Source organism: Phragmites australis, chromosome 6 (assembly GCF_958298935.1).
Source record: "Phragmites australis chromosome 6, lpPhrAust1.1, whole genome shotgun sequence".
NCBI lineage: Eukaryota > Viridiplantae > Streptophyta > Magnoliopsida > Poales > Poaceae > Phragmites > Phragmites australis.
This window is the reverse complement of record NC_084926.1, coordinates 3,042,705-3,103,652: the sequence shown is the minus strand read 5'-3', so window position 1 is coordinate 3,103,652 and position 60,948 is coordinate 3,042,705. Positions and strand designations below refer to the sequence as shown.

The 60,948-nt window shown below is 41.7% G+C and overlaps 7 protein-coding genes and 1 non-coding gene across 10 annotated transcripts; 3 read left to right on the top strand and 5 right to left on the bottom strand.

The window, feature by feature from the left end:
• Positions 1-1,306: 1,306 nt before the first annotated feature.
• LOC133921106 (thioredoxin-like 3-1, chloroplastic) lies at positions 1,307-2,684 on the top strand. Of its 2 annotated transcripts, XM_062365848.1 has the most exons (6): positions 1,307-1,731; positions 1,827-1,871; positions 1,933-2,004; positions 2,147-2,213; positions 2,342-2,359; positions 2,450-2,684. In XM_062365848.1, the coding sequence occupies exons 1-6, from the start codon at positions 1,427-1,429 to the stop codon at positions 2,546-2,548; spliced, it is 606 nt and encodes a 201-aa protein (XP_062221832.1). In that variant the 5' UTR covers positions 1,307-1,426; the 3' UTR covers positions 2,549-2,684. The 2 variants fall into 2 exon arrangements, with proteins under 2 accessions (XP_062221832.1, XP_062221833.1); XM_062365849.1 differs by lacking the exon at positions 1,827-1,871 and having other exon boundaries at positions 1,312-1,731.
• Positions 2,685-3,571: 887 nt separating this feature from the next.
• On the bottom strand, positions 3,572-4,299 carry LOC133921107 (uncharacterized). The gene has a single exon (XM_062365850.1). It carries the CDS (start codon positions 4,106-4,108, stop codon positions 3,821-3,823), a length of 288 nt encoding a protein of 95 aa, XP_062221834.1. The 5' UTR covers positions 4,109-4,299; the 3' UTR covers positions 3,572-3,820.
• Positions 4,300-7,040: 2,741 nt separating this feature from the next.
• TRNAS-GCU (transfer RNA serine (anticodon GCU)) lies at positions 7,041-7,122 on the top strand. The gene has a single exon. It is a non-coding gene; the product is annotated as a tRNA-Ser (tRNA).
• Positions 7,123-8,377: 1,255 nt separating this feature from the next.
• On the bottom strand, positions 8,378-10,954 carry LOC133920348 (DNA-3-methyladenine glycosylase). The gene is made up of 6 exons (XM_062364963.1): positions 10,576-10,954; positions 10,328-10,399; positions 10,107-10,230; positions 9,036-9,106; positions 8,896-8,953; positions 8,378-8,804 (listed from the first exon to the last, which is right to left on the bottom strand). The coding sequence occupies exons 1-6, from the start codon at positions 10,852-10,854 to the stop codon at positions 8,641-8,643; spliced, it is 768 nt and encodes a 255-aa protein (XP_062220947.1). The 5' UTR covers positions 10,855-10,954; the 3' UTR covers positions 8,378-8,640.
• Positions 10,955-13,720: 2,766 nt separating this feature from the next.
• LOC133921104 (metal tolerance protein 3-like) lies at positions 13,721-16,102 on the top strand. The gene is made up of 7 exons (XM_062365845.1): positions 13,721-14,027; positions 14,125-14,306; positions 14,405-14,603; positions 14,735-14,913; positions 15,058-15,208; positions 15,471-15,604; positions 15,728-16,102. Exons 1-7 carry the CDS (start codon positions 13,832-13,834, stop codon positions 15,905-15,907), a joined length of 1,221 nt encoding a protein of 406 aa, XP_062221829.1. The 5' UTR covers positions 13,721-13,831; the 3' UTR covers positions 15,908-16,102.
• A 1,772-nt stretch (positions 16,103-17,874) lies between these two features.
• LOC133921105 (replication factor C subunit 3-like) lies at positions 17,875-22,588 on the bottom strand. The gene is made up of 9 exons (XM_062365847.1): positions 22,317-22,588; positions 20,570-20,786; positions 20,392-20,471; positions 20,137-20,296; positions 19,885-19,966; positions 19,364-19,493; positions 19,215-19,278; positions 19,044-19,112; positions 17,875-18,406 (listed from the first exon to the last, which is right to left on the bottom strand). Exons 1-9 carry the CDS (start codon positions 22,474-22,476, stop codon positions 18,307-18,309), a joined length of 1,062 nt encoding a protein of 353 aa, XP_062221831.1. The 5' UTR covers positions 22,477-22,588; the 3' UTR covers positions 17,875-18,306.
• Positions 22,589-24,994: 2,406 nt separating this feature from the next.
• On the bottom strand, positions 24,995-25,846 carry LOC133921103 (uncharacterized). Its single transcript, XM_062365844.1, has one exon. The coding sequence runs from the start codon at positions 25,779-25,781 to the stop codon at positions 25,320-25,322; it is 462 nt and encodes a 153-aa protein (XP_062221828.1). The 5' UTR covers positions 25,782-25,846; the 3' UTR covers positions 24,995-25,319.
• Positions 25,847-27,679: 1,833 nt separating this feature from the next.
• LOC133921101 (kinesin-like protein KIN-7D, chloroplastic) lies at positions 27,680-39,447 on the bottom strand. Of its 2 annotated transcripts, none has more exons than XM_062365842.1 (23): positions 39,030-39,447; positions 38,834-38,931; positions 37,699-37,788; positions 37,517-37,569; positions 37,034-37,099; positions 36,869-36,922; positions 36,635-36,694; positions 36,127-36,205; positions 34,353-34,420; positions 33,552-33,614; positions 33,301-33,405; positions 32,675-32,779; positions 32,485-32,592; positions 32,182-32,328; positions 31,749-31,931; positions 31,435-31,590; positions 31,021-31,242; positions 30,397-30,537; positions 30,186-30,311; positions 30,046-30,096; positions 29,588-29,635; positions 29,298-29,498; positions 27,680-28,708 (listed from the first exon to the last, which is right to left on the bottom strand). In XM_062365842.1, exons 1-23 carry the CDS (start codon positions 39,278-39,280, stop codon positions 28,175-28,177), a joined length of 3,009 nt encoding a protein of 1,002 aa, XP_062221826.1. In that variant the 5' UTR covers positions 39,281-39,447; the 3' UTR covers positions 27,680-28,174. The 2 variants fall into 2 exon arrangements, with proteins under 2 accessions (XP_062221826.1, XP_062221827.1); XM_062365843.1 differs by having other exon boundaries at positions 29,331-29,498.
• Between the last annotated feature and the right edge of the window lie 21,501 nt (positions 39,448-60,948).

Genomic DNA, 60,948 nt, shown 5'->3' with positions numbered 1-60,948 from the left:
TGGACCGTACCACGGTGCCAGTTCCACCTGCCGCCGAAGGGTCCGGTCTGTTCCTTCTGTGCAGCGCGGGCTTTCCGCGAGTTATTGCTTTCGGTAGGCTGATCACCTCGATTGGGCTGAAACTAGGAATTCGGACTGGCCCATAGGCCTACCACCGGCGATCGAAGAAGGTTGCAGCCCACACCATTTACTCGAGGGCTCTCTAGCGCCTAGGCCCATGTATAACTATTCCCGATCTTTTTTTTTTTAACACCTCTTGACTGGGTACAAATGTAGCATCTGTTCGAACAAATATACACACAACAACACACACCACCCAACACACCCAACACAAACACACAGACCTACATCTATACGAAGCACACACAGACATACATCTATACGAAGCAAAAAGCGTCCTTCTAGGAATCGACGAAACCAGCTGGTTCCGTAGGTGACGGGCACGTCACGATCCCCTTATAGCTTCACGCACGAGAGGCAGATCTGAAAATAAACGAAAAAACACGGTGCAAACTCGCGTTGAGCAACGCTCGAACGCGCGCTGGCTCGGGCGCACGCGCCGTCCTTGCCAACCGAGCCGACGCTCGGATGCAACTATTCCCGATCTATATGTGTGATTGCGATTTTTTTATTTTTATATATTTTAAATCAAAAATGCAAATATAAATGTTCATTTTGAAAAATTATAAATCTAGACTCCTAGCGCCAGGCCAGCTATCGCTCTTCTAATAGGCGATAGGTTTACTCTCAAATTTAAGACACTATCGAAATAGTTATAAAAAATTTATAATGTATAAGATGCTATCTCTTAAAAAAATCATACAAAAATATGATGATTTTTATGATGAGAAATAAAAAAGACAAATTTCATAAGTAATTGTTTCTTATTGCACAAGTAATTATTAAGATAATTTTTTTTAGCTAGATGATAGTATACTAAAATTTATCTTTTTTCTCATTGCACAAGCAATTATTTGAGTTTTAAAAAAAATAGAGCTAAATGATAACCTCCTCTACACTATATATTTTTTATAATTTTTAGAATATTTTAATAGTATTTTAAATTTTAAAGTATCAGAACGAAATATTTTTTATTTTTTATTTTTTCACTCGCTTGGAAGGGGAACAGGGTTTAGTATAATTTTTTATTCAAAAAATATAAAAATAAAAAAGTTCCCGATTTGCGAACCCGACCGGAGCGCTCGACCAAGCCCGTACGCCAAAAATCTGCAGATATTTCTGGATCCGGTGGGCTAGCGGGCCCACCAACTGACCCAACCCGCCCACCGTCTTTGCTTGCGGCGACCACGGATAAGCTCCCGCTCCCACTTCCGCGGTCGCCACCTCGCATTCCCCGATTCGACGCCCGGACGCCACAGCCCCATCTCTGAATCCTGATCACCGTCGCACGCGGCATCCGAAACCAATGGCGCTGCTTGCGCCGAGCCCGCGCGCGCTCTGCGTGCTGGAGGCCGCGGCGGCGGCCTCGCCGCACCCGCACTCCTCAGCCTCTTGCTCGACCGTCGCCAGCGGGGCGGCCGGGCGGGGCCTGTGGCTGTGGAAGGGCCGCGGGAGCGGGAGGAGGAGGGGCCGCGGGGACGGAGTCAGGGCGGAGGCCTACTTCTGGGACGTGTCGAAGCCGGTGGAGATGGAGGAGATCGACAGCATGGAGAAGCTCGACGACGCGCTCCGGTGGTCCATCGAGAACAAGCAGCCCATCGTCATCGACTGGTACTAGTCTGGTACCATGCTACCACATTGTCTAACCTACCAATACAAGTATGCAACTTCTTACTACTTACACAGTTACACTGAACTCCATGTAGGCCAATAGTTCAGATCTCGATTGCCATGATAGTAAAACTGAGATGGTAATCTTAAACTAGCTATATTACGTTTCATCAAAATTGAGATTCAGTTTATTCTTGCCAGGATGGCTAGTTGGTGTCGGAAATGCATTTACCTGAAGCCCAGACTGGAGAAGATAGCAGGAGAATATCCAGGGTTGGTGTAAATTCACTTCAGTGGAATGACAATTTCGAGTTGTCTTATTCATCTGTTATCCAGTCAACTGATCCCAGGTCTTAAAGACATACTTTTCAGATTGTTCTGTTGGATTAAATCATGCATCAAATTTCTGTTGCAGAGTCAGGTTTTACTTTGTTGATGTCAATAAAGTTCCACAAAGCGTGGTAAAAAGAGGGAATATAACTGTAAGTGAGCAAATTCCAGGTTTTTTTTCTTACAATAAACCAAGGAACTTAGAATGGCTCTGAAATTATCTGATTCCTTCATCTTTCTTTCTACCATCTTATCCACTTGGCTGTGCTTCCACGTTCAGAAAATGCCCACTATTCAGGTAACACCACATTTTGTTCCATTGTTCATTTTTATTTTGTATGATTTGAATTAGATAAAGCTTGATCCCAATGTACACATTAATATCCAGTTATGGAAGGATGGGGAATGGAAAGAAGAAGTGATAGGAGGCCATAAAGCATGGCTTGTGATGGATGAGGTTAGAGAAATGATCCAGAAGAACAAGTGATCGAATACGCAAGCCGTACAATTGATGTTGTACTATAAAAATGTAAATAGAGATGCAGACGATCTCTTCAGATATTAAGCTGTAATCAAATCAATAAAGCTATATTTCAGCTCTCTATCACAGCAGAGCTGGTTAATACTCTTTGCCACTGTTTGGTTCTCAGATTTGGGCTCCGATTTCAGGAATTGAATTGGGCTCAATTCATTTCCGCTGTTTGGATCGGTAATTGGGCTGGAATTGAATTAGAGGCCAGTTTTTGTGGAATTGGAGAACAACTAAGTTCGGCCCTCACCGATTCAGAGGTCAGGACCTCCGATTTGGACGATTTGGCCCCGACGACCCAAAAAAAACTCGTGTCATCATCCTGGACCCCCGCCCGTCCTCGTTGGCCCGGCAGCCGCCGACCACCGCCGGCGAACTCATCCCCAAATTCGATCGGTTGCCACCACCACCTTCTTCCCAAGTCCGTCGACTGCACGATGCAAAGCGAGTACGCGAGCAGCAGGATTACCGTTGGTGGCCCCGGTAACAACAGTGAAGATTGGGGATTAGAGACAGCGCGATTGGGGCAGTCCAGGTAGTGGTTGCGGCGAAATCGCCCCGGGCTCCATGGCCGCCGAGCAGCGCGAGACCGCTGCCACTATGCTGCATCCTTCCTCCTCTCCGGTTCTCAGATCCACACATTGCTGCCTCCGGAGAGCTCCATGGCCGCCGGCCATGGCGACGACGGCACAGTTCTACCGGGACGAGTTCTGGACTTGAGACATGGCTGAGATTACTATCTGTCTAGCTCCCGTACCTCAACTCATGTCATTCCCGACGACCACATCCAAAGTGTGCAACCAAACACCAACTGGAATTGATTTGATCCAGTTTCCATTTCAGTGATTCCCTTGCTAACCAACCAAAGTAATTGAATTGAAACTCCATTTTCATTTCCACATGGAATTGCATTGGAGGCACAATTCAATCCATCCAACTTTGAGCTTCAATTGAATACCTCAAACCGGCACGCTGTCTCGATTAAAACGCAAAAGCCAACAACTAGTATATTCACAAGAAGAAAGTGCAAACATGTTGTGAAGAACCAAATAATTCAGTCTTCCAATTCAATTCAATTCAAGTCACTCAATATATCTACAAGATTCCAACTACTCTACTTACTTCAGAACTCAAATACCATTTCCATCAACCATAACAAACCCATGGCAATTTAGAATTTCCAAACTACCTAGCTAGCTGGCCGGAAGCAACCGCTTCCGGCACTTGACTTCAATCCTCACGGGTAGCCCTGCGCCGCGACGCCGCCGAGGACAGCGACGGGGAAGTCGCGGGCTCGTCGGTGCCGACGGGGACGTCGGAGAGCGGCGCCAGCACGCGCCTCACGCTCATGGATCGCATCGACCGGAAGCTCAGAGACCTCAGCCTGCTGTCCCTGGAGAAGACGTTGGACGAGTCGCGGAGGATCAGGTAGACCAGCCCCTGGACGAGCACGAACACGGCGACCTTGACGAGCGTGTCGCGCAGCTCCGGCGAGAGCGAGAGGAAGCCCGCCTCCATGGCCACCGGCGGCGAGCGGAGAGGTTGTTGGCAAGGGAGAGACCTGTGTCTGCGCGTATGACCTGTGCGATGACGGGATATCACGTTTGTGTGTTGGCGGGAGTCTCCTCTTGCTCGCTTGCTTTCTTTATATAGAGCCGTTTGGATTGAGTGTGAAACATGTGCTTCTTGCAAGTTGTTTTTTCTTGACCGTACACGCAAGCGGTGAAGTGTGGTGGGTGTTAAATTAGGAGTTGAATTGAATTAGTTGATGTTTTCCGATTATCCTCCTCATAGATGTTTATCCTTATAATAATCATAGGATCGTAACATTGCTTTGCAAGGAAGAACAAGTCTCTGCTCGTAACTGTTCACGTTTTCCATTTGCTCGATTGGACCGTGTTTAACATCTTTGGTTACTGGAGGGGTTTGACTTGGGGTCTGGGACATCTGTCAAGTATGCAGGCTGCTAAGAGTGCTTGGACGGTTTGGTTAAGGTGGCATTGAAGAAAGTGAAAGGTGGCATGGCGAGACAATGACTTATCGGACACCTGCCCTATCCAAGCAATCTCTATCTTGGACCAATCGATACAGACGTAACCATTATGCCTTTGGGTTCAAGCCTGCAAGGCTAGGTTTATTAACCTTGGAAGAATGGATAAGGGCCTCTTTTCTGGAACGAGTTGTAATTAAAACTTAGATGACATGGTCACAAACTCCAATTTTCGCCGTAGAAGATCCTATTAATGTTGGATAAAAGTTCAAACCATTTGATTCGACCAAACAACTTCAAAATCGCCATAATGTTTTTTTTTTTCTAGAACTCTGACTGCATCGATTGGTCGATGCGTTCCAAGGAAGCCTCATCTTCGCCGAATCCCAGAAATCAAAACCTCCTAGCTAGTCCTGAGAACCTTCTTGGACTTGACATTCCATGTGCCACTTTGATCTGCTCGGATTTTTCAACGGGAGGCAGCAGCAAGAACGTGGCGTCGCCTTCTCTGCCTGCCCAAGTAATCACCACCGGCACCGGCACCGGCACCGGCACCGGCACCGGCAAGCCTAGACACGCCAGCTCAACTCTGACGTGTTTGGCTTCACGCGGTTTGCAAGCCGACCAAACGTGCCGATCCGGCGATGCCCAAACTGTCTCGTAAGAGATGCCAGAAACGCTAAACTCGAGCGCGCCTCGGTTCCGTGCGGCGCGGCCGGTCACCGACTAGTGACCTAGTGGGCATCCACTACGAAAAGCAAAGGGATATCATCAGGTTAGGTGAGAAAGGTCGGTATGTTTGACACAAAAGCAAATTTTATTGGATTTTATCTAGAAAGATTCTTGTAAAATCTCATTTATGTTATCCATCTTATGATCTAATAGCTGAGCTGAAGAAGAGAGAGAGGGAGTTGACACGTATTATCACAAGAGAGAAGATCTTTTATAGTACTAAATCCTATATAATTTACTTTCGTTTGGCACTGCTATGAGGTCCTTAGGACAAGAAGAGTAAGAATGACATGTGGCAACTTAGCGTATCAAAGAGGCGACTGCGAGTTGCGGTGGTGAATGTTGACCTCTGAGTAAAGCCACTTCAATGTTTTCCCCTCGTTTAACAGGAGCATTTCTTCTGCTACAATGCTATCTTTTGTATTATGGTGGGACCTTGCTCTATAAGAAATGTTACAATGTGCTCATAGGAATAGGAGGAATCGATCTCTAAAATACATATGGAATGACTCTATCTTGATAAAATGATCGAGCTTTATTCTCGTTGAAAATTTTCTTTGTGCCTCTCTTAATTAAATATATCCATATTTTCTTGCGAAGCATCTAGATGGCTCAACTCCACGTCCTAGAATTCCTATGAATTCGTCTAGACATGCCCACATGAATTATTCTATTTCCCCTATTCTTGTATGCTTCATGTTCTAACGTGTTACCACGATAGTATAGCTGCCGGCAGGTGTGTACTTCATCTTCTAGCACCAGAAACTTGGAACCTCTATGTGTACAACTAGGTGGATCCAACCAAAAAAACGAGTGGACGCATCAATTTAAAATAAGGTCAAATCTACTGAAGTCCAGTGAAAAACAAGAATTTGAGCCGGGTCTGTGACCTCACTGGCTACATACTGGGTCCTCCTATGTGTACAACCCTTTGAGTTGAACCTCCATCCAACACACAAGCTGTTGATTCTCTTCTTTCTAACACCTCTTGCAATGTGTATTTGAGTAACTGTCTGGTTTTAAAAAAAACATAAAAAATGAGTTGTTTTGCTATAGAGAAACAAAATATTTTGAGAAACAGTACTCACAATTATTTGGATGTGAAATAGGGGGTGTATCCATTTTGATATCTAGAAATCCCTATGCATCATCAAAGGTAATTAACAAAAAATGCAAGATCATAGAGGAAAGATTTGAAAGTAAGTTGAGTAGTTGTAGTCCTATCAATTCAATTCAATTCTGTTTATAGCAGTCTTTTTTGTGTTCATGCTATCATTTATTTTAGGTCAATAAAGGAGTACTAAAAAAATAGATTACTATATATTCGGATTTTTCTGGCACGATGATTAGCATAAGAAAAAATATATAAACTTGCTAAATGGAACATCTTATGTAGACCTAAGAATCAAGGTGATTTGGGTATTCAGAACCTAGACATCCAAAACAAGTGTCTATTGAGTAAATAGCTATTCGAACTTATAAATGAGGATGGGTGTGGCAGCGTTTGTTTAGATAAGCATCTTTCTTTGTTTGTTAAAGGAGGACTTAGTCCTTTGTTAATGGTCTATCTAGCCAATGATTTGAATTTTGTAATAAATACAGTTGGGTGCATCTTAGATGCAGAGGCTGGTATTGTATATGTCATCTTGTTGAAATTTAAAAAAAAAACAAACCTTTTCTAAACCATCAAAATGATCATGGAAACAAAGAAGAAACGCGTACACAAACGACGCTTTGGCCGAGTGGTTAAGGCGTGTGCCTGCTAAGTACATGGGGTTTCCCCGCGAGAGTTCGAATCTCTCAGGCGTCGTTCTATTTTCTCCTTTTTTATTTTTCGCGCATTTGGCTCTGTTTCACCTGGTGATGCAATCACCGCTTCGCACGACACGGCACGTTTTCTGTTCTTTTTTTCCAGCTGGACACGGTACTTTACTGGTGGTGGTCGGTTCGTAGTACAGTGAGGAGAAAACAACGGACGTGTGCTCGTGAACCATGCAAGACAGTAACTTTGCTTGGTTAAAAGGGGGAAAAAAGTCAGAGCAACTTGCTGCAAGTTGCCGTCAGAACCATGGAGGGGCTTATTTTACAAGTGTGTTAGCCAAATCCGATAACTCCGTAGCCATGAACAGTCAGGCCAGGCAAACTTCGCACGCTGGGGAAACAATTGCTCCTTGAAATCAACATGCACTGCATAACTTGGTACGGAACAACATGCTTCAGAGACTCGCATACAAGGCACTTCTTTTACAACCAGAGCATGTGTAATGAGGATAACCACAAAGTGTGGTCACTGTTTCCTGGAAATACATCGCCCAGCTTAATAATACACATCTAATATCAGTCAATATACTTGGAAACAACATTTGACATGCTAGCACTGGAAGGTATGAAAATTGCACTGCCAATCCAATTGCCGATTGCATTCTAGTAGGATTGCCTAAAAAAAAACGACTTGCCCTAAGCGAACTTCTGATCTGGGGAAGTCTGCTGAACTCCACAAAGAAGTCTGTCTCTTCCCTGTATTTTTACTGCCTGACCCTGAACGCCACGCAGAAGACAGAATAAGAAACAGCTCTAAGAGAAGAAAAGGGCTAGGACAGCTATCAGAAGATAGGAGCACAGTTTTCATGCTAATGGCGCACTGCATATTCAATGCAAAGAAAAATCAATGTTACCTTTCGAAGAGCTTGGCTCTGTATCTACATCCATCCCATCATTGTCACTATCGACACTACCAGATTCAATCGACTCATCACCGTGGACTAACTGTGGACCATTCAAGAGTTTAGCTGGGCCGATCCCGCACGAACGGGCCCCTAAGTTGGGCTCGATCTGCTTTAGTTAACGACCCAATTAGCCCATGAAATGCTAACATTGGATCCATTTGCTCCTTGTATGTCTCACTGAATGATGTATCTATCGACAGTAAAATATGTATGATAATTTTGTCAATCTCTAAACTTCGTATCTCCGATCTTCAGTAGACAATATGTAAATCTTTAAGCTCCATATCTCTGATCTTGAGTAAACGATGTGTAAATGCATAAGTATAGTGGTGTGTGTGGTAATATAAGTATGTATGTACGCATAGAGCGTTGTACTGATGTTTCTAAATAAAAAGATAACGATGCATTGACACGAGCGATTCCCCTAAAAATTATACACGAGCGATTTGGGCAGGCGCCCTTTGTCCCGAACAAAAAACAAATACAAACAAATGAGCAGTTCGGGTTGAAACTTGAAACAGGGATTGGACTCCCGCTCTTTGCGGTCAAACATTGGAAAGCTCACCCGTATGCTTTCGCGTGCTACCAACTGGTCTTGGTCTTCAGCGTGGCCTGAGAGTATTCTTTGGGGCGCTGATCCATGACGTGCCGGCAACAGCGAACCTCCACGGCGCCGCGACATGCTCGGGAGATGCGTATTCGATGCCGACACGGGGACCGACCAATATGCTCTCCGGCTCTGGCCCGTCCAGTACTTCCAACCCGCCTGAGAGGGTGCATAGGGGTCAGGAATATGTGAAAATAATTTCAATTGGTGCCAGCGATTTCAGGCAGAATTGGAGATCAGTGCAATGTACCAGGTGTGTAAAGAGGATGGTGCGACCAATCCGTGGAAAGGCCCAGAGCTTGCCCAACCTGGATATGGAGGACAGAAATCTAAGAACATAGTTGCATACGAACAATGAGAAAGCAAGAACCTGATACCGAAGACATATACCTTTCCTGGCCCTGAAAGTAGGACTGGTTTCTCTGTTTGTTGACCTCGACGCTGCTGAATTGTCTCAAGTCCTAAAATAGTTCAAATTTTCGAGAAATTGATTGACCTCCATCTCAAAGTAGATGTTATGTTATACGTGAACATTGACAGCGCAAGAGATGCTGAGACCACAAAAATACCTTTTGACAGCTAATAATATAAGAGAGTATCAGTTTCTGTAAAAAAAAACAATTTACAGTGCAAGGACAGGCAATCAAATGTAACTAGCAGAACAAAGTAGGAATCAAAGACAGCTCCAACATGGACCTCCCATGTCCCGTTCAACAAACCAACAAATTAACGTAAGGTTACATTGTGATATATCTTATGATCTAAACAATAAAAACCTCACAAGCTTTCTAGTCATCATGGTTTAAAAGTTAAAACTACATCAAAGATTACCAAACTTTGTGCCAATTGTTGGTTGTGATCTCGGCTAACAGACCGAGATGATTATGGGGGCTTGGACCCACCACAACTCACATTCTGCTAACGAACGCGCCTTGATAGGAGGTGAAAACCATCGATTGGTTTCGGTCCCGAGTCGTCAACGCCACAAATAAAAGGGGAAGCCGGCCACCCCGCGATTGACTTGATCGCTCGTGAGGTTAGCCTCACCCCGACACTCCCAAAACCCTAAATAACTGATCACTGAGGGCGCTGTTATGACCCGAGGGCCATCACCACTGCCGGGATGATCCGGGAGTTCGCCCTCGACACTGCATCACCGACACGAGGCTACATCAACACAGTATTGATCTCTGTCGCTGCTCTTCCCCAAGCGACCGAGATCATCACAATGGTTTCTCCAAGCAACGGTTAGATGAACCTAATTCCACATTATTTCTAAGTGTTCATGTTCTAGGCTAGTTGATCCTGACGGTTTAGTTTAGTCTAATGCTATCACCAACTCATCTAAAAAAGGAAAATAAACTTTGTGGCACCTGACTTAGTCATCCAAATCCTTAGATATTTCACTTGTTAGTACAAGTGTAAACATTAGCTGATCAGGTGTCCGGGAGCAATGTGTACCGCTAACTGGAGCACAGGACCGGATCAAAACAGCAGCACCAACACCCTCCTTGTCTGCAACAACATTGAGCATCATGTGGAGTCCGTAGCATAGATACACATATGCATGCCCTCCCGGTCCAAACTACACGCGGAGGAGCCAAATTTTAGCCCAGCTCAAAGTTCATACCCCCCAAAATGCCATGCTCAGAAGGAATAGGGCAAGGAAGGGCCGGTCTCACCACTGGAGCGGTCCTGGCCGTGATGCCAAACCGGCCGTGGCATGCGGAATCATTTGACCTGTAGGCTTCCACCTGAATCAAATACACACAAAAAATTCAGATTAGCACCACTAGTTGCTTTGCTAAGTTGAACAATTAAAAAATGATACACTCGAATCCAAATAGAGGGGTTAATTTGGCCAGCCGCTATCGCGGCAGAAAAAAATTGTGATCACAAGAAACACGCGAGAGCTTCGAAGAATAACAACCTCGGTGATGCGGAGGACGACTTCGTCGCGGCGCAGGAGCTTGCCGAGGAGGCGGGGCGCGAGGTCGAGCGCGTCCACCTGGAAGAATTCACGCGGCACTACGCGCCCAATATGCGGCACCGCGTTTGTCACCGGCGAAGCTGGGACTGGTTGTCTCGCCAACGCCGACGCCGACGCCCCCGCAGCATCGGCGGCGAGACGGCGGCTGCGGAGCTGCTGCTTCTTCCTGAGGGATGAGCGCTTGAAGCGTGGAGGCGTGGGAGCGCCGGAGGTGGTCATCAGCGGCGGTCGTCGACGGCGAGAGGTGGGGTTTGAGCCCGAATCTTCGGGGGAGAGGGGAAACGTGGGGTGGACGGTGGAGATGAACGGGCGAGCCTCATCGATGTCAACTGGGAAGGGCAATCGCACTTAGGAAAATTTATTATATGTCTGAAGTTAATCCTACTTAGATTATTTATTCGATCGAAAAATAATTAATTTCAGATATATTGTCTGATCAACTTTAAGATATATAATCAGATTTTTTATGACGCGAGGCTACCCGTCGTTGTTCACGGTTCCACGTAGGCATGAATTGTCAATCTAGATCAAAAGAAAAAAAAAAGGAAAGAATGTATTGCTTGCGCCGTTTCGGATTCTTAAAAGCATTTCGTGTTCAGCTAAACAAATGAATGTCAACGATTTCAGGAAGTGTTATTAAGTATTATAATTGATGACGTTACCAACTTGGTCGGTGGACTGTAAGCAACATCTTTGGGAGATTCCACTTTCAAATTTAGCGTATTTGAGGTCACTTGATACTACACATGAATTGGTTAGAGCACGAGGCTAACAAGAGGTTTGAAGGATCTATTATCTATGTTTTGTCCAATGTACAATATGTTGCATCGTGACACAATGTTGCTACCTACCAGGTCAAGAAGGCATAAGAAAAAAGAAGAGTTTTTCATTCCACTTGAGCAGCCCATTCTCTTTCTGGAACTGTGCTTTTACCGGATCCGGCTCCTCTGAAGTACTAAGTGTAAGTCTCCGATAAACAGTACGGTGAACAATATTTTTATATCTAGGTGAATAGTAATTTGCAGTAAATAGTTGTGTGTAGAACAATGTATAATTTGCAGTAAATAGTTATGTGTAGAACAACGTAGCAGAAATACTACACACGTGTTTACTGTTACATGTAATGTAGCGGTACCGTAGCTACTTTCACATATTGTATTGTCATGGTCACTGTTCATCCACGCCTTTCCTTCATCACGTCAAAAGAGTCGGATCTGCTTTTACTACATAGACAATTGTGCAAAAGTATGTCTCAGGACTAATCTAACATCGTAAGGATGACATACAACGTTGAAACAAATGTTGAGTGGACCTCTCAAGCTACCATTAAGCCTAAAGAGTTCATTTTAAGGGGAATGCACCCGTCTCTTAATTCTGATGTCAACGCTCATCACTAAAATAAAAAAAGAACATGTCGCGCTATCCTGACCAATGACCCTTTTACAACCACTTCTAGAGTTGTGATACAGAAGCTACAAAACATTGTTAAGGTTCCACCATCGAAGGGTGAAGCAACCAACCACAACACCAAAAAAAGTTCAAGAGGGAGGGGGATGCATCATCTTACTTAACACAGTAAGTCACAGATGAACTATAGCATTAGATCTCGCTTACCGATTTTTAACTTAAAGGCTCACAACTGAGTAAAGTCATGGCTACTGTTCACATGGGACTTTACTCTGTCAAGTCAGGGGATCTACGGGACCAATTTAGGTGGCAGCAAATGTTACAATTTATGACCTATTTATTTTAGTTTTAGTCACTGTTTGTTTTTGCCATGAAGTATTATAATCTTGATTTTATGGAGAAGATTTTGAATTATAAGATGTTATAGTACAACTTAACTTGTGTATTGTGAGAATCAACTTTTAGATTGAGACGTATTATTTTTATTTTTGTTTTTAGGCTAGAATCTATAATCAGAATAAAAACAAGCAAACCCTTATATTGTTGACTAAAGGATTTCGTAGTGTAATGTGTATTGTGAAAATCAACTTTTTAGATTGTGGCTGTTTGTTTTTCTTTTGCTTTTATACTAAAATCAATAATTAGAATAAAAAACAAACAATATCTTAAAGAGGTCAAGTAGAATTTATGGTAGAGAAGTACACTGCTGCAAAGAAGAGATAGATCATACATGTCTGTCTAGTTTAATTATGGATTCCACCATAGAGCATGTTCAAGGGACTTGCCACCCCCGCTAGCTATTGGTAAATTTGCCGAGCGGGACAGAAAAAGCAGCTCCAACAAATTCTTTAACTACTTAACTATATTTGTGCGCTCGCTAGCAGCTTCGTTTTGCTCGCCACGTCCAGCGAGCGGGAGAGACTCGTCATCTCCGTTCGCTACGAGACTGTGACATGTGGATCAATGTAAACAGTACTCGATATACCGATTTTTCTTTCCATCTTCTCTGTTTAAAACATTGATTTTTCTGTTGCTCCAAAAATATTAATTTTTTTGTACGTATTATATAATTATGTGCAATCTATTTTAATTGATTCATCCAAAATGCTTTGTAGAATTTAAAATAAAATTCTCTTTAAAAAAGACTAATTTATAATTTTTAACAATTATCAGGGCTTAAATAAGTTCCCAAAAATCTAGAAAAATTCATTAATATTCTTTTTATGTGATGGATTAATATTTAAAATTATTTTTAACTCTTAGTTATATGGTAAAAAATAAGTTCCTTTGTAATACTTAATTTATAACCGTTGCAATTATTTTTTATTTATAAAATACTAATAATATATGTGAGTGGAATTTAAAGAGCCAGACTTAATAAGTCGATTGAAGCAGAAAAATAGAAAGAATCTTTTAGAGAGACTCTTTATATGAAGACATAAGGAACGAGATTTAGTAAGTCGGTTAGAGATACACTTAGCGTGGCTTGACATTATACATAGCAATTATGCTTCATATGTCAACTTAAGATAAAACTTTTTTCCTTCACAAATACCTGATTGCACAACTAAAGAATGGCATGCTTCCAGAACTTTCTAGACTCGTAGGAAAAAAGTGCAAACTAGACCCCAACCCCAATTCCCCAAATCTTACAGCCACAGCTAGATTCTTATATCCACAACATATAAATCCCCAAAGCAGGTGTTTGAGGGAGTAGTGCAACCGCTGTACACAACCGAGGACCTCCAACCAGCTGGACCCGTCGGAGGTCGGACTCAAGTCGACACCGATGGAGGGCGACGACCGGAGGGCCCCTCTGCTGGGCACCGGGGCCGGCGGACGCTCCCCGTCTCTGCGGCGCCGTGACTCGGCGCGGTCGCTGCGCAGCAGCTTCCTGTCGCGGCTGCCTGACAAGGTGCGCGCGGGGCTTGACCCCGAGCGCCCCGCCGGCGTCGACCTCGCCCGCGCCAGAGGTCTCACCCAAGGTAACCAGCACCAACCCGGCAACTTCACCTGTAGGGAACCACCGTGTCCATGTTGGGCTCAGAAAGATGCGAGCTTTGATTCTTCCCTTGCGAGTAGGCGAGAGAGAGTACTACGATAAGCAGTTCGCGACCCTGAGAACCTTCGAGGAGGTGGAGGCGCTCTGCATGCCCGACGAATTCGAATCGGATCTTGAGGCCTTCGAGGACAAGGAGCAGAAGCAGAGCGAGTTCGCCATGAAGATATCAAACTATGCCAATATCGTTCTACTCGTTTTCAAGGTGATTTCTTGCGTCAGGCTGCAATTGTAGATTGGAATATGGGTACAGGGCAAAGCTCAAGAGTGTGTGCTGATCAATTCAGGCTGCGAAAATGGCAGGTGTATGCTACGGTCAGGACGGGGTCCATGGCGATTGCAGCGTCAACGCTTGACTCGTTGCTGGATTTCATGGCCGGCGGCATCCTTTGGTTCACCCATCTTTCGATGAAGAGCGTGAACATTTACATGTACCCAATTGGGAAGTTGCGTGTTCAGCCGGTTGGGATCATCATCTTCGCCGCTATCATGGCAACTCTAGGTGTTGGCATCTTTGCTTTGGCAGAGCTCCATCTATAACCCTCTATCAAGAAATGTGTAACTTTTGCTATCTGTCAAAGAAATGTGATGTGGGAAGTGTAAGTAAAACTGATTTCTTGTGCCAATTATTAGGTTTTCAGGTCTTGGTCCAAGCTGTTGAGCAACTGGTGGGGAATAAACCTGGCGAGAAGATGACAATGGAGCAGCTGATTTGGTTATACTCCATCATGCTTTCAGCAACTGCTGTGAAACTTGCTCTCTGGCTGTACTGCAGGAGTTCAGGAAATAGCATTGTCCGGGCTTTTGCAAAGGTACGCATATCTGATATCTGCCTCGACGATACAAAATGAACATATACTAACATTTGAATCTGTGACCGCGCAATTGTTTTTGTTGATTGCATAAATAAACTGTTGTCGAATTGTGCTATTTAAAATTGTGTTTGTGGCATTCAGGACCACTATTTTGATGTGGTAACCAATATTGTCGGTCTGGTGGCTGCTGTTCTTGGGGACAAATTCTTATGGTGGATTGACCCCGCAGGGGCTGTACTGCTTGCGGTATATACCATTGTGAATTGGTCCAAAACTGTGTTAGAAAATGCAGGTACTTCCAAAACTCTTTATGTTGTAGCATCTTGAAATTTTACCACTGCTTTATTTCCTGTCTTTAGAAACTTTGAGATAGGGATAATAGATAAAATATGGAAACAACTTCATAAAAAGCCTGCTTAAAGGCTGTTGGAAGATTGTTTAGCCTCCCAGTGCTGCCAATTATAAAGAGTACTGCCAGTTTGACACTAAAAATCAGGTATGCATCTGTCATTCTGAAGGCCTGATCAGCTTGTGACTGTAAATCTTTGCCATAGCTACCCTTGTGGGCCAATGTGCCCCTCCAGAGATGCTGCAAATGCTGACGTACCTCGCCATGAAGCACGACGCACGAGTGAAGCGGGTTGACACTGTTAGAGCTTACAGCTTTGGGGCTCTCTACTTTGTCGAGGTCAGTTAACAACTTGACAATAGAACCCTAGCAGGCTGTGCCCCTCCAATTTCATCGCATATCCTGCTACTAGTGTGACGTGATCTTGATCATATGGTATAATCTACTCTTGTGACAACTCAGGTTGACATCGAACTCTCAGAGGACATGTGGTTAAGAGAGGCGCACACCATCGGTGAATCGCTGCAGGAGAAGATTGAGAAGCTGCCAGAAGTCGAGCGGGCGTTTGTTCATGTGGATTTTGAGAGCACTCATAAGCCGGAGCACAAAGTCAGGAGCAGGCTGCCGACAACTGATCCTTGATAGTTGATAGATTTTGCGTACTCATGTAGTGTTATGGACTTATGGTACGAAGTTAATAAAAGCACAGTGCTTTTTTGTGGGAAATTTCAATATTTGATATCTCATCCACGTGCCTTCCTAGATTTGACATCCTGACTCACATGTCAATGAGTGTCAAACTAAGAGGCGCAAATTATGAAATCTCTCTTTTTATTAGGCGCGGAGGAGCAGCAATGGAATCAATGGTAACATGATAACTGCCTTTGCACTTGTAAACACAAGAGCAGTACGGATGTCTCAACCTTTCCGGTTTACTGATCCAGATCACAAGAGCAGTACGGAGGAGCAGCAATAGAACAACACTATTGTAGTCTCGGCCATACCCATACAACCGGCAACTGTTTCCCTTTCGCAACGACGTGAAAGGGAAAGTGACAAGGACCAGCGAGCTGAACTATCCGACAGAGAGACGAAAGGAACAAAAAGCAGCGTGAATACCGCGCAAGGAAGAAAGCTGAATCAAGCAAACTTAACGGAAAGAGTGCTGGAGCATCAAAACCGCGTTGTCGGCAAGACGATTTGAAAGAGATAGTTATGAAAATAAATATATTTCTATAGATTTATTTATTCATACTTAAAGTTTAGTTATAATTTTATTTGGAATTCAAGTTGTAAGTTTTATCTGAAAGCGGTTTTGTTTGTCATATGGCAATCCTCTATGCATATCGCCTTTGTTTGTTTTATTTGCATTTCAAAATGTCAGGTGACGATGACGAACCAATGACGAGGGTGTGCGGATGGACTAGCGGGATAGCGACACGTGAGGGCGTCCCTCTGGAGCGCCGCGCGCCAAGCTATGGTCAAGGGGACGACAGTCCAGCACTGGTCGAGTTCGGCAATGTGATCGGGCGTGTGGTCAACGAGGTCGAGCAAGCGTGGTTGACGGACGACGTGCAGAGCTGGAACCAGGTGAGCGACACTGCGGGAAGTGTGGGGTTGATCCAGATGTGTCGACGTGGTCGGGCGGTGATAGATCCAGATGTGTCGACATGGTCAGGTGGTGCTGGATCCAGACGGAGACGTGTTGATGTGGTCAGGCGGGGCTAGATCTAGACAGGTCGACACGTGGAGCAGGGACCATCGTGTGGAGACGTGGTTGTGACGGGACGGACGATGTCGGACGTGATCGGACCATGTGGTCAGGGTTAGCGACGTCCAACATGTGGTCGAGACATATGGAGGATGAGCACGTCGTTGCAGTGTGTTCGGCTAACGGATGGAGGATGAGCGCGTCGCTACAGCCGGTCGAGCAGGTGGCTAAACCGGGACGCATGGAGACGGCGGGAGTCGATGACATGTGTTGTGGAATTTGTTGGATTTCAGTAGTAGAATGTTATTCTGGCTACAAGATGAATGCGTGTGTACATGTATCTTCCAAACTAATTACATCAACTCACAACTCTAAATGGTAGGATGAAACTTTAGGAACAAAATTACCATTGATTTGCGCTGTGAGTACTCTTATTTATTCAGTATTTGGTCCATACCATTGTATAATTAATGTTTTCTGACAATGATCTGTAATAATGCATATACAAGATGAGAATATGCTGATGACTAAGTTCTTGATAGACATATTAAAGTACAATAAGAATGAATTTAAAGACAACATTTCTAAAGTTACACAGGAATTTCTTAACCGCATCAGGATTTAGATAGTTTCGAAAGATACAAAAGTTATGATGTTATTTTACACATGTGACTATATATTCAACAATATAATAAGTTAGTAACTCTGTGTATCGTTACAAAACATATATTGTCTTTTGATTGTTTTATTTGCATTAACAGACGATTGTTTTATTTGCATTACCAAATGTCACCGTAACGTTAGCACATGAATTATACTAGTGTCAATGAGTGTCAAACTAAGAGGCGCAAATTATGAAATCTCTATTTTTATTAGGCGTGGAGGAGCAATGGAAACAATGGTAACATGGTAACTGCCTTTGCACTTGTAAACACAAGAGCAGTACGGATGTCTCAATGGAATAATACAGGATCAACCTTTCCGGTTCACTGATCCAGATCACGATTCCCTTGTGGATGACCATGATTCACCATATCGACTGTCTTCGCAATTGCATGTAAATTCATAAAAGAAAGAGTTCGGTTACGATTGCTTCACTACTGGATAGAATCTTACATGCATCATACCTCACCTACGCCTGGCAGAAGTACTCCTAAGTTCCAGGCAGCTACAACGTCGAGCAGACATCTAGATCTAAGACAGTCCTCACTATGCTTTTAAACTTGCTAAATACAGACACGACATTGATCCATACAGGTAGCTGCCACTAAATTTCCAGAGTCCAGTGGGGGCAGCAAAGGGCAACAAAAAGATCATCACATTACTGAATTTAGCTGGCAGCAGCAACCATAGACGTGCGAGCATCAGTGAAAGTTGAGATCAGCACGCCCAGCTGCATTTTGTCATTGCTCGCAAAGCTTAGCCTGTACCTGCATATCAAACAACGAGATGCGATGAATAATGTTGCTAGACAATAAAAAGTAAATGCCAGAAAGAGTTATCCTAGTTCTCCCAACTGATCATATCTCAAATACAAGGGAATAATTTAGCTATCTCAAGTATCACAATCGGGTAGTCAACATTTAAGTAATTGCCTCATGAAAACAGTCATAGTTTTCACTTTTCCTGAAAGCAGACGTTCCACATGTGGAGAACTACCACATGAGAAGTTGGCTGAGTAGAGAATGTTTTGCAGTGTGACACCACAAGGGCTACATTGTAAAAGGAATACATCAAACTATGTCAGTGTGCTAACTTAATGATTCATAGTTTTTTAGTTCATCAAGCCCTTAGTTAGCTAAGATCTCAAGCATGTAAATAGTCAGCTTGGCCGTATATTACTGGCCATGAATCCATCACGGTACTCACGGAATATGGGTGATTACCTACCTTCTACACCTTTGAAAGAACTAATATTACTATCGTAAACATATTTATGTAAATCTGAGTAGAATTAGCAACACAACATAATTAATTGATGGCACAGAAAAATCTAGTGCGATAATGGAAACCTAGTTGGCGTGCAGAACTCCACAATTCAACTTTAAAACTTTATATAGAACATACTCGATATTGGCCAAATCATTAATCAGCTTTATACGAACATCAGATGGCATTTGTATTTTGAACACAAACCTGCAAAAACATTTAGATAAATTAAAACAATGCTTCAGGGGTATTGATGAATAAGGAAGTTTACGAAGAATGAAGAGCTAGTAGTCAGCAAGGAGTGGTTACATAGTAACCTCCCGTATAACATCAACCAAGGCCAGCCCTTTTCTTATCTTCATGTCAGATATATCTAAAAAGATAAGGAAACACACATTTAAACCAATGAATTGTAAATTACTACAACGATGGTACTGGTAACTGATAACTAAGGATACATTTGAAGCTGGTTGAAAATGGTTCATTTAATAACCAAAATGCTATCTGCTCGACATCTTTTGGCATGGGGTTTCCTGTGCAAAGATAGACAGCTTCTTCTGTGATTTGTTGGGATGACATGTGTGTTGACTGCACATAAAAAAAAAGTAAGCCAAGTCATTGTCAAAGCTATTGTCATTGGCACACCAGCCTATAAAATAAAACAATGGGTATCATAAAAAAAAACAATGTTTTATGGTTCAGCTCAACATTGCACTTAAGAATCACATGCATCTCAATGAAACATAACATTGTAAGAATGACATTAGCGAAGTACTCACACACTGTATGTTCTTGTCATGCAAATAAAAAAGAAGTACGATTTATCCAAACCTTAACTGAAAACACTGTCTCACCTTTTTTTAACCCAGCTCAACATGTGGAAACCTCAATATTTTTAATGGACTAAATATCAGAAACTCGTGTTAAAATGCAGTAAGTTTTGAATGCACAACAATACTTGAGATCATTCAGGGATAACCTGCAATATGTTCAAAGCTTTCCTCATATCACCATTGCTTAATCGCACTAGGGCTGTCAAGCCACCTTCATCGACATTGAGCCTTCAAGAACACACAAAAAACTTAACATCGCAGGTAGGACTAGAAGCCCAGACCACCACGTGAAGCTTGCGTACCATGATATCAAATGAAATAAAACCGAGTTCCCAAGTAACATAAAAATGATTTATTGAGATTTTTTCCATAATCTTAGAAGGAAAACAAGTGCTTACCCCTCAGATTTTATTATATGTTGAAGACGCTCTCTAACATGACTGCCATCAAGTGGAGCAAATCTAAACCTAGTGCACCTTGATTGTAGTGCAGGGATAATTTTGTTGACATGGTTGCATATGAGCGCAAACCTTGTGCTCTTTGTATACTTTTCAATGACTGGCAAGGAGGGGCAGATTAAGTAGATGTAAGGGGGGAAATGTGCAAAGCATATTACGGTAGTGAACAAAGTAAAGTCTTAACAGCAGATACACCTCTTCGCAATGCAAATTGTGCATCCTTGGTCATTGCATCTGCTTCATCCAAGAGGACCAACTTAACAGAAGGCTTTGCTCTGTACAAAGTTAAATAGAAGATATATTACTTAGTGGTATTTATGACAAACAAAATTACTTGATTGTATATCATGCCCGAAAGACTTGTAATCTATACCCGAAAGAGAGGCTGCGTGCACCAGCAAAATCCTGGATCTGCTGCCTTACAACATCAATACCACGATCATCTGATGCATTGAGCTCCAGAATCATGTTGCTATACTGAGACCCATATAGTTTCCTTGCAACAGCCAGTATCGTTGATGTTTTCCCAGTGCCAGGTGGCCCGTATAGCAACAAATGTGGAAGTCTATTCTCATTTGTGAGCCTGTCAACTACAACGAAAGAAATGGCAAAATCATCAGTCTACCTCAAGTTTTTGATACTAGAAACTACAGAACCATATGTTACAGGTACAACCAGAAAAGTTGCAAAGAAGTTATTTGTAGTTAATAACATGTTACAAACCCCAGAATTTGTAGTAGCATAAACATAACTAAATTAGGGGCCAAAGTCCACCCACATATAGGCATAGGAGGATCCAGTGGGTAGTCCAGGTGGGCCTGGGACTACCCTGGGATCCGGCCCATTTTTGTCCAAGTATGTGTAGGGGCCAGGGAGCGTGAGGCTGTGAGCACAGAGCACAGTCACTCAGCCAGTATAGATGTTTGAGGTTCAATATTACATTGTTGTGAGCTTCAATAGATCTTGTAATCTTGTATATTCAATGTTGGTTGCAATTTGCAATGCCGTGAGCTTCAATTTATCCGGTACAAACAGTTGATGATCATTATAGAAAGTAATGTATCTTGGTATCATTGATAAAATTTAGCAAGAGCTTAACAAGTAAGTTACTAATTGATTTATCCTTGCCTAGAAAATTAAGAACTAGCTTTGATCCTTGTCTAGAAAAAGGGAAAAGGGAGAGGAAGGCGAAGTGATTGCAGTACTGGCTAGCAGCTAGAGCAAATGCATTGCACGATAGAGTACTACTTGTTGTGGTTTGTATTGATCGATCTTGTTAGTTGTTTCAATATTTGCTTTGACAGATATCGAGGTTATTGTTTTTCTTTATTATTCAGAATACTCACATGATACTTAATTAGCAGAATTTTAGAAATTAGATTGTGTGGTTTGTGCCAAACTTGAGCCATTATATGGCTTAATCACATTTATTGAGCTGGATATTTTCTCCAAAGTAAGTAAGAATGATATAATTGAGACTTTCATGGCCATGAGAAAGCACAAGGTGAAGAATCTAGAGTAGTATTGTAATCTCCTATTTATGTAAGACCTTATTTTATATTTGAACAATTTATATTGCAATTTTTCCAAAATTGAACTTATTTGTTGAATTTATGATATTATGTTATATTTTTTAATACATTTGTATTGTGCTTTTAAGAATTTTTACTTATATATTGATTCTGCGGTCTTATGAAAAGTTGGAGTACCTACCCAATACAAAAATCCTAGCTCCGCCACTGCATATAGGTTATATCAAACAGGTACTATCACAACACAACGATCACGGTAACAGATCGACTACAGCCTGCAAATTAGTGTCACTAAAACACAAACTTTATAAAATCCCTCAAAGAACCAAATTAGTCGCAAATGCCAAATTGCTAAATCAGACAGCTATAAAATCCGAACACATAGAACCACCAAATATCATCATATCACTAGCAAAGCACTATGGCCACATACCGCAACGAACCCACACTAAATCGCACCAGCTCACCCACAAAACCCTACTTGGGAGACCACCAAAACCAAAACCCGCTCGAACCGCTCTTAAAACCCTAAACCGCCACACAAGTCGTTCAGGCATCGAAGGAGCGCAAGGGGCCGTGGCCACTCACTGGTGTCGACGATGTCGCGGTGGGCGGCGACCTCGGCGAGGGACTGGGGCCGGTACTTCTCGACCCAGGGCGCGGCCCTGCCGGATGCGGAGAGCGGCACCTTACCCTTTGCCGCCGCCCCGGCCGGCTGGGGCGGCGGCGCGGCGGCGTCGATGTCCATCGGGGTGGCGGCGAGCGGAAACCCCAGGGCTGGAGGGCGGAATTTGGGCGAGCGGGGGATGGTGGCGCTGGCGCCAATTCCAAATCCTCTCTCTCCCTCTCTAATGACGGAAGCATCGCGGCCGCGCCGAGTGAGAATGGTCGAATTTTTTTATTTTTATATTTCGAAAATAAAAATTACAAAAATATGTGACTGTTTGAAAAATTTGCAAAAGGAAAAAAATAAATTACTTCCATAAATTATTCATAAGTATCTGGATAACCGAATTTTAAAACTGTTTATTTAATCTCGAACTTTAAATACCAATTCACATAACCGTCTGGAGTGGTTTTCTCGGTGATTTTGCTGATGTGGTGGTGATTTCACTGATCTGGCGGCTCACAATATCATTTTTTCTGATATGACAATACATACATGACAAGTAAGTCTACATATCATATTTTTCTCGCTCATCCCTCTCTTGTCAGCCTCTCTCTCCCTCCGATCAGTCGCTCTTTGCCTCTCCTCCCTCCGATGGGCCTCATAGCGACGAGCTTTGTCAGTGACTAAGCTAACTCGGTTCTAAAACACGCGAGAGAGATGACGTGCTAGCCACGTGACAAAAAATAGGTGATATGGCAACCACGTTATTAAAACTGCTGTTGCAAACTACTTCAGAGGTTATATGATCTGACCTTTAAAGTTCAGAGTTAAATAAATAGTTTTCAAGTTTGGAGGTTATACGGACACTGAGATTAGTTCGGAAGAGTAATTTAGATTTTTTTTCTTTTATAAAAATAGCGGTGATACATTTTAAAAAATAAACCAGTCTCGGTGTCACTCTTCCATGTAAAAAAATAAAGTATTTATTACTCTTAAAATTCAAAACACTATATAAACAATTATATAAAATTATATAAACAATATATGATATAGAGGATGTTATCATATAACTCTAAAATTAATTTTCAGCTCAAAAAATTACTTGTAGCAAAAAAAGAATAAATTTCAATTGAATACGAACGATAGGTTTATATTTTTAAACCCCGTTGGAAGGGCATAGGCACCTCCAAGGGCGAGTCTATTCGTGCCGTTTTTCCAAACGGACACTTAAAATAGCTAAAAATTAAAATTTAAAAACAAATTAAAAAATCGAGAATGGTCCGAGTGGTCTGGTGGGTGCTGCGGCCTGCGGGCGTAGCTCGAAGAAGGTTAAGCTTTGGGCTCAAGTTCGATCTGAAAGGCCTGGGCCCAGCCCAGCACATGTGTAGCCTTGACGAGCCGTTGTTACTGGGCCGGAGCATTTTCGTTGTGCTCCTTGCAAATTTGAACCCAAAGGTCTTTTTTTTTGTCGCGATATATTTGAATCCAAACTTGTCTTTTCAGAAGAACAGTGTAGTAGCTTGTTTCTTCAGCCCATGTGTCAAGTGACCAGCAGATCATTGGGTTATTATTACCTTGGCTTGGATGATTAAGTAGATGCGGGTGTATTCTTACCCATTAGGATTAAATTCTAGATTTATTTTTAAGTGTCTTATAAAGATAGAATTTTCTTTCAGTGTAGATGACGTATCCATCGAAAGTGATACGTCTATATGACTTTGTCGATATTCAAACTCCACATCTTCGATCATAAATATTATGTAAGTATGTCTACAAGTTGTACTGATATTTATAAAAAAAAAATTATCAAGATAAGAGCAGGGGAAACCGCCATTCTATGCAAGTGGGAGATAACAAGAATCTGGAATGATCGGTGCATTTCGCTTTTGGGTGCAGTCCAGGGTAGCGCGAGCGCCACACGGGCATTAGCTCGGAAAGCTGCTTTAGTCATCTATCAACGGCCGAAAGAGAAGAAAGAAAGTGCCAAGGTTCTCCTCTCATTTCCGAAAAGTCGGGGCTACGATTCCACAGTTTACGTCTTCAAGTTTGACATTGTTTAGATTCGTTAATTGGTTACAAATGTTACTTCCTCCGGTAAAAAATGTATATATAGATTTTGGCAAACAATAGATTTCAAAATGTTTTGTTTAAAAACTTTAAAATTGTATGTATAGATTTATCTTAAAAAATCTTTCGTAATAACACAAATTTAATGAATTTTATAAATATATTTTAATAAAAAATAGTGATCAAAGTTATATATCGAAACTATATCTTATTTAAAATGATGTGTATTTATTACCGGAAGGAGTACCATAATCAGTGCTAACAACTCTAGACGTACTATATCGTTTGGTTTTGCATCTTTTCTCTCCTTTTGGACGACCTATATAATTTGTCCAGACTTCCTGTTAATTTGCGCAAGACGTGGCTTACTGCAGCGAAGTGAAGTATGGCACGTACAGCTAGCTAAGGAAAGACACGGTCTGCATTGTTGAGCAGATGGAGGGCACGTCTAAGGCGCAAATTGAAATTCACATACCCTGATTCGCACAGGTCAGAGAACAAATAAAAAAATAAGTTAGCTAACTCAAGAACATAGAACTAATGACTACTGAGGTCCAAGGAGTTAGTAAGGTTTGATAGATCCAAGAGCTTTGTATTCGAGAAAAACAGATAGATGCAAGAGCTTTATTTACTATTCAACTTGCTACATTACAACAATTACAACTAATACTATTTATCACATCATGATCAGTATCTGAGCTAACTGACGCTCCGGCCTCCAGAATTTATCCAGATAGAAAAATCTTGCTCTTCCATGCTCCAAATCTCCAGCCAGTGATGCAAATTTGCTCTGCCTAGCTACACCTTGTCGGTCTGTCGATATCTCTTCTGGAAAAGCGCTAGTTGATGATAACTCTTCTTGATCGTCTCAGGCTAGCTGCAAGAAGTGCAGTCTGGCACGCTCTGACCTCAGCTCACCGGCGGCTGATCAACGGGAACCACATGTCCTGGAAGCACGACTGGTAGGAGACGAGCAGCAGCACCAGCGCGAGCACCAGCGCCACGCCCCACGGCGATGACGCCCCGCCGGCGTCCCGCTGCTGGCCCCGGCCGTCGTACCAGGACTGATCCCCCACCAACGGCGCCACGAGCAGCGAGGAGAGGCCGCCGCCCCGCGCCCGCCGCGCCCCCGTGGCCGCCCAGTACTGCACCGCGAGCAGGAGCAGCAGTGGGGACAGCACGACGGCGAGCCGGACCTGGTCGACCAGGCTCTCCACTGCGGACTCGTAGCGCGAGTAGAGCGAGGTGGCGCCGAGCAGCGCGGCGGTGGCCAGGAACACGCAGAGGTGGAAGGACGGCGCCCTCGGCGCCGGCGCCGGCGAGTAGCTGTAGCGGTAGGCCGTGCTCTGGTCGTCGTAGTAGCCGCCGCTCGCCATGTCCAATTGGTCATGCGCGCGCGTGGTGTGCCAGTGCCTCGTAAATAAGCTGAGAAGGGGGCGGTTTATATAAGCGGGGAAAGGAATAACGAAACGAGAAAGGCAGTGAGGAGAGGCCGGGACACTGACTGTACTTGCTCGCGCACTGAGCTGTGCTTTACTTGCGACGGGAGGATTCCGCGATTCCTTCACGAGGGGTGAACGCGACGCGACAGCGAGACAACTGAGTGGGGACGCATGCCGTGCCGCCGGCTAGGCGCGGATGGATGGAGCCGAGCGACCTGGCCTTTTATGGGTGGATGATGGCTTGGAAAGCGCCGCGCACACGTCGGCGCCGGCGCCGGCGTGACTGATTCCCAAGCCTGGTAGATCAGGGTCGGTGTTTCAGATACCGACAGCGCGTATCTGGAATTTGGAGCAGATGAACAAGGAACATATCTGCGACAACCGAAACCTTGGTAATCGTAGCGGTAGGCGAGGAGTACGCCCGGGACAAAGCTCGTTGAGTCCTAACGCGGATGAAGATGCCATTGAAATTCGAATCGTTGGACCAGCCGTCCAGCCTCGATCATCACTCCATGTTGATCGATCGATCGATCGATCGATTGGCCAGCCGGCTCAACTCATGTTAATCGCGCCACCGGAGAATGGACATGTTGAGAGTACATTTAATGAATAGCAGGATTATTGAGCCGAGCCCAGCTGAGCTCGCCCAGCTCAGTTAGGGTACCAAGCTGAAAAAGTAGCTCGACTCGGGCTCATTGCCAGCTCGAGGCAGCTTGGTTCGGCTGGCGAGCCTATCCTTCTTCCTCACAGCACAAGCTACCAGACACACAAGCTCTTGTTTGGTTGTTATGGAGCTTGGCAGCATGGTTTCCAGGACCAGTGCAGCAGCATTCGCTGGTGCTGTGAATCGATGCCGGAAAACGAGGTCAATCGCCATGGCATTCAAAGTGCTAATGGTATGATGATGTTACAAATATAGATTAGCTGCTTCACTATACTATATATATATACAGCTGGTTAGTTTTGCTAGAGATTGCAAGATGCTGTCGCTTTCCTTTTTTTATGTGTTCTCGAGTCAAAAACAGAACATTATGTAGATGATGCAAATAATTAAGGTGCCATTGGACTGATTGCATGATTGACTGAAAACTATCTAATTATCCGATGAAACAGAAAAAAATACAAGGAGACAATAATGACAGACATAATGAAGATTTGAAGGTCTGTTAATATAATGGGCCAGTTTATTTGTAGAATCTTTTCTGAATTCTAATAGGAAATCAAACATCAACCTCATGATCCAAACAAAATCCCTTTCCCTTTCCTACCGAATTCTTCCAATTATGTTGCCTCAAGGCATAGATTAGCACCACCACATCGGCCGGCACAGAGGAGCAGTTGCCCGTGCCCATCAGCTCGCGCCATAGGCTGGATCGGGAGAGGGGGTTGCGACGGGGCGGCGAGTCAAAGTGTGTTGGATAGGGGCAATTCATTCCATGCTAGATTCGGCCAGAAGCCTCTGGGCAGCGGGTGGCCGGATGTGTACTGGGCCGGCCACACCGAGCCCCTGGAGAGCGCTCGACTCGTTTAGCCATCGACCTGGGAAGACAGTTCAGACTCAGCTCGTTTCCACCTAGCCGATCCAAGCCTGAGCTGCTCACAAGCCTTAACTTTATTTTCAACCCTAAGCAGGAACATATGAGCAATGTGGCGCAATAGTGTAGAGAGCTCCACGCATTAATCGTCCAACAGCATAAGCTTAGGTAGTGGGACAAGCGGGCAAACATCTGTATCCATAGATTAGCACCACCACTCAAATCGTTTACATTAAAACCCCGTCGGGAACTCAGAATACACGCATAGCTGATAAGTAAAATGAAGCGGAAAACAGGAACAAACCAAGGGCAGATCGCCATACAATTACATTATTGAAGCATTACTGGGAACAACGAAGATGTGGTCAAAACAAATTGATAATACAATGAAATTCATTCGCTCTAAGGATATATTCACATTGGATATCCTTCAACTTCTTTGAAGGAGATATCCTTTCAATTTCAAGGGCCGGGAAGCATGGATAGTACATGTTAGATATTTCGTGTAGGCATCAGGAAACCGGCGGATTTCCAGAAATCTGTTCACTCTTCAATCCGGGGTCCCCTTGCCTCGAGAATCCAAAACACCGCGGTAGCAATGACAAGAAGCTCCAGGCAAACCAGTCAGACGAGGCACTACCCACAAAGTTGATCACGCGGAGAATATACAGGATGGAACGCTAACTCACGCTAAGAAATAGAAAAACTGGTAACCACTCACATACATACAGAAAACCCACACCATTCAAGCCAAACAGCCTTTTCATAATTAACTTCCCTAAATTTATGAGGTCACAAGCCATTATGGTTGGCCTCCAAATCGTCATGGTCATAACCCTGAGACTTCTTCAGTTTCGCCACTAGAACCCACATATTGGCAAGCTCACTTTCCAGGAAGGCTTCCTTCTGCTTTGACTCTTCGACTTTCCTTTGGAGCTCTGCTTCTTTTCGTTCCTTCTCCATAAGCATAGTCTCTAAAGCTTTTTCCCTTTCGTGGTTTGCATTGGTATCTCTTCGGCTAGCTGGCTCATGTCGTCTGCTCATGCTATCCCTCCTAGTACCTCTTGGTCCATTGCTAACTCTGCGTGGAGTTGGACTTCTCAGCGATGCCAACTCAGCTGCAAGCTTCTCATTTTGGTTCATTAGTTTGGTCACTTCTTCAGACAATGCTTTCAATTCAACACCTGCAGCTGAAGCCAAGCCTTTTGCATACGTACTTTCCTCGTGTAGCTTCTGATTGCGAACCTCAAGTTGAGCTTTGACTTCAGTGAGTTCACAAACCTTTTGCTTCAGCTCATTGATCTCAACTGACTGAGGACCAAAATACTGAAAGGAAGGAAAAGTAAGATAACTAAGCAGAATTTGCACACTAAAAAATGAAAAAGCTAAATAATATTAGCTAAAACTTGCTTTGAATCATACGGTGACACTTCAATAAACATAATGCCAAAGACTGTTTTCAACAACCTACTGTTTAGAAACAAAGAAAGGGTTGCAACAAAGTGTAGGACCGCAAAATTTGGACAAAAGACTGCCTAAGTAAACAAAAACATTCAAACGCAAATGCCATAATCACAACAAAACATGAGATAAACAGAAACTCTCAGTGAACGATGTTAGCTTTTAATGTCCAACTCAAGATTCAACCATCATTTTATTAGCACATCACTTCCAGATAATGGAGGCGTGCATATTTAGTGCTAAAAAGTCGTTAGTGCTTAGTATTAGTAAGCCCCACGTGGATACTGTGAATATTTAGTGTTAATGAAGACATTAATAGGGCCAAGCACAAAGACAATAGCTAATTGTTAAAAAAAAAATCATCTAAAACTTGTCTCTTTTTTGGGGCGTATCAGCTCTTATCCCTTGGGCCAACTATAAAGAAAGTAGAAGCAAGAGCATAGAAAAAGCAAACCTGCTGCTGTTTTTGCAGTGGTTCAGGAGATACCTCTCTTGAAACTGCCTTTTCTTGATCAGCATGGTGTTCAACTTGATGGTTAACTCCTCTATTATTCTGTATAATGTTATTTGACAGTAAGTCCTTAGCTTCAAGAGCTTGAGACAGTTGTTCCTTCAGATGAGTAACTGTTCCTTGTAATTCCATGCATTCACTAATCTGATAATAGAAGAAATTCAAAGAAGTTATTGTAATAATTTCACCATTCACCTAAAACAAAAATAAATTATTTTTTTCGCACATCCAACCTTCTCAGTCAGTTGATCTTGTATTACTCTGTTATCTGCGACCTTCACCTGCAATAAAAAATAACAAATGATAACTAAACACCAAATGGAATGAAAATACTAAGAAATACAATAAGATAACTGTAGGAATTAATAATGCGCTAAAGAGTCATGTATTTTGTAACATCATAGAAAATCAGTTAATTGAATCAGTTGAATCACCAAAGACATACTATTTTTTAAAATCGAGAAGGTGGGCCTCAATTGGATCAGTTGAATCATTAAAGACATAATAACATGTAAGCATCCAACATAGTGACGAAACATCTTCAAATTTTTGAATTACTTGTAGGTCATCAATGTCTCACAAAGGTGTTGATTATATGAATTTTTGAATTGCTAGTTTTTTCCTGTTGGTGACCTAATACATCCCAGTGCAACTTACAAGAAAAAGTGCAATGGACAGTCTATTTCAATACCTCGAGTTCAAAAGATTTCTCATTGAGTTGCTCAAGTAGTTCAGCATAAGACTGCAAAATCAGTAAAAAAATCATCCAATTGTTAAATATAATGCTCAGTAAAGTGATAGTATGAAACAGATACGAATAAAGAACATTACCGGTGAAAGTTCCAACTTGTCAGCCTTCCCTTGACTACTTAATGTTGTGTGAGCTATCTCTCTTTCCAAAGATGCTATCTGCTGTTTCTTTCCCTTGATCTCATCGCTGATCTTCTTCATTTCCATCTTTGAATGCCCAAAGGTAAAAAATGCAGTGAAAATCTTGTAAAAACATACTAAAAATTAAAATATACATCAGATAAGAGAGTACCTGGATCTTCTCGCTCTTTGGGCTTCTTCCTGCTTCATCTGTAAGGCGCTTTAAAACACTTGTATGAAGTGCAACCTCCCCTGATAAAATCTTCAACTGCTCTCTCAATAAATCAACATGGTCCATCGTTTTCCCACTGGCCTGGCACCACATCACATTACAATATGTCATAAAAGCAATATGTCGACCAATAAAATGCAGTGAGTCTAATAATGCAGAGACTCTGATTCCACTGGGTTCAGAAGAGGGCGGCATATCACAATCTCGCCAGTGGGTCCATTTAAACTATGCATTCTCTAACTCCTAAGACAGTGCACTAATTACAGACACTAAAATATGCGAGTATCTTAGTCTTCTAGCTATGAACTTATGAAGTCCACAATGGCTACTGTAGTTAAATTTTGTCCACAATGGCTACTGTAGTTAAATTTTGTCCACAAATGTGGCCTACATTTAGAATAGTAACTGAGAAAGTCTACATATGGCTTTTCAAAGTGAAACTATACTTCTGTGCAATTTTTGCTGTTGTACACCAACTTATGAATTATGTATGATACATCAATTTTCATTCTGCAACTGTTAACGATCTGATGAATTTGGCCTTGCATATAAAAAAAATCATACCAGAGATGTTTCTTCTCCAGGAATGCTGCAAGAAGGAAATTCCCCATGGCCAATGATAAACAGATCAGCTGAAACATTCACCCCAACCAAAGAATTTGATATTCTTGGTTCTGCAGGAAAATTGACAATATCCCCGATAGGTGTTGAAGGAGCAGTTGATTTAGTCAAACTGGACTTATCACCTTCTGAACTTGTCAGAATCGAAGCTCCACCATCACGTTTCTGGAAAATGAATGCAGCACATGATATGGTTATTTTCTTTTATTTGGCACCGGTAACTAAGATATGGGTTTCTCTTTCATGTTTTACTTGCGTAAATGAAAAGGAACAGCAAAAAAGAGTAATATGGAATATCGGCATGCAAATTTTTTATGTCCAAGATGCAGATGATTAAGTAGTACAAAGCTTGCATACCCGGAGTTTGAACCAGTTAAGAAGACCTTTCCTATTCTTTTTCTCCTCCTTCGAAGAATCTTCAAGTGAGACACCAAATCCTTCAACAGGAAGAAGTAATTCATTGCTTTCATTATCCAACATGATATCTCGTCTTCTGTATGGAAGGTACGCCAGCTGAAACATTAGCAGGAAAACTTTAACAACCCAATGTTAACACTAAAAAGGGATATGTTCATTCATTCCCAAAGGCATGGCAGCATAGCAGCAAACAAAAGACAAATAAGTTAGCTAAGTGCCCAAGATTATAAACTCATAAGTATGTATAACCAGACCTCCTCTTCCCCAAAGGAATGTCTTCGTCTTGGTCCAGGATGTGGAGAAAGTCTAGAAGTTTGGGTCGCCTTAGTGGAAACAAGGATAAGTTTTGTTAAACGCTGTATCCTTGCAAGCAAAGCAGCTTTAGCTTCCTCCTCTTGTTCCAGCCTAGATTGCAGCTTGACATTACCATCTTCAAGCTTTTCATATGTTCAACAAACAATAGTTAGAAGAATACCGCAACAAAGCAAACATGCAGCATTATATATTCATTTATACTGAATCTACAGCACGCTTGAAGAAGGCATAAGAGTAGCTGAAAAAAAATCACTAAATCACTCTTCAGATAAGAGCATAACAGATGTAGTAACATTTCCAGTAAAACGGTGTATATAACATCAAACATAATGGTAGTAGCACAGTTGCAACAGAAATAAAACAGCATGGCACCTTTTGTTTCCAAAGGATGATATTATCTTCCCCGGTATCTTTTGATGGTGTGCCAGTAATAATACCCATTTTCAGCTGCTCTAGCTCTTCTTTCAATCTACGAATCTCAGTCTGATACTTCTTTATTAAAGATTTCTCATCTATAATCTGCAAATATAAAGACAGATGCAGGAGCATACGTTAGAAATAATCTGCAAATATAAAGACAGATGCAGGAGCATACGTTAGAAATATCTCATATCATGTATACTAGGGAAAAAAAGAAAACTACTTAAGAATTATTGTCAAGTAAACATGGCCTACTTTGTTCTGTGATGCTTGGATCTCAATACGCTTCGCACGGTGGGCAAATTTTAGTGTATTGTGAGTCTCTTCAGAGTTACTTGATGCTGGGGTCACTGTGCATATTAGCTGCGAAAGAAAAGGGCTATCATGACAAATCCTAATAAGTAATGACATTATCAACTACTTCTGTGTGCAATAAGCAACTTACTGAAACACGTCCTTGACCACTCAAGGACGACTGAAGTAGCCGTGTTAATTTTGAATCTCGAAACGGAATATGCGTAGCTTTCCCATCAGTCAGTTTTGATATTACCTGAAAGGGGAAATATTTTTTTTCTAAAAAAAGAACTTGCTCATTTCTAATTCATGGTATGAGGGAGTAAATATTTACAACAAGCAAAATAAAATAGCAATGCTTAACCAGATTATTAAAGGTAAATGGCAAGTTGCTTCCTTCATGAAACTCAAAGCAACAAAACATTCGCCCAAGAATTAGTATTTACTACATAAACATGTGTTTTACTAAATCAATTATGCCAGCATAGAAGATGCAATGCTTAGAAAAGTAAATTAACAGTGCCACAAATCCATCTGAAGACTTTCAACCTTTCAAATCAAGGATTTCAATGATCATATTATATCACTATGCTGCACAAAAATTAAATTCATCCAACTGTATTTACCATGTGAAAAATTAAGTCAAGCAGCACAGCGCATCATATTAGAGCATGTTTGGTAAAATGAATAAAATATGAGTAAGCTAATGTTCAATTACTCATATGTCAAAATATTGCAAGCTTAACCAAAATAATGTGTAGTATTGGTAAGTCTTACTGTTCCAAGAGTTAGCAAACTTTTGTTGATATAAGATCCTTCTTTCCGGCGTACTCCAGTTGTTTCAGCCCTTGAGCTCTCCGAACCTGCTAGATCGATGAGGTTCTGCAAATGAGTGACACAACTAAACAATCAATTTATGCTATGGCTGTAAAGATTGAGAGATATCCGATGCAAAACTGAAGAAAATGCATAAATACTAGTATATGCCGAGGTGGTAAATTAGAGTGAGAAAAATAGCAGGAACCCACCAGCTGTGAGAAGGTGACTGCTTCCCCTTCGTTAGACTCACCACAAGGGCTGCTCTCTATAGTCTGTCATATAACAGAATGAAATCATAAAAGACCATCTCTTAACATCAAGTACAGCTCTTTCAATTTAAGCATGTTTGCAGAAACAATCAATGGGCTTGAAATATACCAGTGTAGAACCAATATGAGTGCTTAATTGTTCTTTAAATAGTAAACATCCATACAAATTTACTATATATATATGTATATGTACATACTGGATGTATATTCTGCAGGTATGCTCACTGTAGTTCATGTCTGCGCACACCCCACAAATTGTAACTCACAGTGTTTGCTTCTCGTGTTGCAATTATGTATTTATGGACGTGAAGTTGTAACTCACAGCGTTTCGAGTTGTAATTGGAGATGTGCGCAGTGCGAATAACAAGTTGTAACTCACAGTGTTAGCTTCTCGTGTTGCAATTATGCATTTCTGGACGTAAAGTTGTAACTGGTCTACCTAACAAGTTGTAACTTATAGTGTTTCGAGTTGTAACTGGGGGATGTGCGCAGTGTGAATAACAAGTTGTAACTCACAATGTTAGCTTCTCGTATTGCAATTATGCAAATCTGGACGTGAAGTTGTAACTGGTCTACCTAACAAGTTGTAACTCACAGTGTTTCGAGTTGTAACTAGGGATGAGCGCAGTGCGAATAGTAACTGAGCATAGGTGCAGAATAGCCTCGCCATGTGTGTACATATATATATATATATATATAGAGAGAGAGAGAGAGAGAGAGAGAGAGTTTATGACCCATTACCAGTGTGAAAATAGTATGACTTCTGCTGCTTAGTAGATTGAAGTTGGTGGACCCAACATGTCTATGCTCTGCAATCAGAATGAGCACACTGATTAGTATTTGTAAATATGCTGATCAACAAAAAAAATAAACTTCAGTGAAACAGAATAGTAGAAAGATAGCAAGTTAAGAACAAAGAACAGATAGATAGAAATATGCCGCTGAAAATAGAGCAGTCAAGAGGAATTACACTCCAAAACAGTAACTTACCTATGACACTGCAAATGAAGTTCATTTCAGTAAAATACACTGATGGTTTTAAACTTTCTTTACAACGCAAAACACACTTCTCTACATTCTCCCATCAGTTGTTAGTAAGGGCCAGGAGTATGGTTAGCAGGGGAGCTGCAGTGGAGATCATTGTACACCATGAACGATAGGTTCAGGATGAATGGCAAACGGTGTAGACCTGGACAGGTAGATGACCAAAGTAGCTCCATGTCTGCATCCTCTGAGCCAGTGGTTGATGCCAACCAAAACAAGGAGAATGACCATCTAATATATAGAATGTTCATGGACCCTTACAAGTAAAAGCAGATTTAGCACTTGATTAGTGTTGAAGTGGTAAAGATCAACATATTCTTAAGAATTTTCATACAAGGAGGAGCAAGGACCAAGAATTTTCATACAAGGAGGAGCAAGGACCCTCCTTGGTCCTGGAGAAGCTCCGACCTGCTAATGAACTCATATGTGGTGCATAGGGTGGGCAACTTGAAGCAACATTACTGCATTAGAGAATATAGACACTTGATTGTTCAGAGCCTGAAGACTTGGTTGCCTCAACTGCTGCAACGGCGGCAAAGGTCAAAGATGTTCTAGTGGATCCTATTATTCGACACTTCTTTGAACCAATTGTGTACATGTACAGGAAATTGCATCCCATTTGAGCACTTGTTAAGCAGCGGGATACTACAGTGGTACTGTAGCAGACCTATTTGTGCCCCATGGTTCTCTGTGCACTGTAGCATCATTGTTCGCCCGGGCTCGACAAGCATCATCATTTGCAAGTTAGAAATCAGTTGGAACTTGGAAATTAAGGAATAGAATGATTAATTTCCTTATTATTTAGGTATGTATCAGGATAGGTTGATTTAGAGATAAGATAGCACCACTTGAAGCGCCTCGGTTCATCAGTTGAAACTATTTGTGCACATTGAAAACAAGCAAGAATAAGAAGGAAATCTACATCTTCTTGCCACACCACAGGAACCCAGCAGCATTTTTTTTGTTTTTGTTTAAGGAGGTGGCACGGGTCAGCTGCAGCCATCAGATTGAGTACCATGCTAGAGCTCAGAACCAGCAACCATGAGAAACTAATGAAGTAGATAGAGAGAAAGATGTGGATGGAAGAAGTGCAGCAAAGACCGACAGACCTGATACATTGCGATCCTGGTAATTGTTTGAAAATTTTTATACCATTAATAGCACTTTGCAAACAAATATTCTTGCAATAGCTGCTAAGAGGTCTTTAGAGTGGTGTTTGTCTCATTAGACTCTTCTGCAGTGACGTACATCGATTTTGCTCCTTTGTGGAATCATTATGAAGAAGATGTGTTTAATCAGTTTCAGAACTTTGCAGGAGTTTTTTCAGGAACATGTAAAGCAGCTTCCCCTAAATGCTACCTATAACTGTTCAATACCATGCAAGAGCATTTCTCGCATGGAAGTTTAGAAATATTGTGAAGATCATTTCTGAAACACAAATCGTCATGCAAAGATGCTGTTGGAAAATCACCTTCTCCAGCTGCAATAAGGGACAGAGCATGTGCAGGAGATAATACCACTTCTTCCTTGATACCCTCAACAAACATTCCCTGAGAATGTTAATGCAGATCAAGGAACTATCAGAAAATTGCACAAAACGTTACATTTTTCCATCCAAAATGCTAGCAAGTTTAGGAGTAGGTTTCCATTATTCTACCAGTTGAAACTTTCCACAAATGATCCTATTTGAATGATCCCTGTTCTATTCAGGGAAAGAATGTTTGGGAACATTTAAACTAATAATAAGTAAACTTTTTGACCCAATAAAATACACATTGTCAGTATTTGTGGAAAGACACGATGAATGGGAACAAGCAATTGCAAACCTTTGGACGACACTTATCTTGGTATAAATTTTTTCGAATAAAGGTGACAGTGATCACCAGAGAAATCATTGGTTTCTAAGTTGTTTGAAAACTAGGCAGCACTAAATGTTTACAGGAAATAGCACTGCTAATGAACAGTGGATATATTAGCACCTGAGGATCCTCTCTAATTCGCAAATTCTGCCCTGCAGGATTTAGTAGATCATTGACAACCTGCAAATCAATGAGCCGTCAATTAGAACAATATGACCAAGAATCACAATTATTTTGTGGTTTAAACTCTGACTAGGAGTACAGATAACATATGCAACAAAATAGAACGGGCTGAAGCACCTCAAATTACAAGTATTATGATGGTGAAAAAAATATATGATTGCAGCAACAAACCTCATTATAAATTTCCAGGTATGACACGCGAAGAAGAAACTCGCGATTCGGTGTCTACAAAAAAAAAGCAGTGATAAGCCTACAGCGCATTAGGCCATTAGCTGCATCATTTATATGCATATTTCATCATCTCATGATATGTGATGGGTCCGAATCTAAAAGTACCTCTTGTATAATGCTAAATGCATCTTTGACAGCCAAAGGTATAATCCCTGGGGATCTTTGGTCTCCCTGACTCCAAAGAACAAGTATATCAATATAATGAGAAACATTTTGAAATGAGAAGAAACTGGTGGATGTTGTTCAATAAGTCAAATATAAAAATGGAAAATATATTTTATCACGAATCAGTAAGTTGCAAACCATATGTTTCAAAAATAGAAATGAAAGTTGCTTGTGGTCATAATAGCGGTAGAATTTAGCAAGTGAAGCACTTTCATTTTGTCTCCTTTTCCAGGGTGATAGACTTGGGATAGGATCATAGGAATACAGAAGCCTGAGATAATTACATTAGAAAAGACAACCTAATTTTTTTCCCTCGATTACACACAGAGGCCCACTGATTGTGCAATAAACTATGAATGACATCATTACTGTCTAAGAGAAAAACAAAATAATGAAAGCTTGATGCTATATAAGTTTTCTCACATGCATCGTGTGTGTCTTCCCACTGCTTGTAACACCATATGCAAATATTGTACCTGTGACAATAAAAAACTTTTTCACCTTCGAATTTAAAAGGAATGGAAGATACATGTGTGCAATGAAATTCAGGATACATTGTTGCATTCAATCAATGAACATGGCCAAGATGACAAAAGATCACTTACCATTTACTCCCTCCATGGCACCACTAACAACATGTTGAGCTGCAACATCATATACATGACGGGTTGTGGTAGTTGGTGCAAAAACGCGATCTGCATAACAAGCAATATTAGTCTGTGATCAGATTTTGGAGCTGAAGAGAACTACAAATTGATAGTCCAAGAGATGCGCCTCATTCCCCAAAAGTCAATCCCAAATAATAATTCCCACTTGATCCAATAATGATGCAACAAGATTCTCTCAGTGACTTATTATATAGGAGACATTCTGACACAGGTACTGCAAAGTTTCTTAGTTTGGAACAAGTAACTTTGGTGTCATAACCTGAAAAATGTCAAAATTGACTCCCACAAACAAGGAGTATATATATATATATATATAGACACACACACACACACACACACACACTATTGTTACACTGACACAACTACATAGCACCCAGAGGCGTCAGCAGCTAAAAGGGTACGTGTGAGCATAAGATACATTTAAATACGGATGGGCTTTCATGTGAAGACATGTTTTTCCATTAGCCTGTGTAGAACCACACGGTATGACCCAGCATATGGATTATGATAAAGCACAGGTGCCAGAGCCAGTGCACCTTATTCATCCCCCAATGCATTGGATGACAAAACTACCATGCCACAGTATGAATGCCTAACGAATTCATGGTCTGATGTAGCATAGCTGTTCTATCAATATCCAGAGAAAATTGAACGCTGAAGGAAAATTTAACAGTTGAGCGAATTTTGAGGCAATCATTTCCGATGCTTTACCGCGAACTGCCATGAAGCCTAAATCTCATAAATCATAATGGATATGGCCAGCTATTCTAGGGCACTAATATGAGGTCTTACAGCTCTAGAAGTCAAAATAATGACGACATGATATAATTCCAGATATTTAGCCATCATTCAGTGTGTTACTTGCATTGTGCTGAATTACACGCCTCCCCAAACCCCACCCAAATCGCTCCTGCTTTCTGAGAAAACTGATAATCTCGAATAGGAGGCAGCGAATTTCGCACATGCCAAGAGCAAAGCTTTTGAGCTAATGACGAAGCAGTCTGACAGTGCCACAACAACAACGCAATCCAAAGTATCCAACTACAAATGCGGCACCAAATCACGCACATACCGTAAGCATAGCCAACGTTGGGGTTCTGCTCGCTCCGCACAACCGTGTCCCCGTCCGCATACCACGCGACCTCCTCCCCTTGCCGAATCTCCCGCGGGCTTCACAAGCGAAACCAAATCCCCAAATGAGTCCACATTTCGTTAATCCACCCAAACAATTTAACCACCACCCACTCAGAACCCAAAGCGAGCTGAACCTGAGCGGCCGGAAGCGGACTGTGACGGTGACATTCTCCTTGGGCGCCGGGTCCTCGTCCAACCCGGCGAACAGCGTGGACGCGGGCCCGTCGAGCAAGAGCTCCGGCGTGAGCCGCAACGAGGACGTGGTCGTCGTCGTGGTCGACGTCGGCGAGCCCGACTGCGGCGGCTGCTGATGCGAACCCTTTGCCCCCGCCCCCGGCGATGGGGACCCCGCCTTCCGCTCTCGCGAAGCTGGCCGCGTCGCCATTGCCGGCACGGCGCGAGATCTAGCAGCACGAGGCACCCACCATTGGATCCGCTTTGCTTTACGCGGGTTTCTTTCTAGGGCTTTTCCTCCCTTTCCGATTGAATCGCTCCCGCTTTCAGATGGCTTTCGCCCTCGGGCCTTTTTGCTTCCGTCGGAAGCGATGCGGGCGGGGTCGGAGCGGGTAGAAAAGAAAGGAAACTTTATAGTCTATTTTAAACTAATATTCTAATAACAGTATGTAAAAAATTAAAATTATAGAGTATATGAAAATCTAAAATTGTAGAAAGTATTTTTTTATCACGCTAGAGATTGACGTGACTCTTATTTTAGTCACGCTAATTTTTTTGGCGTGACTAAGGAGTCATAGCTCATAAAGTAGCGAGAAATATATGCTACTCAAGAGGCATAGCTCTTTGATCTAAGGAGATATGTTTATAACTTACATCAGTATTTTAGACTAGCGTAAGTGGTGAGAGCTCTGATAGTAGGATCCGTAGAGTAAACTTAACTACAGCAGAGTGCATATACAGGACCCCGCAATTGCTTCATGTCTCATGCTCATATGTTATCACGGCATGCCGAACGAGAAGAGTAGACTACACTTTCCCCGACTACTTGACCCTAGTATGTTCTAAGAGAATGGATTTGAAGGCTTAGGAGTCCACCTTCGAGCCTTTATTTGATTCTTCGCAATGACCCGATTATAATATTGATGAATATATGACGGATTGTGGTCTACTGAAAAAAATCAAGGAGGAGGAAGCGAAAACGGCTCCAGAACGAGATGGATGATTGCAATATTGGTTATAGTGATGATATGTACGGAGCTGACAACTTTGATGAAGCTCCTATTAAAATATGTTGCTCCATATGCCACCAGTTTGGCCACAAGATGGAACAACACAAGAAAGGATCGAAGAATCAGCTAATTTGTAGGGAAAAAAGGAATTCTAGAAGGGAATAGTAAATCACAGTTTGATAGAGGTGACCTATTCAATATTGTATTATGTTCCTTGTCGAAAAAATTATATATGATGGCAATTATGTTGTTTTTGTTCGTTATCTAACGCATGTGTGACGATTCATATTGCAGGGCGATGGCGCACTCTGATTACTCATTCCTTGAGACGTACTACGATATGGACTACCGAGCATACCTCATGGTCGACAATGTTGAGATATGATTTGTCCGTAACTGCTACATATAATTGTTAAGTAACATGCATACGTAAATAAGAATTTCAATTTAAATAGTATCTTTTAGGTGTTGAAACCACTTCGAATACGCACTCACTGTACTTTTAGGTGGGATGAGAGATACACCACATATATTCGGTATGTAGGATTGTTGTTGTTGGCTAGGTTGGTCATGAAGGTGTTGCCGATGTTCAACAACACAACGCTGACTGCACTAGTGGACCACTGGAGGTCGGAGACAACACCTTCCACCTCCCTTGCGGGGAGCTCATGGTCACGCTGCAGGATGTAGCCATGATACTAGGGCTACCTATGGACAGCCAGCCTGTATGTGGATCATGCAGCCTGTTGGATGGCACGACATGGTGGAGGCGCTCCTTGGTAGTATGCCTCCTGAGCTAGAGCAAGACACGAATGACAACAAACCATCTAGCGTTAGCTTTACCTGGTTTGCTGCCAACTTTTGGGAGTGCGCTCCTGATGCAGCGGAGGAGTTAGTTGAGAGGTATGCTCACGCATGGTTGTGGCAGCTTGTTGGCGAGTACTTGTTTTCGGACAGGAATGGCAACACAGTTTCTTGGATGTTCTTGTCGATACTTTGCGAGGTTTGGGAGAACATCGAACTGTACAGTTGGGGATCCGTCACGCTCGTATTGTTGTATCAGTAGCTATGTGATGTGTACCTACGCAGTGGGGACTGTGGCAACCTTGGGGGATGCACGTACATGTTGCAGGTATGGATGTGGGAGCGGTTGCACATTGGTAGACTCAATCGATTCCATCTTGGGGTATGTATTTTTATTTCTACTTATATTTTTATTTATGTCATTATTTGCAAATGCTATATATTGTATTTTAACTATAGGTTTGGCAGTTCGAGGATGAGAGCTAGATGTCGACTGTTGCTTTCCTTTGGAAGAACGTCAAGGCCGTAACCGGCAATGCAGGCATGCGGTACCTCTTCTGCACCAACGAGCTCAATTGCATTATGAAAAGCCACGCGTGTGCAAATGGTTGGGCATTTTTGTTTGATATACTTGCACATGTTAGTTGACATTGTTGTTATATGTTGTGCATTTTTCAGGTGACGTAAGAGCCATATGATCGGCAAGAGATCCTAGGCATGGGACTTAGCCTATTATGCACGTGGGACATGGAGTATCGGTGTTCTGTTCTCCCGCTTATTTGTTTCTTCATTGTTGAAATCCATTTGCCGAACCTTGTGATGTGGCAGTTTGGGAGGTTGCAGCATACGCCTCTAGACATGATCACCACGTCAGTGACCTTGCACAAGTGAGTAAATCTAAATGCGGCAATGGTTCCATGCATCGTTACTATACGGTTATATTTGTTTGTGATTTTGCTATCTTGCAGGATTGACATGAGAAAGCAGAGAGGTGCAAAAGATTGGCGGGACGTCCACAACATCTACTTGCTATAGTGGGTCAACTGGGCCCAAACTATCACGTAAGGTGGGGCGCTCACCGCTCGAATCCCTACCACGACTACTTAAAATAGCTGCACAATAACTCCAAGTTTACAATCAAGCCACATGGAGTTGCGGTTCAAGCAGAAGATTTACCTGACTCTGATGATGAGGATGATATGATCAATGAATACGATCAAATCACTCACCACGGTCGCCAACCTGAGCGTGCCCCACTTCACAACTACTTGGTACATGTAATTCGTAATAAGTACATTGTATAGACTCATGGTTTGTACCATACTTAATGTACTACATTGTGTTTGAAGTGCCAGTAGCTCGAACACCTTGCAAATAAGGCTGGACAAGCATTGCTAGTCCCACAAGGTTTTGAGGAGGAGGTTGACCACCTTCGCGCCTTCGTGGAGGTAATAGTTCACGTATAAACCATTGTTCTATGTTTTCCCCTTTTTTCCTATATTCGAATACACTATGACATTTTTATCAACTTCACTACGGAGGGTTCGTAGGATCCGTCGCATCCTGGCGTACAAGATGAGCTGCATGACAACACCGGATGTGGCACTAACACCAGGTGGTTCTTCTTCCCAGCCATCTACTGGACACGCGTCAGCTTCGATGCAGCAGACACGAGTACACTATGGTACTCGGACCCGCACTCGCAGTGGTAGTGTTGCGTGCACGCTGTCACGGACTAGGTCAAGGACTATGTCTACCTCATTAGGAACGGCGGCATGCGGAAAAGCTAAGGTTCCGCACGACGAACCCTCCGACAGTGAGGAAGACAGCTCAGAGGGTGACAACCCATCGTACGGAGCCGATGTGATCGGGAGCCCGCATATGCTCCTCCACCGATACAACCTTCATAGCAGTCGCGGCGTCCATATGACAGGACCGACATTGGTAGTGCCATGTCCTTCTGACAAACCCGGGCCGTGAAAGGAGGAGGAAGAAGAAGTCATACACACCACGGGTTTGAGTTATGACCGATGTGTGTGGTACTTGAACAATATCATGTGTGGACTACCCTGTATTGACACTTTAGTCTCGTCGTGTTGCTTGTGATGTCGAATAATTTCATGTGTGCGATGCTTTTATGTGGATTATATGTATTAAGCCAAATGTGTAGGTTTAAACAATGTCATTTTATGAATATGTTGTTTCGAACCATATAACACTTTGTTGTCAAATGACAGTGTGTGCTGCTATGGAATTGCATCTTGATTATTTGCGAAAGGATAATTGCATTTGCAATAATTTCTAAAACCCTCAACAAAAGAAAGGGAACAAGTGTAGTATTTTGATATTTGTGAGATTGAATGTTCATTTCGATGTTGTTTCCACACAAAGCATCATATAGACTTCTAAGTTCTGATTTGTCTAGTAGTGGTTTGTCACGCCAACTTTCTTGGAGTGTCTGGAAACACAGTCACAACATCAAGGCGTCACGCCAGCCCTCCCCTCAATCCATCGCTTCCAGTGTGCCCCGTGCAAATGGAAATGGACTGGCGCGACACCAGACTCAGTCACACCAACTTACTTGGTGTGTCTAGACTTGGTGTCACGCTAGCCTGTTTCCCTCCCACCTCGATACAAGTTTTCCTTGCAAATGCGTTGCCGCTGGCGTGACACCAGAATGTGTCACGCCAAACCCCTTGGAGTGACACAATTCAATCATTTTCAAAGTATTGATCGTGATACACCAGCACAAAGGGAGAACAATATTTTGAAGTGAATATATAACTATGTCTATCTTTGACTTTTCTTCTTATAGTACTTATATTTTTTCTTGTATTCACATTATTTATGTTCATAAAGTGATACCTTGTTTATATTCTCAGGTTGCTAGTAGTAATAACTATGGCAATGACTACTATGCAAAAGAATTTGACATTAAGTGATGAACCAACCCGCCTTGGTTGATGCTCGTGTGCTCCTAGCTCCAAGGGTAAATGCACTTATTCTTTTGGAGTTACCATATATTGATATTGTTTTTTTACAAATATATATTGTTTTTTAGTTACCATGTACTGATGTTCAACTTATATTTTTCTAGCTTAAATACCATGACTCTAGAAAAGAAAAAGTATTTAACCCATCCTTTGGCCAGTGGAACATGATTAACAAGGTATCTTGTTAGTTTGTGCTCTAATCCATCTCTTCTCTCTTTTTTTACATGATTATATTTTGTTATTCATAGGAATTGTATTGTTTTCTTGTTAAGAACTTGTATGTGAGCTAGGAAAATTCGTGTTGTTCGGTGCAGTTGCTCAGTTGGTAGTTGTGGTGTAATCCCTATTTTTTAAATAATTGAACTAATCATGGAATGACCTCAATGCGGTTAAATTAAAAGCACACATTTTTTTTCTGGGTTGTTTATATTGGTAATTTTGTTATAGTCTATTATATTTTAAATTGGTTCGATCCAAGTTATATTTTAAATTGTTTCATACCAAAAATATAATGTAAAATGGTTCAAACCAAAATATATTTTAAATTGGTTCGATCCAAATTATATTTTAAATTGGTTCGATCGTATTGGCGGACATATTGATTTATTTTCAGAGCACTTTGTTCATAATCCCACAAAGGTTGTAATTTATTGTGCTAACACCACACAGATTATACACGAATGAATTGTTCTCGGCATCAATCTATTATGCTATACTCACATACTTCATATGGTTCACACAGATAAATATACTAAACACACAAATAAAATATTTCATATTATTCACATAATACAAATGTTGGTGCAAAAAGATATCTTGCATGAAAAAGTACGGCGAGAGCTCAATTACAGGAGTGGCTCAAGCTTGGAGAAGAAGTGGAGAGAGAGAAGCACCAAATATGTTAATGGTAAAAAAGATTGATCCCTTGGCCTGAGGCCAAAGGTTTGTATTTATAATGTCATTCAGGGTGCAGATGTACAGATATACCCTTACAACGATACAAATATCGCAATTTGGAAGATATTATCTACTATGGCGATACAGTGGTGCAAGTGGCTCTAAAGGCGTGGTATTCTATCAGTTGCCTATTGCGACGCCGCATTGCCAAGATGTCAGGACGACCTTTACTTGTGCTAGGGATGTCAAGATAATCTCCATTTGCATCGCATTAAATGTAGTCACTTCCTTGAAGGTGGAGGATGGCTGATGAACCTCATCTGGTTGATCTTTCTCAAAGGTCTAATAGCCTCTCCCTCCGGGCTTCGGGGAGCCTACTCAGGCTCCAGGAGACATGGGCCTCTGGGTAGCCGGGGCTCCGGAGATGTTGGCCTTTAGTGCCGACACCAGTGCTTACGGGGTTGGAGCCGGTGACCATGGTACTCCCCTCCTCGCAGAGGGGGCTACCACCTGTTGCTCTATCTCGGTCTCCAGTCAAGCAGTTGCTCCAGTTGAGACCATCGCCATCTCCAATGATGAAGAGGAGGTCGATTGAGATTCTCTGGAGAGGGAGATTGATACGGAGGAGAAGACGGAGGCAGAGATGGAGGCGACCAAGGCAAAGAAGGAAAAGATCGAGGAGGAGGGGAAGAGAGCCACAACGGAGCTTGTTCTTTCCTCTTCCTCGTCCTCTGGTGACTCATGGATCGACTACTGTATTAGCTTTCGTAGTGGTAAGCCGCAGATGAAGCATATCAGCTGCGACATGCGCCGCTGATAGGGTTTGACTCATGGATCGACTACTGTATTAGCTTTCTCCCCTGGGTTGCTCTCTCAAAATTTGTTTTTCTCTTGCCAATGCCTCTTTTGTAAACGTGCTTTAGATGTGTAAGTTATTAGTAATGAAAATAAATCTTTGGAATTGTTTTATGTCTTTTCTCGAATCGAAATGTGGGTGATCCTCCGAATAGGTGATCGGACATATGTTTTATGTGCTTTCGATTCCCAAATGTGGTACCTTCCTTGGCCTTTTCGCACGCCACGATTGTTTGGCAGCCGGAGCAACGAGCCTTCTCTTCTATTCGAAGCCATACAAAGTCCACTCTAATTTGTTCCAGATTTTTTATTCAAGGCAATCCATCCAGAGCCTGGTGGTGATTATAGGGGATGAAGCTATCGAGAGGGTCGAGGGAGGTGGTTCGTGACCCCCTCGGTCTTTAGCCGCAGCGAGCCTCCGGAGATGAGGCCACCCGGAGTCCCGTGGTGGTACCTAGAGGTGAAGCCGATGATCGGACCGAGGGAGGTGGTTTGTGATTCCTTTGGCCTTTAGTCGTGGCGAGGCCCCGGAGGTAAGGCCATTTGGAGTCCCACGAAGGTTGCAGGAGGTGAAGCCGATGATGGGGCCGATGGAGGCGGTCCACGACTCGCTCGGCCTTTTATTTGAGGTGAGGCTCCGGAGGCAAGGCCATCCGGAGGTGGAATCAATGATTGGGCTGAGGGAGGCGGTACCTAACCCTTGGGCCATTCAGAGTACCGCTACGGTTGCCAGAGGTGAAGCCGCCGAGGAGGCCAAGGGAGGCGATCTGTGACCCCCTTTGCCTTTATCTGCAACAAGGCTCTAGGGGCAAGGCCACCCGAAGTCTCGTTGTGGTTGCCTGATGTGGAGCTGATGATCGAGCTGAGGGAGGCGATCCACAACCCCCTTGGCCTTCAGTCACCGTGAGGCTCCGGAGGCAAGGACACCCGGAGTCCCGTGACAGTTGACGAAGTTGGAGTTGATGGTTGAGCCGAGAGAGGTGGTCTGTGATTCGCTTGGCCTTTAGCCGCAACGAGGCTCCAGAGTGAAGGCCACTCGGAGTCCCGCGGCGGTTGCCAGAGGTGGAGCCGACGATCGGACCAAGGGAGGCAGTCCACGACCCCATGATGAAGGGATCAGTGATGTCCTAAAAAGGGAGGGTGAATAAGGACACTCAGAACTATTTTGGCTTCAAAAATAACATAAGATAAACCTATATTAAATTCTATCTAGATGTGCTCTAGGTTTATATAATGTGTTTACTCTACCGATCAAAGCGATTGCAACCTATCTAAGAAGGTAAATTGCAATAATGTAAATACAGAAACGTAAATAAGGTAAAAAGAGCAAACTTAACATAATGATTTTTTTCCCGTGGTATCGATGGCATAAATGCCACCCCTAGTCTATGTTTGAGCTCCACGAAAGATATGTTCCAGGTCGGCACCCGGTCACGACTCTTAAGTCAATAAGTCACAAAGACAATGCCTACACCCGGATCAGCTACCATGCCACCAAGGCAATGTCTCACCACTAGTCTCTCTTTCAGGTTCTTGCTGTCGTGATCACTTCAGAGCTTGAGGCACCAAGGCAAGTGTCTCCACGTCCACATACATGTGTTTTGTCGCCACTCCGCATAAAGTCGGAGGGTCAACAAGCTTGCTGGTGAGTCACCAGACTTCAAGGTGTCGGTGTACCACTTGTTACAAGGTTGGATCACTCCTTGATCCACTCTCTAGGCATCAATCACCTAGCAACACTATCTCTAGGCCTATAAACACTAATCATTCACTAATCTTGTGCTTAATCATCTTGGATAATCACTTGAAGCAATTTAGTGGCTTGGATGTCTTCTGAAGTGTGTATGAGCTTCCTCTAGACTCTAGCAGCATGCTACACCTTCAAATAATTGAGTGAAGAAGTATTTATAGTCTCAAACTCGTGCACTAGCCGTTAACTTAACGACTCAGAAAAGTTGTTAATACCGGATGATCCGGCGAGAACAATAATACTAACACTGAATCATCCGATGAGTACACTCTCACAAGCTAGCCGTTGGAACACTGCTCAAGTCTATATGAACACTGGACACTATGGTGTATATTTTATCTCCATCAACAGACTATCTGGTGAGTTATCTTGAACCATCCGATCATTTACTTCTTCTATGTGTAAATTACTCCAGTAAAAATATTCGATGCACATTACTTCATCACCGGATTATCCGATAAGTTGACTTCAGTCAACCGAGCCAATACAACCCTCTCTGAAAATAATACTAGAATGAACTATTAAAATTGAATATCCATAATTATTTTTTCAATTAGCGAGAAGCTTCAAAACCCTATCTAAACAGACCCTAAGTTGACAGGGGTTTGGGTGATAATGTTAGTTTAGTTGCTATTATCCGTCACTTGTAGTATGACGACTGATATTAAGTAGTACTAAGTAACAAGTTCAGTCGCTGTACTATAATAGTTGCTCGAATCGAACACTGCACCATGGAGGTAAGAACATTTGCTAGCTTAAAAAATTGCTTAAGTAAAGTTAGTGCTACAGTTTACCGTAAAATATTCTGACTCCTCCGTAGAATAATATTGCTCGTGAGTCTAACTTTAAATAATTGAAGGCTGTATCTAGCCCGGCTGCACTGACCTCGACCATAACAACTATTTCCGTCCACGTGGGCTTAATGTCAGCAGTAGTGACCCTCTCATACAGCCTCAGATTCAGTTTACCAAACACAAACTTAAATTTAATCTGCATCTGCTCATCCAACCAACCAAACACTCTTCTTTTCTAAAATACAGCTCTCTCATCCTGCTTCCCCTCATCCAGGATATACGATGCAGCTATACGAGATCTCATACAGGCAACCAAACACACCCTTACTGTATGATCACTTTATTTATCCCTGTAGCATTTTTGCCAACACTTTTGCCAATCGAAGCTCTCTAATAGAGTTTCCATCTCTCTAACAGAGTTTCCATCCAGTAATACAGGAATACATATGGACACAACATCGGCAACTTTACCGAAGGAAAAAGAATTTTGCATACTGTAGCTGCATATGACTGTAGGTCTAAGGAGAGATGGAAAATAATCGTAGATAATAAATAAGTATCAATAAAATATATTATAATAGTATTAGGGATGCTATAATAGTATTATAGAGGATAGATTTTTAAGTATTTATTAGAGATAACCTTAGTTCGCGGGATGAAGTCATATGAAAGATGGCTATCTAAATTTTGTGCTGTTTGATTTACTGAGTGTAATGGACGGGACGGTCCGGATCGGGAGCCTATTCACTTAAATCCTTGATGAGCCGATTCAGGCAAAATCAGTCGAACCAAACCATCCAGTTTTGCCTTCTCTTATGTGTGCGTTCGTTCGTGCTCTTGCAGTGGGTTAGTAATTTTTTATTTAATTCTTAATTTTATTTTAAAGTATAAAAGTACTTAAAAATTCTAAATACTTTTATGAGTAAACTAGAGCTTACTACCAACCTATTTTAATTAGTTTGATAAAAAACACGAGTCAATATTTAATTAAAATTCTATAAATAAATCTATTTTTAGAAATTATAGTAATTTTTTATGTCTCAAATAAATTCCTAAAAATCTGAATAAATTCACTAATATTTTTCTTATATGATTTACTAATTTATAAAAATGTTTTTAACCTAGATTATTTGGTGACAGTGAGTTCCTTTATAATCATCTATTTATATACATTTTTATCATTCCATATGATATTTTTTCTTTTTAATTCAATTTAAATATAAACAAATTCAAATATGTACAAATTCATTCGAATGCTTATGAAATACATTTAAATGTGAATGAATACTCATATCCACTCTAATCTAACTAACAAAATAAAAAATTAGCTCATCATATCCACTCTAATTGCACCAACCAAACAGAAAATTAGATTATCCTATCCAGAAAAACATAGATGTCTCTATCCCATCCAACATCGTCCTCTAACCAAACACACTCTTATATAATAAGTATTTTTATTTGAGAAAAAAAATAATATTTGATCAAAAATTAGTCAAATTATATATGTGTTTAGTTTACAAAGGTTGCATTAACAGATTTATATACCCAATTAATTTAATATAATATTAATTTTATAGTAATTAATAACATATTTTAAGAGAAATTGAATATCAAGACTCATCCTTTCTTTGTTGCCGCGGCAGCAATTAAAAAATACACGACCTGCCAGTCTGTGAAGGCCGAAGCACCAACGGAGGCCCACCTAACCAAGTTAGGCTCTGTTTGTTTCAGCTTTAGATTGTGAAAAACAGCTTATAGATTGTGGATTGTAATAAGCTGAATTGTAAAATCTGGATCATAAAAAGCTGGATTATGGATTGTTAGATTCTGATGGAAAGCAGATTGCTGGATTGTTACAATCTGTGTGTTGTATTGTAACAATTCAGCTTTTACAACTAGCTGTTTGTTTCAGCTTTTAGATTGTGATCAGAATCCAGTTTTTACAATCTAGCTGTTTGTTTTAATTTTTGGATTTTAATCACAATCCAACTTTTATAATCCGAAACAAACAGGACCTTACAAAGAACGCATTCAAATACCACAGTTTGTATCCAGTGATGAGGGTTAAAAAAAAGTTACCAAAGTACGTCTCGAGTCGACAGGACGGGAAACATGCGCTACAGGTCAGTTTCTGTTGCGCTAGCTAGGCGCTACCGATCATCTCCTGTAGCCATCAGCGTTGCCGTGCTCCGTCTGCGACGGATGGAGGCAAGCCGGGAGGCCCGGGACGCAGGAACCGGCCAAGGGGAAGCGAAGCCGCCGCCGAGCGGGCGCGTCCGGAGCCGCGCCCGGTCGTTTTCCAACAGCGGGGCGTCTCGGCCGCTTCCTTCCTTCCCACCGCCGGGACCCCGCGCGCGCACGTCTGCCAAGCGCCAGACGGGGCCGGGCCGACCATGCGTGCTAGTAGTCGCTACGGCGCGCGGCAGGTCACATCCGCGCGCTCGTGAACCGTCATGCATATGCCAACTGCGTGTGTGCACACAGAACGTCCCCGTTGAAGTTATTGATTGCATATAGCAACTTTTTTTAGCGACTTTGGAGGGGCAAACCGCATAGCCTTTGTGTTTTTGTCGCCGTTTAGTATGGTTTTGCAGGTTCATGGAACAGCGGCACTGTGAGCTAGTGTAGTGCCCGATTTATCGTTCAGGAAGGGTTTGTTTGCTTCTTACAAGAGCAACTTGTTCTACGGGTGTGAATAATCTTAAAGAGAAATATATTTAATTGTTTGTACGTATTATTTTATTTTGATCTGATAGATGTAAATGTACATCCGTAATTTGGTTTCAGAGGGAATTATTTAAGTTTCACTCCACAGCTTGGCTCGATAGATACATGCTCATATATGTAGATCCACTTATTAGTGTCATAAAAATTATCTTTAGACGAGCAACCAATCATAGTCTCGATTCTTACATCCGATCACGTGATCTTAAATTTAACTAACCAAATAGAAACTCAACTCAATCTATCTAGACAGATACAATAAAAAAACTTCTTTTTTCAATAAATATAACTTCGCTCAACATATTTATACTTAGCATGCATATACGTTACATAAGAGTAAAACATATACGGGCAATCAATCACACTCGAAAAGGTTGGGTGAAGGTCAGCTGCGCGTCTACGAGTAGCTATGGGTGTGATTGGTTGCCTACATAAATGGATACTAGTTCGACAGATGCATATAATCTCATATAAAAGCGTGTTTAGTTGCTCACATGTACTATTTCAGCTTATTCCGATGGACGCAAATATATGCCCGCAGTCTGACCCGACGAATGCAAGCTCCTGCAACCGCTTATTTAGGTGACATCACTTGTTAATATCATAAAATCACATTCATACAACCAATCAACCAAAATCTCAACTCTTGTATCCGCTCATGCTACATCATATACAATCAACCAAATAAAAAACTCACATCAATCTGTCCAGATGAATATAACCAACCAAACACTATTATTTTTAACAAAAATAAATTTCACAAACATACAATAATTTATACCTTTGTAATGTAAACCTATAACTTCTGAGATATTTTTCACAAACTACATCTATTTATATCATTTGTAACACAAAACTACAACTTTTGGTATAATCTCATCTATCAATCATACATTTTTAATACAATAGTGAAAATGAGTAATATATAGTAGACGGATAAGACCTGACAAAAATTATAGCTTTACGTTAAAAAAGACACAAGTAGTCATAATTTTATAAAATAAAACTCAAAAGTTATAGTTTTACATTATAGGCATACAAATAATTATAGGTTTATAAAATTTACTATTTTAAAAAATATGACTAATTCAATCTACGTATATGATTCATACAGATAACACTACGTACGGGCAACTAATCGCATCATATGAGACATGCTGCATACATAGGCCATTTTCATTAGTGGACAAAGGCTAAATCGCCAATTTCAACGGTCAGAGGTTTACTCCACTAGTTTAGTTGCTCAGCACATGGCTCAAAGCCTTAAAGGCGGACAGAGGCCACGAGGATTTGCAATTGCAGTTTACGTACAGATCATGTGCTACAATTAAAAAAATAAAAAGTACTACTAGTAGTTAAAACTTAAAAGTCAAATCTACTTTTAGTGGCACTTTAGATTCGATTTTCAGGTGGAGCAATTAGCATTTTAATACACAATTGTCTGCATTGCATTCCTGTGACATGATGCCCTGTATTCTGTTCTCTTTATTTGACAACTGGGAGATGCCTCGCAGCTTGGACTATTCGGAGTTTTTCTGGACTGTACTGCAAGTGCAGACACCGGAAGCGGCAAGCAGGTGAGACACTTGATCTGTTCAGTATTTTTTAATAATAGAATAAATATTCCAGCCTTTAGCTTGAGCATACGGCCTTATAAATTATTACAAAAGTTAATACTTAAGCTGCTATATCACACATCATAATAATAGAATAACTTATACTAATGAAAGATAATATAAATCAGAAATAAAGAATTTATTAAGCAACAATCCTATTGCTAAATCTCCATCCATATTTTATAAAAAACTGCATCATCGTAGTCTCAAGATTACTGCATGTACGACGCATCCTCTCCTTATCTTCATCATACTTTTGCAGTTGCGCTCAGAACCGGAGCCAATATGTCCCTCTGTATAATACCTGCATATAAGTTTTACAAGGTGATTTATTAAAAATCATATCATTTCTACTAAACCATAAAATCCAACAAAGAGCGGATGTTCGAGTTAACAACATACTCTTATTCTTTGTACCCCTCGTAGCCAGCCAATCTCCAAATAAGTTATTCATACTGGAAGAAAGATTCAAGTTAAAAGCAATCTAAACTGTTCATCATAGAAACTTAGCAAAATGATATTCGAAAAAAGATGTTGAATACTTTCATTGCTACTACAAAAAGCAACATGTTTTACTCTAATTCCATCTTCATCTAGCTAAATTATCTTTAGTAAGAATAACACACTTATTTAAATACCACAAAAAAATATTTATTTTCAAACGAATCTTCATGTTCCAAACCACCCTATTCCCTTCTGTACTATCATTATTTATAAGGATTTTGTATATAAAATAAACTGAAAATTATCCATTTTGATGTAAATTTCACCTAAAAATATCATGATTGTAGAATATGCATTACACGAGATACTAACTGATACTAATGTATTAAATTATTACTAACCAGCGATTAAAAAAGATATATTCAAAAGAACTCTACTGAACACTGTTGCTATGGATATACTCTTTCTATGAACAATATTATACCTCGAAAGATATAGCTCTATAGGGTGAAGTTCCGATCCATTTATCTTCTCATAATAGAATTTGGTTTTCATGGTTACGATGGAATGTTCGGTACTGGTCTACTGGGAGGAAGAGCCTCCAATTATTGATTTCTTCTTTATGTATGTAGAAGAGATTTAAGAGTTCTTTAACTCCATTCGTCTTTATCCTTTAAAAAATACTTTAGTCATGTACTCTAAACCCCTAATTCACTTGGATAGTGTACCAAACAAAATGTGATTGATTGGGACGCTTTGTCTTAGTGCAACGCCAAGAAAGATAATATAAAGGTATTGAAGAAGCTGGACCGATGACTCATCCTCTATTGTTTACTTTCATTCCCGATCAAAAATACTATCCTATCATGCAAAAAAGAGAAACTATCCTAACAGGTACCTATCAACCATTATTAGACCATTTGTTACAGGGATCAAATGGACTCCTCGTGCCTTCCAATAGCTGGTAGTACTAGCCAATCCACACAATGCCCCAAATGTATCGTCATTAATCGAGTAATCGACATGTAATTATATCAGGTCACAGAAGAAAAAAAAAGTCATATTCATCACTTTATTTATGTTTGAATGGGAGTTATGATTTGCTAGGGGTCCTTTGCTAGTTTCTAGCTCCGCCCCGATCGAGGGGTGGACATTCGACAGTGCAATCGCTTCGAGCAGGTCTAAGCCTCTTTGTTTGTCACTGAATTATAAATTTTAGATTGTAGATAATGTATTTTGGATGACGTATTATGAATTCTGTAAATAAATAGTCAAATTCTGAAAATAAATTCTGCAAATATATACTTAGATTATAGCATAATACACTTAAAATAAATTTCTATAATCTATAATTTACAATTCAGAATTCAGAATACAGTGAAAAAAACAATCAGGACCTGAGCCGAGTGACCTAGGACAAGCACGCTGGACCCAAAAACGCCTTCTGCTCTAGAAGCAATGGCTTCTACGTGCCGCCGACAAGGTCCGACGGAGATATGGCTCCGGTCACTATCTCATCAGCTGATGGGCACGCGAGGCCCGTCGAAAACGTGATTCGCGGCAAAAGTCGTCCCTAATCCTTGCAGGTACGAATTAACTAAGCCAGGTCGCTCGCGAGCGCGACTCGGCGAAAGGTACTCTGGACCTTGTGAGTTGGCGTGTAGAGATCGCGCGATGAGCGAGCAGCAGGGGGCTGGGGAGTGCAGTGGAAGCAAAACACATGCGGCACGCGAGCTGTGGGAGAGAGAACAGGCCTCGCTGGCCACCGTGCCTGGCTTCGATGCCAAGCCCCAGCTTGCGTTGCGTGGTCGTCAAAGCATTTCAGCAGTTTCTAGCGCGCCGCTAGTTCGGCCGATTTTTTATTTTAAATTTTCAAATCTAGCAATTTTAAGTGTCCGTTTGAAAAAATAGCAATTATATGTGTTTATCGTCTGTTAGAAGGGCGACAACTGATTTAAAAATATAAACATACCGCTATTCCAACTAGTGGCATGTTAAAAAAAAATAAAAATGCATTACTCTATTGCTCTCAAAATTCAAAATATTATATAAAAAATCATAAAAAATTCTTTAAAAAAATGATGTAGAGGATACTATGTTCTAGCTCTCACAAAAATTTCAAATCAAAAAGTTACTTGTACCATGAGAAAAAAAAAGACAATTTTATGCTGCACTCGGTGGCTGGGGCCCGAAACTTGAAAGGACTAGGCCAGGGAGAGAGTGGGTTTCGTGCTCTGGGCTTGGTTTTGATGAGGATGTAGAATGGGCTGGAACTAGGCATTCCATGTTGATAGAATTGCTGAGATGGACCATATTTGTTGGGTGTTCCATTGAATAATGTCTGGGCCGCTGCAAGGCACACATCTCGTCCTCCAACGATTCGACACTGGTCTCGAGCTGCACCGGCATCCCCTGTGTGCAGCAGTAAAGCGTCATTCTGCCTTCTGCAGAGTCGTTTCTCGTGTCAGATTGATTGTAATAATACAGTTATACAGAGCCTATTGGTACAATTTTAGTTGGTCTGAAGTTTATATGATAAAATAAAATATTTTTTATTTTTTATTTTTAATTTAAAATAAAAATCAATTGGCTTAACAAATCCTCTCAATTCACCATTAACTCTAGAAAATTTAGATCTAAAACTGTGTCAAACAATACCCTAAGCTCGGCGTCTCTCCCCAACATCAAGTACAGCCAAGGCTGCTGGTTAGTACAGTATATTATCTCTTGTTAGCTGTCACTCACTCATTAAACAACGAAGCCCTTAGGCCTAGCTAGCTAGGCTCTGCCTCTGAGATATGGATCGATAACATATCTGATGTATTCATTAACCTAACTGCAATAATGATGCTAGAGTATATGTGCATCTCAATCTCTCTCTCTCTCTCTCTCTCTCTCTCTCTCTTTTGAACCGTCTCTACTTCTCAAGAAACAATCCACAAAGATGAAAGTTCATGGGTTGACGTCGAATCGAGCACAGAATCTTTCAGTCAGTCACCACTCACCGTACTGTGCTAGGTACTGCTCCTTCGGAACATGCGAGCATTCGGCGAGATACTTTAGAGATTTTAGAACACGGATTTTAGAGTTCTTTAACTCCAGTCATCTTTACCCAATGATTCCATACTTTTTTTACCGACACAGGCCAGCTACCTTGATACTGACTAAAAAAAGGAGCAGAGAGTTTCGAACACGGGACAAGCCAAGGCTCACATGTGTCCAATTAGTTACACCACGAAAAACCCCTGATGCGACACTCGAATAACTCGGGTGAGTAGGCTGGACACAGTTAGCACTAACACCAAGCTAGAAACTCGTTCGCCAATAATTTCGTACTTAAAAAGTATAAGCTGAGTACACAAATTATCTGTACAGAGTATACTAGTAGTTTTTAGTACTACCTCCTTTTTCAATTTACTTGCCACTGTTTTTTACTGTAACAAATTTGATCATGATTTTTTCTAAAAAGAATTTATAAATATTTAAAACTTTTTATATTATTAGATTATTATGAAACAGATTTTACTAGTGGTACATTTTTAAATATCTCTAAATTCTTAAAAAATTAGTTAAATTTAATATAGTAAAAATAATAACAAGTTTACAGAGCCATCGTTGTTTGTACAATAAAATAGGTCTACTGCTACAATTCTCTACATTAATTAATCGTAAAAACAGCATGCATGCATGCACATTAATTAATCGTAAAAACAGCATGCATGCACAGCATGCATACAATTCTCTACATTAATTAATATAGTTATTAAACTGAGTACAATTTATCTAACGCCTCTGCCGGTTCCCATGATCACGTCCTTAAAAAACCGTGCCATGAACAGCATGCATGCAAAAAGAAGCTAAGCAGACCGGCATTATGCATCTTGCATGTCGTCAGATCCATGGGCCTGCAATCCTGTGACTCTGATCAGCCATTGCATCGCATTATCAAATCCCTGTAACCGGTGGCAGGCAATAGTTGTACTTTCTGGAGCCGATCGGTCTCCCTAGATTGACGCCAGCGCGCGAGCTGCCGCAGGCTGGCCTGGGAGCTGTAGGGAGCAACTGATGATGAGCAGAGCAAGCACTGCGTACCGCACCGACGGATCAATCTCTAACCCGATCGATGGAGCCGCGCCCACGGGCATTCCGAGGCGATTACGGCGGCAACATGCACGGATCCATGCGTCGACCCATAAAAACAGGACACGGATGCTCTCTGCAGTACAGGAGCTAATCCAGAGATAAACAGTTCTCTACACATCAGCTTACACTTAGACCGTCTCCAACAATATTACTATCATTTTGTTTCCTTTCCGATTCCCTTCTCCATTTTTATTCTCTTTATTTTCTTTCATCTCCAACAGCTTCCCTTCGAGGGGAATCGCGAAGGGAAAGGAGAGAGAATCCCAGACTGGAGGGAATGACCCTGGGAATCCCTTCACGACAGGAACCGTGAAGGGAATCCGTTGGAGTGCTGAAGAGAACAAAAATTTCGTCGTAAAGGGATTTTAGCTCCTGAAGAGAAACCGTTGGACACAGTATTAGAGTCGCCGGTTTCGTGAAGAATAGATGAGATCGACTGCTACAGTGAAACACTACATTATTGGAGTGTCCTTATAGTATATTGAAATGCTGTTTTTACGATTAATTAATGTAGAGAATTGTAGCAGTAGACCTATTTTATTGTACAAACAACGATTGCTCTGTATTGGTCGTCAAATGCGGAGGATGCATCATGTCATAAAAACACAGTGGGAAGAAGGAACGATCTGCAAGACCGCAACAGCAACACGTATCATCTCCCTGAACCGCACATGCCGCTGCAGCTGATGAGGCATGAGTGGGTGGGTGCAGGCTTAACTACCGATCTGATCTCTGTGTATGGCTTTGCACTGCCAAAGTACAGCGCGCGCTGGTCCAGTCCTGGCCGCCCGGCAACCACTGCATGCAGCGGTGGTGGTGGTACTGCTGCCTGCCCCCTGCTGGAGCTGGACGAGCGCATGCATCGCAGTGCCCCCTATTTAGATCTGTGGAGTACGCTGCATGCACTGCGACCTGCGATGCGTCCACAGCTTCAGTGACCTGAACCTAGCTTGTTGCATAGCACCATGATGACATACGACGCTAGCTTGCAGCATCTGCTGGCTGTGGGTGCGCCAGTTAGATAGATACTAGTACTATTGTAATACCCTGTTTTTCATTTTTTATAAATTCCTAAAAAAATTAGATTTAATTTGAGTTTAAATAAATGGCATGGGATAAAACCTATTTTCTAAAAGTAAATCTGAATTGACATGGGTTATATTTGTTTGATATGCATTCACGTTGTTTTTAGGCATTCATGGTTTCTTTGATTTTGTTTGGTTTTGAATAGTGGCTTTTTAGTTGAATTTGACCTTGCTTTTTTTGCTTTTTAAAAGAGGTAGAATTTAGAAAAGAAAAATAAAAAAGAGTAAAACCAAAACCCTATCCGAGCCTCTCTCCCGTACCCTCCCTCCCCGACCTGCTTTCTGCTCAGTCGGCTAGTCGACCCGTTTGTCTCTCGCTTCCCTACTCTCTCTCTCTCCCACATGGGCCTATTTCCGACCTAGCTCGACGCGTCACTCAGCCCACACCAGTGCTCGCCACGCTGAAGACGCCCCGCCCGTTTTACACCTTTGCGTCACTGTCGTCTACGACTCTAAGTCAATGACGTCGCCGTGTCCGAGAGGAAAACTCCACCGCCTAAGAGTCTTAATCAACCTTGAGGCCTCTCCTAGATGCCTACATAATCACCAACAACCCTCAGCCCTTTTCACATCGATCCAACCCATCTACAGAGCTCGAGTCGTCGAGATCCATCGACCGTCGCCGTCATTAGCACCGCCTTGGTCAATCTCACCGCCAAGCCACCCCAGTACCGCCTTGTGCCGCCTGAGCCTCGCTAAAGGTCTTACCGTTGTCGCCTTTGCCTTTTGGTCACCGAAGCCGCCGTCCGGATGAGATCCAAGCCCCTCCGTCATCTGTCCTTGCCAATACCCCTTCAACGCTCCTTTTCCTGAGGTATGCATGCCCCAAAACGGAGTCATCGTCATCTTCTCATCGTAGTCTGCCACCGGAACGTGTTTCCGATGAGGTTCTGATGAAAGCATCGTCGTAATCTCCTCGGTGCCGCCGTGTTTGTCCTCTCCGGTCGTCCCCTTCCCTCTGAGCCGTTGGATCCAAAACCTACAACCCACACTTGTACCCCTTCATCCACCAGTAGCTAGCCGCCACGTGTTGCCCTTTAAACATAGTGAGGGCCTCAGCCACGTCACCCTGCCACATCAGTGCCACGTGTGCGCCAAGCCAGCAGATCTGCCTATGTGTTAGCCTAGTTAGCCTCTGCGCAATAAATAGGATTTTCACTATAAAAATAATTCCAAATAATTGGCAATTTTACAAATAAACCCTTGACCTTTCCTATTTTCGCATAAAAGCCCATGTTGTTTTGCACTTTAGTCCCTAAACTTTACCATAATTACAAATATCTCCCTTTATTTTACAAAAGGTCCCTAAAATTTATGTTTATTTCAAATTAAGTTCTTTTCTTTTCAGATTAAACCCTAAACTTATTTTTATAGTAACTTTCTCGTCCTACCTCCTTTTTCAGCGATTCTTGCACCGTTAGATTGTTTTTTAGAGTTCTATCTTTCTAGATATGTTTGTATTGTTGTTCTTTTGTTTTGTGATATGCTCTTAGTGTGTTTTGTTTCTGTACTTTACCGATAATTGTGCGATTAGACGTCAACGCTCTAGATCAGTTTGAGGAACGTCAAGACCAAGAGCTAGAGTATACTAAGCAGTAGAAATGAGAAGGCAAGCGTCCTTGATCATCTTGAACCTATGTTTTTAAATTTTTATTTTACAAAATTACATATAATGTCTATCAACTTGATGGGTAGTCACTATGTTAGGTTTTACCTAGTTCTTTCTTTACATTTCATGAAGCCTAAGAGGTGGTTAACATGAGTCTTTTGGGTAGAATTGCTTAGCCATGTTATCGGGATGTTAGGTAGTGTCATATACATGATTAATAGATATATGCAATGGTCATGGTGAACTTGATATAGTAACATGAAATCGTAGTACTTGGGAAAAGAGTTGGTAGGTTTATGATGGTAAGTGTGGTGGGCTTGTAGATTCGTTACAAGCAGTTGTATCTTTGGTTAGGATGGTCATAACATATGTTCTCTTTGATTAGGATGATCATAGCATCTGTTTACTCCCTCTCTCTGTTGTTATTATCCTGTTGAGTAGTCTTTGCCCAAGCGCCACATATAAGAACCAGTTCGTAGAGTGACAACCCAAGAAATACCGTATCGAATACGAGACTGATACGAGGAGGGCCTAGCATATTGATTAGACATCTGACTGATATTCGTTAGAGCACTAGGACCTAATTGATGGACTATGATTCGTAGTGATTTTCTGGCGGCACACCACTAGCGTGTGTTAAGTGTCTTGCAAACACGGTAACATGGATATCACGACTTGTGGCTAAAAGTTAAACAAACTTTATATAGTGTAAAACTATTATAACAGTCGTGCCTGTGGTTATGGGAGACTTGGATCATCACATGATTAGTTGTTTGTTATTTTGGTTATAGGTTGGTGGGTTGGTGATGGTTGGATGGTTATGGTTGCAGGATAGTTAGCCTTAGGTAATATCTAGTTGTTGGGTTATTAGTTTACATTCACTTAATAACGATTTAATACTTTTGAATTATATTACTATTTTTCTTACTCGTATTAATGCAAATATACTATATGTTAGTCTATTCTTGTTGAGAGCCTATATATCATTATTTTTCTACACATGTTGAGTATTTCATGTGCTCATCCTTACTATCTCCCATAATTCATATGATGCTCAGTGGAGGATTTTGAAAATTTTCAAGATTACGATCTAGTGTTCTAAGAGCGTATCTTCCGGTCAATGCCTGTGGAGTCGTGTGGTCGTCGATGCTT

Coding starts and splice junctions, on each gene's coding strand:
- LOC133921106 (XM_062365848.1), top strand. CDS start 1,427: ATGGCGCTGCTTGCGCCGAGCCCGCGCGCGCTCTGCGTGCTGGAGGCC. Junction 1,732..1,826: donor CAGCCCATCGTCATCGACTG/GTACTAGTCTGG, acceptor AACTCCATGTAG/GCCAATAGTTCAGATCTCGA. Junction 2,005..2,146: donor ATAGCAGGAGAATATCCAGG/GTTGGTGTAAAT, acceptor TTTCTGTTGCAG/AGTCAGGTTTTACTTTGTTG.
- LOC133921107 (XM_062365850.1), bottom strand. CDS start 4,108: ATGGAGGCGGGCTTCCTCTCGCTCTCGCCGGAGCTGCGCGACACGCTC.
- LOC133920348 (XM_062364963.1), bottom strand. CDS start 10,854: ATGACCACCTCCGGCGCTCCCACGCCTCCACGCTTCAAGCGCTCATCC. Junction 9,107..10,106: donor GTCCTGTGCTCCAGTTAGCG/GTACACATTGCT, acceptor GAACTATTTTAG/GACTTGAGACAATTCAGCAG. Junction 8,805..8,895: donor CCATCCTCTTTACACACCTG/GTACATTGCACT, acceptor GCACCCTCTCAG/GCGGGTTGGAAGTACTGGAC.
- LOC133921104 (XM_062365845.1), top strand. CDS start 13,832: ATGGAGGGCGACGACCGGAGGGCCCCTCTGCTGGGCACCGGGGCCGGC. Junction 14,307..14,404: donor TCGTTCTACTCGTTTTCAAG/GTGATTTCTTGC, acceptor CGAAAATGGCAG/GTGTATGCTACGGTCAGGAC. Junction 15,209..15,470: donor AACTGTGTTAGAAAATGCAG/GTACTTCCAAAA, acceptor TCTTTGCCATAG/CTACCCTTGTGGGCCAATGT.
- LOC133921105 (XM_062365847.1), bottom strand. CDS start 22,476: ATGGACATCGACGCCGCCGCGCCGCCGCCCCAGCCGGCCGGGGCGGCG. Junction 20,787..22,316: donor CCGCGACATCGTCGACACCA/GTGAGTGGCCAC, acceptor CTTTCGTTGTAG/TTGACAGGCTCACAAATGAG. Junction 19,279..19,363: donor ATTTTCAACCAGCTTCAAAT/GTATCCTTAGTT, acceptor TTATCTTTTTAG/ATATATCTGACATGAAGATA.
- LOC133921103 (XM_062365844.1), bottom strand. CDS start 25,781: ATGGCGAGCGGCGGCTACTACGACGACCAGAGCACGGCCTACCGCTAC.
- LOC133921101 (XM_062365842.1), bottom strand. CDS start 39,280: ATGGCGACGCGGCCAGCTTCGCGAGAGCGGAAGGCGGGGTCCCCATCG. Junction 36,695..36,868: donor ACCTGGAAATTTATAATGAG/GTTTGTTGCTGC, acceptor ATTGATTTGCAG/GTTGTCAATGATCTACTAAA. Junction 32,329..32,484: donor TCCAAGCATCACAGAACAAA/GTAGGCCATGTT, acceptor TTATATTTGCAG/ATTATAGATGAGAAATCTTT.